At 34.7% G+C, this 70,426-nt stretch overlaps 6 protein-coding genes, 5 non-coding genes and 1 pseudogene across 18 annotated transcripts in view; 7 read left to right on the forward strand and 5 right to left on the reverse strand.

Moving 5' to 3' along the window:
- The window catches only part of LOC105799034 (cold-regulated 413 inner membrane protein 2, chloroplastic), a 2,628-nt gene extending 436 nt beyond the window's left edge, over positions 1-2,192 (reverse strand). Inside the window, exons 1-6 of one of the 2 annotated variants that reach the window (XM_012629361.2) lie at positions 1,853-2,188; positions 1,641-1,760; positions 1,468-1,563; positions 935-999; positions 616-685; positions 1-12 (exon numbers count right to left, since the gene is read on the reverse strand). The exon at positions 1-12 is cut by the window's left edge and continues 436 nt beyond it. In XM_012629361.2, the coding sequence (XP_012484815.1) occupies positions 1-12; positions 616-685; positions 935-999; positions 1,468-1,563; positions 1,641-1,760; positions 1,853-2,013 (524 nt within the window). In that variant the 5' untranslated portion in view covers positions 2,014-2,188. Of the gene's footprint in view, positions 13-615; positions 686-934; positions 1,000-1,467; positions 1,564-1,640; positions 1,761-1,852 lie in introns of both variants that reach the window. The other variant, XM_052621407.1, reaches the window with a different exon arrangement.
- Positions 2,193-18,665: 16,473 nt separating this feature from the next.
- On the forward strand, positions 18,666-21,255 carry LOC105799037 (60S ribosomal protein L32-1). Of its 2 annotated transcripts, none has more exons than XM_012629368.2 (4): positions 18,666-18,806; positions 18,939-19,056; positions 20,703-20,884; positions 20,979-21,255. In XM_012629368.2, exons 2-4 carry the CDS (start codon positions 18,967-18,969, stop codon positions 21,106-21,108), a joined length of 402 nt encoding a protein of 133 aa, XP_012484822.1. In that variant the 5' UTR covers positions 18,666-18,806; positions 18,939-18,966; the 3' UTR covers positions 21,109-21,255. The 2 variants fall into 2 exon arrangements, with proteins under 2 accessions (XP_012484822.1, XP_012484824.1); XM_012629370.2 differs by having other exon boundaries at positions 18,672-18,806; positions 18,942-19,056.
- LOC128033012 (small nucleolar RNA U31b) lies at positions 19,335-19,428 on the forward strand. Its single transcript, XR_008189347.1, has one exon. It is a non-coding gene; the product is annotated as a small nucleolar RNA U31b (small nucleolar RNA).
- LOC128033013 (small nucleolar RNA U31b) lies at positions 19,627-19,712 on the forward strand. The gene has a single exon (XR_008189349.1). It is a non-coding gene; the product is annotated as a small nucleolar RNA U31b (small nucleolar RNA).
- Positions 19,846-19,932, forward strand: LOC128033014 (small nucleolar RNA U31b). Its single transcript, XR_008189350.1, has one exon. It is a non-coding gene; the product is annotated as a small nucleolar RNA U31b (small nucleolar RNA).
- On the forward strand, positions 19,994-20,070 carry LOC128033001 (small nucleolar RNA Z195/SNORD33/SNORD32 family). Its single transcript, XR_008189336.1, has one exon. It is a non-coding gene; the product is annotated as a small nucleolar RNA Z195/SNORD33/SNORD32 family (small nucleolar RNA).
- On the forward strand, positions 20,149-20,233 carry LOC128033002 (small nucleolar RNA Z196/R39/R59 family). The gene has a single exon (XR_008189337.1). It is a non-coding gene; the product is annotated as a small nucleolar RNA Z196/R39/R59 family (small nucleolar RNA).
- Positions 21,256-24,050: 2,795 nt separating the features above from the next.
- On the reverse strand, positions 24,051-30,292 carry LOC105797639 (alpha,alpha-trehalose-phosphate synthase [UDP-forming] 1). Its single transcript, XM_052620993.1, has 17 exons — positions 29,917-30,292; positions 29,703-29,800; positions 29,204-29,592; positions 28,538-28,652; positions 28,283-28,384; positions 28,003-28,153; positions 27,574-27,662; positions 27,332-27,380; positions 27,124-27,224; positions 26,842-27,029; positions 26,514-26,631; positions 26,203-26,379; positions 26,007-26,129; positions 25,834-25,921; positions 25,615-25,745; positions 25,439-25,537; positions 24,051-25,301 (listed from the first exon to the last, which is right to left on the reverse strand). Exons 1-17 carry the CDS (start codon positions 30,278-30,280, stop codon positions 24,945-24,947), a joined length of 2,739 nt encoding a protein of 912 aa, XP_052476953.1. The 5' UTR covers positions 30,281-30,292; the 3' UTR covers positions 24,051-24,944.
- An 11,455-nt stretch (positions 30,293-41,747) lies between these two features.
- On the reverse strand, positions 41,748-54,845 carry LOC105797641 (pentatricopeptide repeat-containing protein At5g46460, mitochondrial-like; annotated as a pseudogene).
- Positions 47,975-51,055, forward strand: LOC105799035 (glucosidase 2 subunit beta-like). Of its 5 annotated transcripts, none has more exons than XR_001135442.2 (7): positions 47,975-48,191; positions 48,547-48,698; positions 48,981-49,174; positions 49,493-49,610; positions 49,698-49,802; positions 50,252-50,391; positions 50,767-51,055. XR_001135442.2 is itself a non-coding variant. In XM_012629362.2 (7 exons), exons 2-6 carry the CDS (start codon positions 48,632-48,634, stop codon positions 50,348-50,350), a joined length of 594 nt encoding a protein of 197 aa, XP_012484816.1. In that variant the 5' UTR covers positions 47,975-48,191; positions 48,547-48,631; the 3' UTR covers positions 50,351-50,391; positions 50,767-51,055. The 5 variants fall into 5 exon arrangements, 4 of the variants coding, with proteins under 4 accessions (XP_012484816.1, XP_012484817.1, XP_052476952.1 ...); XM_012629362.2 differs by having other exon boundaries at positions 50,241-50,391; XM_012629363.2 differs by having other exon boundaries at positions 48,981-49,162; positions 50,241-50,391.
- Positions 54,846-64,776: 9,931 nt separating the features above from the next.
- LOC105799031 (alpha,alpha-trehalose-phosphate synthase [UDP-forming] 1) lies at positions 64,777-69,555 on the reverse strand. The gene is made up of 10 exons (XM_052620991.1): positions 69,302-69,555; positions 68,447-68,553; positions 68,191-68,292; positions 67,918-68,068; positions 67,417-67,505; positions 66,330-66,412; positions 66,074-66,228; positions 65,673-65,790; positions 65,373-65,525; positions 64,777-65,259 (listed from the first exon to the last, which is right to left on the reverse strand). The coding sequence occupies exons 6-10, from the start codon at positions 66,378-66,380 to the stop codon at positions 65,092-65,094; spliced, it is 645 nt and encodes a 214-aa protein (XP_052476951.1). The 5' UTR covers positions 66,381-66,412; positions 67,417-67,505; positions 67,918-68,068; positions 68,191-68,292; positions 68,447-68,553; positions 69,302-69,555; the 3' UTR covers positions 64,777-65,091.
- LOC128031878 (pentatricopeptide repeat-containing protein At5g46460, mitochondrial) overlaps positions 69,555-70,426 on the reverse strand; it is a 4,888-nt gene continuing 4,016 nt past the window's right edge. The window contains exon 2 of one of the 2 annotated variants that reach the window (XM_052620989.1): positions 69,555-69,683. The gene's annotated coding sequence lies outside the window, so the exon portion shown is untranslated. The other variant, XM_052620988.1, reaches the window with a different exon arrangement.

Genomic DNA, 70,426 nt, shown 5'->3' on the forward strand with positions numbered 1-70,426 from the left:
TGTTGTGTTCCCCTGTAAATGAAACAACACAGATAGTAAAAAATTGAGACCTCTCAATGGTGGGGTTTGTTTTGAATTGGGTCAATTTGGGTTGGATAAATTCAAGTCTTTAAATTTTCAAGTCATTTTAGGATCGGGTCATTTTATGTTCAGGTCATTCGGGTTTGCTAACTAGGTTTTCAAGTCATTTCAGGTTGTTTGTTTGAGTCATGTCATGTTTGAGTTATTTCTGAGTTTGGAACATTTTTTGTTTGGATTGGAATAGTTTGGATTGTTAACTTCTTATGAGCAAATCAAGGTGAGTCAGATTTGGGTTAATCCGGTTGGTTTTCAAGTTTGGATTAGAATTGACAGGTCTATCAAAAATATATAAACCCCATCAAACATAAGCATAAAAAAGAAGAAGAATAGTTTATGTTACTTAGACTTGAGTAAGTTTCGTACATGGATATGACCATCCTAAGATCCTCAAAATATATGAAAAAATCTTTTTAAAAAATGAAAATAATCATGTCGAAAACATCCCCTTATGTGAAACTTACACTCCATCAAACATAATATCGAAAAGAAAGAATAATAGCATCAATTTGCCTAAAGTAATACATTAACACTAACCTTAAGTTCATTACATGGTGAGGGGCCACAATCACCAAGAGTAATGCTAGAAATGGCAACTCAAGTTCACCTAGAAACAGAAAAATTTTAATTTATCATCCAATTATTTTAGCAAGCAAAAAAATGGTCAAAACTTTCATGATTGAATGTATCCATGTTTCTTGCTTCATGGCCAAATCATTCTGAAAAATTGAATCTGATTCGATCATGCCACAATGAAACCAATCCAACTTATAGAGCTACAACACAATCAAACCCGAACAAACAAAATGTGAATTGACTCGAAATAGAAGTCTCTACTGGGATTGTAAGAATTTACCAGGAATGAAGAAGAAGAGACGAACTAGCAGTCCCAAGAATGCTGCCCAAATACCATATTCACCCCTGCAAATTTTAAAACCATCAATCACAAGGATTTTAAGGGAAAAATTTATGTACTTGGATTAAGCGGTAAGGAGTTCTATGTTATTTATTCGGTTTTCGAGTATAGTGAACAGAAAAAATAGGCGCTGAGAAAGCTTTGCCTCCATTTTGGAGTTTTAACTGGCTCGACTTTGGAATAGTCCAGACCCAGTATGGTTACCAGATGTAGGATATTAGACAAAAAAAAAAAAGAAAGTAAAATACAGTAGAATAAAAGACTTGAATCCGAAGTGACTAGAACCCGTAATGACTAGACTAAAGAAAACCCGAATAACCAGAACAAAGAAGAACTTGAACATGAAACTAATTCGAATCCGAATTTGACCCGAACTAAAATGATCCTATAACTTTAAAACCTGACTCGATGATCAAGTCCAAAATCAACCCAATGACAGTAGAGTCACAAAGGGTAAGAATAATATTGCTTACTTCATCCATGAAATGATACTTGTAGGAGCTTGAATTGCTATCAATGGAACAAGAAATTGTTTCCGAATCACTGTTCCTTTTGTGAAAAATAAAACCCTGTTCAAAATCACTTCAAAAAACAAATTTCTTTTTCCAAAAATGAAAACAAGAAGGCAATCAATCAAAAGACGTACGCAGAAGATATGGCGGAGATCCACTGGAGATTAAGACGTGAGAGAGGAGCAGCGTAGCAAACCGCACTCGATCCTCTACTCTTCTTTTTCTTCTTTATTTCCTTATCCTTAATCGAAAATCTACAATTTCAAAAACTCAAAAGTTTAAAGGAACTCGAAAAATTTTCCCTTCATTTCCCCCCAATTCGATTCGAATCAAGTAATGAACTTACCTTAGAGGACTGAAACTGATCGAACCAGAAGAGTGAGCGAGAGTAGAAAGCTTCGTAGTAGCTCGAAACGGTGCGTTTCGAAGAGGAATAAAGGGTACATTTCGTGCATTGCGAATGTAAAGAGATTGAGCCGCTACTGGAGAGATTGAAATTGTCACCATTTTTCACTCAGTGATGAAGTAACCTCGACTGTATCCGTATCAATGGCGATATGAATTGAATCTTTTAACGGTGCTTAAACCATCATATCATTGGAATTTGGAACTTTAGTTCAAGCGAAAGGCATGGCGCCACGTGAACGGTTCACGGTTCGCGGTTCGATGTAGGATCTGGACGGGACGTTTACGTTTATGTTTCTTCATTGTTTCGCACCGTAGCTCTTAGATCTTTGACCCCATTTACCTTTGAATCCCTCAAAAACCCAAATCTTCCATTAAAGTTTTTTCCTTTCATTTTCTTGGATCATAGGCCCAAATCTTTCTGTAGAAACTTTGATGAGCTGAGACTAATTTTTTTTTTCTCAGACCTAGAGGTGCTCATGGGCCGGGCGGCCTGGCCTGGCTCAATGGCCCGCCTAAAATATGAGAGAGTTCGGGTAAAAATATAGGCCCGAAATATGAGTTTGGGCAAAAAAGAGGCCCGTTTAGAAAACAGGCCGGGCCTCGAGCACCACTTTTTCGACTTGAGACCGGCCCGGTCCGGCCCGAATATAATAAATATTTTTTTTAATTTTAAAATATTTTTAAAGTACTTTTTTTATTTTTTATTTTTAAAATAAATTTTTGGTGTTTATTAAAAAAATGGGCTGGGCCAGGCCTGGCTCGGGCTTAGCAATTTTTTCCCGAGCCTGGCTTAGACAAAATTTCAGGCCCATATTTCGGGCCGGGCTGGGCCCGAGCCTAGGACGCAGGCTAAATTTTTTTCTGGGCCTAGCCCGGCCCATGAACACCTCTACTTAGACTTGGCAATTGTAACTCCAACTTCCAAACTCATTTCAACTCGTCCAAATTTAAATTTAATTAAGTGTTAGTTTATTCACATGTAAAAAGTTTTATGGAAAATATTTTTTATATTACTCTCCGAAAAAAAAGCCCTTAAGCTAATTTTATTTTTATATAAAATTTATTTTAAATTAAACTTAATATTATTATATTTATAAAATTTTATTTTTATTTTAAAAATATTAAAATATTAATATAAAATATTATATTTTCAATATTATTAAACCTAGAGATTTAATTATTTATATTTAGTCATAAAATAAATTATTAATATAATTAATATAAATTATTATTTTAATATTTTAATTTTATTTTAATAATAAATTTTAAAAATAATAATTTTAAATAATATTCTTCACATATTATTGAAAATATTCAATATTAATATTTTAATATTTATTATTTATTATAATTATAAATATATTAATAATGAATGTTTTGTAGTATAAAGGTTAAAATATATCATAAATTTATGTACTCCACAAATTTGTAATTTAGTTTATGTATTTCTTTTTCAAGAATTTAGTCCCTTTACTTTTTAGATTTGAAAATCAAGTCCAATTATTGACATTGTCAATTTTGTTGATGTCACATTTTAAATAAAAATATTCACTCGGTAGTCATGTAACTAAAAATGACATTGTAATGAACTTAAATTTAAAAAATGTTTTTAATATATGCAAAAATAATGTAAAATATAAATTTATAGATATAAAATAAAGTCAATTAAATAATAAAAAATTAAATAATGAAAAATAAGAAAATCTCAAATCTATATTTGTTTCATTGAAACAACTTTTATGAAATATTTTAAGAAATTTGTCAAACAACAAAAATATTTTACACAAATTCATCCAAATACCGTAAAATATTAACTTTTCTAGGAAAGCAAGTCATTTTCCATAAATCATTTTCCAAAAATCATTTTCGTTAAACAAATGCACCCTAAATCATAAAAATCAAACACGAAAACATCCAAATAAAAAAAACTTAAACTTAAAATAAATATTCAAATCTAAAACCATTTAAATCTAAAATGAATAATGTGAAATTCAACTACTTGATTCTTAATTATCTTAATGAATAATACAAAATGACTTAACTAATAAACTTGAATGATTTAAATTGTAATTGTCCGAACTTCCAAACCCTAAATAATCAAATCTAAAATTACATAGAATCCAAAATAATTCATAGCTATGTATATATGATCCTCTAAAGACTTTCCAATTAATACATGAAAAATGTGGGGAAAAAATTGAGCATGCTCATTTCAGACACACTTATATCCAACAATATTTACCTTTGGAATCCGACTAACATAAGGAATAATTATCAAAAGTTCAAGATATGAAATTTGAAGCGCATTTATTCTTCTATTTAAGGATTGGGGAGAATTATAAGTAATTTTAGACATTTATATAAATAAAAACAAACTAAGCAACATAAATGCATTTCGAGTAACAAATAACCTTGACCCTTTTGTAAGTGACATTAAGGGGCAATGCACAACAAAATATGTGCTTGGGCTTTCTATTTTTTTAAAGTATTTATGTTTGACACTTATTAAACGTATACTCGTATATGAATAATGTACCTATGTACTTAGAATATCCAAAGAAAGAAAAGATGATAGCTTGAATTTGAAGGTAGGATATATAAAGGGTAAACTCATGAACCCAAATATCTGGTCATAATGATTTCTTTTCCAAGTCACTAGATATATCAATTTTTATTAAAAAAACAACCGAGTTATAATTCATTTTTCTAAATCAAATTCAAGTTGTTTATTGATAGAGATAAGTAAAAGTATCATTGAGGCTCTTGCACTAAGAGTTAAATTGCATTTTGTTCATTCTACTTAAAAAATGGATAAACTAGTCATTCTGTTCAAAATTTTATCCATTTTTTTCTGTTAAAAGCTGGTCCATGTAATTTAGTATGAGGTACAAGTGGCATGTCATGTGTAGCTATATGTTATTCTATAAGCCACGCCAATTTTTAACAGTAAAAATTAATGAAATTTTTAACAGAAAAGACTAGTTTGCTATTTGATCTAATATACAATGACTAATTTATCTTTTTTTTTTTAGTATAAGAGGCAAAATGCAATTTAATTTCTAATATAGAGACATCCATATACTTTTACCAACACAAATATCTTGTTTAAGTATGAACCCATAGCCCACAACTAGAGGTGTTCATGGACCAATCAACTTGGGCTACTTTGGGTTGACTTTGGACGATTTTTCAATACAAACCTAATTTATTTTACCGTTTACTAATAAAAAATATAAAAGATTTATATTTATATGTATCATAATCAAGTCTGCTACCCCAGCACGCTACTGTCTGCCTTCTCTGGCAAGGTTTTAGGGTTTTTTTGTTTACTGTGGCGACGGCCGTTTTTGATAGTTATTTTTTTTCTTTTTTCTTCAATTATTATCTTCAAAGCGTGAAATTTAATTAGTCTTTATGGAAGCGGAATTTGCTGGTTTAACTCTTAATGAATAAGAGGAAGCGATCTTACAAATACAACATTCTCAAACTCCAAAAACGAAAGAAGGGGTTTTCGTCTAGTGGGCTGCTTTCTAACAGCTAGCGTCATCTATTTTTCGACTATGAAAAGCACCATGGTGAACTTGTGGCATCCGTTCAAAGGTGTCTAAATTCTGGATCTAGGGGAACGAAGGTTTCTATTTTAGTTTTTCCATATTATGGATATGGAGAGGGTTTTGGAGGGCTCACCATGGACATTTAATAACCATTTATTAATACTACATACGCTGCAGTAGGGGGAAGACCCTTTAAGAGTCCATTTAATTTTGACGCCTTTTTGGGTTTAGATCCATGATGTTCCTACAGGTTTCTTCTCTGAGACTTTGGCAAAACAATTAGGCGAGTTATTAGGAACGTTCTTGGAGTATGATGGTGCTAATATGGGGAAGGGATATCAGAATTTTTTACGAGTCAGGATTTAACTGGATGTACAATACCTTCTAAAGAGGAAAAAATAAGCTATGGCTTATGCAAATAGGTCATATGTTTTATTCAAATACGAAAGATTAACACTTTTTTTGTTTCTATTGTGGTCGTTTGGGACATAGTGACTCATTCTGTGAAGCAAAAATAGCACTAGGTGTGGAGACTATTGAGATAGGCTGGGATCTTTCGCTACGAACACAATCTCGAAGAGCCTGAGCACAAAGTAGTGTCTGGTTACATGACGGAAAAGAATGAGCAATGGGAGTCTGTAGCAATAGAAATAGGGCATCTGAAAGTAGAATATGGGGTGTGATTAATAATTCTTGAAGTGGGTTTATCATGATCCCATTTTAGGATTTAATCTGGAAGGGAATTCACTTGTATATTTTAAACGGGCATGAAATCAACCATTAGTGGAAAATCAATTTACAATGGGCAATGATGCTGAAGAAGGAGTTTTAATAGGAGAAGAGGGGAAGAAGAGATATAGATAAGAGATTGAAGAGTCCATAGTCAGCGAAGAATCCTATAGTTTGGAAACTAAGGATAGAATAAATGTGAATAGTAATATTTTATTCTCGACGGCTGCCAAAAGGTAAGCCGACCGGGAGCAATGAAAATCTTCAGTTGAAATGTTCGTGGTTTAGGGAATCCACGGATAGTGCGACGGCTTTAGCATTCACTGAAGATATATAATCCCCGGATGGTCTTCTTCATGGAGACAAAAATTAATAGGAGTCAGATGGAAAGAGTTCAAAGGAGTTGTGGTTTTCCTAATGGTATTGATGTTGAACTGATTGGATCTAGAGGAGAGTTATGTTTGGCATGGCGTGGGAATATTAATATTATGCTTTAAAATTTTTCAAAATGACATATTGATGTGTGGTAGTTGAAGACACTGATGAAGGTAACAAGTGGAGATTTACTGGTCTTTATGGCTTTCTTTATACGCAGGATAGGGATGAATCATGGAATCTTTTAAGACATCTACGCAATGCTGGGGAGCTTCCATGGTTGATTTGTGGGTATTTTAATGAAATTATGTATGGATTCGAAAAGAATAGAGGCTTACCTCGAGAGGAAAGACGAATGGAAACATTTCGCAAGGTGTTGGAAGATTGTAATATGTTGGATGTGGGTTATTCTGGAAACTGGTTTACTTGGGAGAAAGGAAATTTGCTGGAAATGAACATTCAAGAACGCTTAGATAGGGGAGTGGCTACCGAAGAATGGATGGCTTTATTTCTTAAGTTTTTAATTCAACACCTTCCTCATTCTTTTTCAGATCATTGTCCACTGTTTATTACTACAAGACGAGAAGATAAAGGGCAGCATAACAGAATTTTCAAGTTTGAAGCTTGATGGGTTTTGGAGGAATCATTTGCTGAGGAGGTTCGACATATTTGGGATAATTCCACAAGAGATCTACTGAGTAAGTTAAAAAGTGTGAAGAAAAGCTTGGAGAGATGGGCTAATCAAATTCGACAAAGTAGAAAAAGGGAGAATGAGGTGTTAACTTCTAAACTGGCAGAATTATTGGAATCTGCACGGAATGATGAAAATTTGGCAGAACTTATTGACACAAAGATCCAACTTAATTTTGAGATCGAAAAGGATGAGCGCTATTGGGAACAGAGGGCGCGAGTTAATTGGTTAAAATTTGGTGATAGAAATACTGTTTTTTTCATAAGCAAGCGACACAGCGACGAAGAAAGAATTTTATTCGCAAAATGCAAGTCGATGATGGTAGAAAAACGGAAAAGGTTCGAGAAATAGAAGTAATTGCTAGATTGTATTTCCAAAATTTGTTTTCAGCTGGGAGGAGGGGAAATTACGATTATATTTTGTCAGGAATTGGTCGCTGTATATTTGATGATGACAATTCTAGGTTAAAGGCGAGATACATTAATGAGGAGATTTGAGAGGCATTATCAAAATTGGGTCCCACAAAAGCGTCAGAAGAAGACGGTTTTCCAGCTTTATTCTATCAGAAGTGTTGGCCAATTATCGGGGAAGATGTTACATCCTGTTGTCTTCAACTACTGATTGGAAATATGGACATTAGTTCGATCAATAAAACCAATATTGTGCTAATACCGAAAATTCTACACCCTTCAAACATTACTCAATTTAGACCAATTAGTTTATGTAACGTGCTTTATAAATTGATGGCTAAGGTCATCGCTAATCATCTTCGGGTTGTGGCAGATAAATGTATTGATTTAGCACAAAGTGCTTTTGTGCCTAGGAGATTGATTTTTGATAATGTTTTACTGGCTTATGAAATTTTACACACCTTAAAACACAAGAAGATGGGGAGAAAAGGGTTTATGGCAGTGAAATTGGACATGAACAGTGCATACAATAGGGTTGAATGGAATTTTGTGGAAGAGATAATGAAGCGAATGGGTTTTGATCCAGGTTGTGTAATACCCCAAAAATTACTACAGTAAGAAAGTAAGATAATATTCCTGATATAGTAAAATAAGGAAATAAAGTGATAAAAAGGGTAATTTTGAGTTATGTCAGCATTAAGAAGTAAATTATGACATATTAATTCAAAAAATGATTAAATCGCAAAAGTGAGAAAAATTTTGTTTCCCAAGGGTATACTCAAAATTTGAGGGGTTAAAGTGCAAATAAGAAAAAGTTGAAGGACCAATAGTGCAAATATTTTAAGGTTGGATTAATCTAGAAACTAAGGAAAATGGATGAATTAGGACCAAATTGAATAGGTGAATAATTATGATGGACTAAATCGTAATTTTACCAAATTAAGTAATGACTCAAAGATGGAATTTTAAAAGATCATAAAGGGCAAAATGGTCATTTAGAAGAGAGAGAAATCTAGAAGATAATGATGATGTTGGAGATATTTTAGATTAATTAAATAAATAAATATTAGTTTATTAATATTTTAATTTAATTTTTAAATGATATTTTATTATTTTATTATTTAGTATATATAAGTGGAAAGAAAGATGAAAAGGAACCAACCCACCATCTTTTCCATGCAATTCACGTTAGAAGAGAAGAGAAGAAAGAAAGTTTTGTTTTCTTTACAATTTGGTCCTTCCACCAAAAAAATTCACCATTTTCAATTAGAAATCAAAAGAATTTCCATAGCCATCAAGAGAGAAAGATAACAATGAGGCTATGGGGAGCTATAATATCAAGTTGGATTCAAGAAATTGAAGCTGGAGGAGAGAGAAAATTAAGTTAAAGGTTGAAATCAATAGGACAAGGTAAGAACATTGAGATTTCAATATATTTTTAAGTTTGATATTATTGAAATAGCATGGAAAAGATGTTATAGTAGAGTTTTCTTATATAAATTCTTATGTTCTTGATATATTAGTGAAGGGAAATAAGTGAAAGTGATGGGAAATATTATAGAGAAAGGGAATAAGGAAGTCATAAACTTAGTAATTAACATTTTGCACTAAAACAGTTTTGGACAGAAGCAGTAGGTTAACTTTGAAAAATCACCAAAAAATTTGGAAATGAACTTAGAGGATGAACAAAATATGGAATTAAATCTTACTGAGTCTAGTTTCTCATAGAAGAAACGGTGTAAGTAATGGAATTGTAAATCATGAGATATAATAGATTTTATGAGACAAGGTCAGAATGATTCCGGGTTCCTCTGTTCTGACTTTGGAAAATCATAAAAATTTGTAAAAAAATAATTATGGGTTGTAATTTATATTTTTAAAATCCTTAAAGAGTATATTTTCAATATAAACAAATGAGAATATCATCTGAATTCTGTACAAGGAGATAATTAAGTTTTAGTGAAGAAGGGTAGGAACTGTCAGATAGCAAAACAGAGGTGACTTTAAAGAATAACTGTACTTATTTGCTAAACCAAAAATTCTGAAAATTTTATGGTAAGAAGATATGTGAGTCTAGTTTTAGGGAAAATTATCAGATCTTAATTTGGAGTTTTGTAGCTCAAGATAAAAATAATTTAGTGGCTATGACTCAAATGGACAGTTTTGAATAAATTTACAAGTAAATAGTAAAATCATAGATAATGTTACTTATAAGCATATTATATAAATTAAGGATGTGGAATGGAGAGGAGGAGGAGGAAAATATATATATGAATATTCAGCTAGCATGGATAATTTGCACGTTTTAGGCTCAGGGGCTAAATTGAATAAAAGTAAAACTTTAAGGGTAAATTTGTAAAATGTCAAAAAGTGATAAAATTGCATGAAATGAATTGTTTTATTATTTAAATTATTAAATTGAATGAAATATTAATTTATATCAAGATTGGGTGGAAATTTAAGAAAATAGAAAATTTCCAAAATGTCCTCAATTTTGGTATTTCGCAATTTAGCTTCGGTAAGTTCGTATGAACTATATTCATATAATTTTAATTGAAGTGAATGCTATTTGGTAATGAATATTATATATATGTGTGTGTTTTATTATTGGAATTGAATTATTATTGGTAATATGTATAATTATTTGATGCATTGAAATGATTATCGGAAGCTCGATTGAGTTGAAAGCTTGTTGGAGATGTATCACATTATCCATTGGTTCTATCGATAATTTTGGATGATTTGATTTTGGTTATAATGGCATGTATAAGTGAAATTGGTTAACGTTAGCTCATTAATGTTTTGATTTTGATTGGTTATAAATATGAATGCTTGATGAAAAGAAAAGTCTGAAAATTAATTAGTAAACTCCGGTAATGCTCTATAACCCTATTTTGGAGATAGATACGGGTTACGGGTGTTACAGGTTGGGTTGATTCTGTAATGAAATGCTTATCTACAGTTTCATATTCGGTGGTCTTTAATGGTCATATTGGAGAAAATTTTCACCCTACTAGAGAACTAAGACAGGGTGACCCCTTGAGCCCGTTCCTATTTTTATTTTGTGGGGAAGGCCTTTCTAGTATTATGCGGCTTGCAATGAAAGGAAAAATAATTAGAGGAGTTAAGTCAAGTAGAAGTGGTCCGAGGTTTCACATCCATTATTTGCAGATGATTGTATTTTGTTTGGGGAGGCTTCAGAAAGAGGAGTTCATTCTGTTAAGCAGATTTTGCACGAATATGAGATTTGTTCTGGTTAATGTGTTAACTATGATAAGTCTACAATATTTTTTAGTGCTAATAAGCAGGAGGGGAAAGAACAATAATTTTCAGCGTACTTAGGGTGCGTAGCTCAAATGATCTAGAACGGTACCTTGGTCTCCCCAATATGGTGGGAAGAAAAAAGAAATTGTCTTTTCAGGTCTTGAAAGATAGATTTAAGCAACGGATCGATAGCTAGAGTATAAGGCATCTTTCTCAATGAGGGAAAGAGGTGTTCATAAATGCTATTGTTCAATCCATTCCAACTTACATTATGGCTTGTTTCTTACTCCCTAAGTCTTTATGTGCTGATTTGGAGGGTATAATAGCTAAATTCTAGTGGCAAAAAAGTCGAGGTAGAAAAGGTATTCATTGGTGTGCTTGGAAGGATCTATGTTCATTAAAAAAAGATGGTGGCCTAGGTTTCCGAAATATTGACAAATTTAATATTGCATTATTAGCCAAGCAGGGTTGGTTTCTTATTAATTTTCCTAAATCTTTATTAGGCCAAGCTTTGAAAGTAAAATATTATCCGAACTCGAATTTTTTTAACGCTCAATTAGGGAATTTACCTTCACTTACCTGGAAGAGCATCTAGGCAACAAAAGGACTCTAGAGAAGGTCTATGTTAGAGGGTTGGCATGAGGGACTGAATTTCTGTTTGGGGTGATCTATAGATTTCGGGAGATGAAGTAGACAAATTACAGAATCAAGATAACAACAAAAATATCAAGTTAGTATCGGATTTGATTGAGGTCACCAATAGAACTTGGAAAACAAATATAATTGTTAATACCTTTAATATGGATATCGCAAAGAAAATTATGCAAATCCCTTTGGCGGATATAGTACATGAAAACTTTCAAGTGTGGAGAGGAGAGCCGTTCGATGATTTCTCAGTTAAAAGCGCCTATAAACTATTAGAGGAGACTAATTCGGGTACTAGTAATAATATTATACAGGCCAAGATTAAAGATTTTTACAGAAAACTATGGAATTTATACATTCCTTCGAAAGTTAAAATAATAGTATGGAGATCTCCTGGAATTATATTCCTACTCTAGGTAATTTCAAGCATAAAAAAGTGGTTGTGGAAGCTCATAGCCCTCGGTGTCGTCACTTTGAGAAAGATAGTAACCATATATTTCGGTAGTGTCCTACAACGGTAGAAGTATGGATGAACTTAAACCTTTCCTGGGTACTTAATAATGTTATTCAAAGCATGTGAGAGTGGCTTACCTGGGTTTTTAGTTGGGGGACTAGCGACTAGTGTCATCTTTTTTGTTGCGGACTTTGGTTAATCTGGACATATAGAATCGGTTAATCTATGAAAGTAAAAGTACGACGGGTGGGGACATCTCGAAACAAATTTATAGTTATATTTCTAAGTTGGACGACATAGAGGAGAAGAACCTCACCTTAAAAATAGACAGAGACCATAAACATGTTGATAGGAGAATGCGGGTGACAATCTACTTTGACACAGCTTTTGATCATTGATCTTCCAGATCTACTTCGGGACTGGTAGTACGAGATGTGGGGGGCGAGTTCTTGGCATCAAATATAGTTCTCCATTCCGATGTAGCATCTCCATCTGCGGTGGAGGCACATGCAGGATTACAAGCCATGCAATTAGGAATTTCTATGGGTTTTAGTATTCTGGAAATAGTGGGAGATTCAAGAACTATTGTAATAGGCCAATTTAGCCCGGGCTCATAAAAAAAACCCAAAATAATAAAACAGAGTCAAGGTCCAGTCCAAAATTATATCATTTGGCCCGATCGGAATGGCCCATTACTTGAAAATGTTGAAGGTCCATCTACAAGCTTGACATATTTGGAAACATAATATTCAAGGATATGCAATCTTAGATATTATATGCAATCTTAGATATGATATGCAATCTTAGAAGATATGATATACAATATTATAATATATGATTTTGTAATCTTAGAGATTTAATTTGTAGATATCCTTTAATCTTACCCGTTGATGTAATTAATCGGTACCGTTGGATTTGGGGAGGCTCAACTATAAATAGAGGTCTCTCCCTTCATTGTAAAACACTTGAGTTGGGAGTAATAATAATTATTAAGAGTATTCACTCAAATTTCTCTCTCTCTTGCGTTCTTATTTTCTGTGGCTTGTTCTTATTTTGTTGATTTGTGTATAATTTATTTATTGATTTGTATATTGTTGATTTCAAATCTCTTTTTCCCTTATTATTCATTTTCAAATTCATTATTTTCAAATTTGTTTACATTTTATTTTAGTTTTTTATTAAATTAATTATTTTAATATTATTAATACTATTATGTGGCATCATTAATCTTGTATCATTATTATTTACTTTTTAATGCCTTTAAATTTCAAATTTTGTTATATATATGCATGTATACATACGTTTTATAATATATACATATACGTACACATTTTTAATTTTATAATATATATATATACACATACTTTTATATATTTTCTATGTTTCATAATTTTATATACATACTTATATATATATATTTACATATTAAAATATGTATATTTATATATATATTTTTTACTTTTATAATTCACATACATATATATTTTTCTTATATGTGCATATATATATTTTATATTTTATAATTTTATCTATTTTCTTTGTTATTATTATTGCTTTACTTGATGTTTATTTATTTATTTATTCACATGACCATTATTATCATTATTATATTATTTAAATGCTTGGTTTTATTTGTTTATTTACTTGATATTGTGTATACATGATTGATTTGTTTTTTTATTTATCTTTCCATTATTATTATTATTTTTGTTCTTGATCATGCTATTTATATTTACATTATCACAATTGTTACTCCATTATATAATTTTTACCCAAATTCGTATAAAGAGAAAATTTTGAAAAATAAAAGCAATACTCGGTATTTGGAATCTTCGAGAGGATTGAGCCCTAACGTATTGGGTTTCAACTCTTTCGTTGAATCTGAATAATTGAGAATGCTTTTTAATCAAAACATAAATAAAAAGCTCATTATCGAGAATTCAATACGTTGTGTCCTAACGCATTAGATATGACATGTTGTTTTCTCGAGATGATGATTTTTTCTTCTAAAAATAATAAATGTAATATTCAATGTTTAGAATTTTGAGAAATTGTGCCCTAACGTATTGGGCTACGATTTTTTCATCTGACTTAAACAATTGAATATCCTTTTAAATTTTATTGCATGAGTTTTTTTGGACAAGCTCGTTTTTGAAGAAGTGAAATATCATACCCTAACTCATTGGGTGTGACATTTTCTCTTTTCAAAATGAGAGGGTCTTATCGAGTAACTTGTTTTATATAAGTTAAAAAAAACAAAAGATCGTATTTTAAATCTCTTCAAAGTTTTTAATTTTCAACATTAAGACATTAATTAATTAACTAGGTACCAATTTTTGGGCGTTACGAGGGTGCTAATCCTTTCTCGTACGTAACCGACTCCCGAACCCGTTTTTCTGAATTTCGTGGACCAAAATCGTTGTTTTAATAAAGTCAAATCGCTTATTAAAAATAACCACTTTTTGAGGTGACCCGATCACACCTAAATAAAAAAGATCGTGACAACTCCCATTTTTATTTTTTTTCAAAATCCAAGTCGACCCTGTTTTTCAAAATAAAAATGGTTTCGACAGCTATAATAAAAAAATGCCAAACTACAGATTTCGACAGATCGGTTATTGGGGTACTCATCAGAGATATCCACAGTAAAAATATTCATTTTCAAGAGATTGAGTTTCATTTTATCCCTAAAGCAGAGAATACATATGCCCATATTATTGCGAAAGAGGCACTAAAAAAGGGAGAAGGACATTATCTGCTGGGTGGTGCTCCAGGTTATGTTCGTTGCGCACTGGAGAAACGTCGACCAAGGCTACCAGATTGGAAAAAGGAAAGAAGGCCTTCGTGGAAATCGGTAGCAAAAAACTAAGAGAGCGTTTGGTTCAGTGTATTACCCAATCCATTACACCCCGATTACGCGTGTAATACATTACGCCCCTATTCCGGCGTTTGGTTCGCTGTAATAGGTATTACGCTACATTACATTACGCCTCTAATCCCCAAATTGCCGTGTTTTCTAATCCCTTCCCAATTCATTGTAATAGCTATTGCGTCCGCTTCCTCCCCATCTCTGCTTTTACCCTCCTCCCTACCCGACCCTCTCTCTCTGTCCTCGAAATTTCTCCTCCCATTTTCCACTACTTAGTTGATTATCCGTCCTCATCATTTCTTCTCGTCTCGGTGACTAATTTCTCTTCCCCATTTCCTCCCAACCCTATCTGCGCCGCACACCAAAACTCCCATTTAGTTCTTGAATTCATTGAATCGACTAGAAATGGAGATTTCTATGTGAAAGGAGCTTTGAGTGGGTGATATTAGATGGAAAATTTAGATATGTTTGGTGATATGCAAACTTTATTGGCTATTTGGTTCCTTTAACAATGTGATTTAATTTGGAAAGGAGTGAACGATCTTCTTCGGGAGATGATGTTGCTAGATATTAAACATGGAAATCGGTTTATGGGTTTGCATTGCTTTTATGTTAGCTTAGATGAAATCGACGGATTAGATCTTCTTTGTTAGTCTTGTTCGTCTTGATACTTTATAGTTAATTACCATTACATTGCCACTATGTTACAACGATTATGCTTAAATTTTTCTATGTTTTTTTCAAGGACTGTATGCCAATACCATATCTGAATATGTGTTGAGTACATTTACTTTTGTAAAAAAGTAAAGAATCTGGATAACCAAGAATTGCTAGTTTAACCTGGTAAATTGGTCTTCATTGGCTAGCAATTAAGGTTTCATCATTTTCATTTAGCCTTAAGTGAATATTGAAGTGAATATTGAAGTGAAATAAATTGGCTACTGTTATGACATATTATCCATATCTAGGGAGGATTGTTGAGCAGTATCTTGAAGTGAAAAGAATGGTGCAGATGGACCCCATTGATGGCTAACCAGATTACTATGCCGAATTTTGGTTTGGAAACCTTGCCTTAAGTTGACATTGTTGAAAATTTTCGCATCTCGCCATATATGGATAATTCCATTAGACAGTCTTATACTGAAATTTAGTTTTCTTGGCTCCTTTTGCTTAGTCAAGTAAATCTTACATAGGTTGTATTTAAGGTTAGTTATCCTCATCCTTATATTCAATTTAATGCATGATTCCGGATTATGATCAAAATTTTCAATTTGTTGGCTTCCTTATACTTTCATAGTGCATAAAAATATTTGATCTATTTTACTCAAACTCGAGTAAATCCAATACGAGTACGTGTGCTATATTGCTTTTCCATATATAGAGAGACATATTCTCATACCGTGTCAAGATAGTTTATAAGATTTGACTGTCAAGGTTTCCTTTGTATTTGTCTTCATTTATTGAACTAGTAAATGACTACCACATAGAATATTGTTTGCAAATTACCTCATAGAAGGTGAAAATGATTTCATAGGCCACCGCTATGGCTTTTGAGACCGATCTGTTTATATCAATGTGCAGGAACTTGGATGAAGTTGTTGATTGCTCCCATGGAAAGCAACTCGGGAACTATGCAAAGAGAAGTATGAACCTCTATGGCTTAAAGGAGGAACCACTGTGATTTAGAGCAAGACCGAGTATATAAGACATCTCAAGAAGTTCATATCAACTGTTGAGAAATCTCCTTCTCAAAGGTACAGTTCTAGGAGAAGCATGACCAATTTGAGCGATCTCGGAAAAAGTCTTGATGCATTTGAGGTTTCAAGGAAGAGTCTTGATCGAAGGAGAAACCAAGGAAGAGCATCGACAGCTCGAGAAGTTGAAAACCGTCTAATAATTTGGATAAGCTAGAAAAGCTAAGAATCTCTTTCGATCAATTGGAAAAGTCTCAAGGAGTGTGGATTGCCATGAGAAGTCCCGAAAAACGTTGACCATCGGTTGGAAAGAGCTCATAAAAGTGTTGATCTGTTGGATAGAATACGAGCAGGTGATGATACTACTTTCGTGTAAAGAAAAAAACTCCATGCAAGTGTTTGACATTTCATGTTGTGATGAACTAAATCTGGTTTTGTTCTTTATTAATTCTTATGGCGTCGAGGCTTTGTATTTGGTTTTCCCAATATCTTTTGATTATACTATGGCATGAAATATGAGTTTGGTGTTTTGCTTGACTGTGTTTCGTAGTTGAGATCTCTCTTGCAAACATAAGCTAGTTTTCCTTGGGCTAAAAAATTGGGAATCAAACTGGTAAAAGCTTTGGTTTTCGATTCAACAAGAAGTGATTATTATGCGAGCTACATGGCATTAATCATCTTAAGAGAACAAGCAAGATAAAAACCAGATTTGCAACCCTTCGCAAGTGTCAAAAGTCTTTAATTTTAAGAATTTTATTAAATTATATATTTTAATTAAAATATATTTAATAATAATTATGTTTAAATATGATTAAATTATTTATTATTGATAATAATAATCTTATTAAAATTTAAATAACAATAACAATAATCATTTACCAAAACAAATTTCTGCTAAGGGTATTCTAGTCATTTTAGTTTTTTCATTATGCTATTACACCTCTATTATACTCAACCAAACACAGGATTACTATTACGCCTCTATTCCATTACATTCAACTAAACAGTTGATTTGCTATTACACAGCTTTTCTATTACACCTCTATTCCATTACACCTCTAATCTAATACACCTCTAATCTAATACAGCGAACTAAACGTGCTGTAAAAGATTTTTTGAAACCTGCTATCATCAAAAGCTGGGATGGTGATGTGAAAAGCATTGACTTATGGTGTCCAGCTGTTGCTCTCGACTGGAATAGGATAGGGTTAGGTTTCCTTTTTTTTGTTTCATTCATTTTAAATTTCAAGGGCCAATTCTGTACAAATTTGGGTCCTGTTGCTTTGACTTTGTTTTAATTGACTTTCTTTATTGGACTCAAGTCCAGTGCTGCTGAAACTATTTGTTTTGATATGGTTTAAGATTTTATAAAAGTCCAGTTGATTTTTTTCAAAAAAAAAAGATTTATATTTATATTAATATATTTTATAATTAAATTTAATAAAACATTTTTTAAATAGACCTCTTCAAGCCGAGCTATCTATTTAAGCTTGAAGGAAATAGTTTAAACAAGAAAATTAGTTTAGAAAAATAAACTCGATTTAATCATTTACAAATATGAAAGGCTAGATAAAAATTAAATCAAACTTAAACAACTATGCATAATATATCACGATCCAACCCATTAATACTTCTATTTTTTAAATAGAAAAACAAGTTATTTTGGATAGATTAAAGGCTCATTTGGATGGACGTATATCTTCAGTACAGTGCGTTTAGCTTTTTTTTTTTGGTCTCACACTATAGTATTTAATTTTATCGCCATCGTTAATTTTACACTAACTGCGGTTAAACGCACTGCCCATTTAAAAGGACCCTAAGGATGCCTTTACATGGAAGATGCGTTTATCTCCAATAAGATTAAAAATAAGAATAATAGTAAAATTAATTATTATAATTATAGGGTAAAATTTTTCACTGCACCACAACTTTCACCCATTCATAAGTCCAACTTCGAATTTTTTAAAAACTGGGACCTTGTCCCGCCCATGAACCCTATGCGAACAACCCAAATCCAGTACTTATAAAATGAATAAAGCAAATGACTAATCTCCACCGTTGATTTATTTAAATTCCTCGAAATCGAGGGAAACCCTAAATCTGTAAAAAACCCTAAAAAAGACTTCACTTTTAGCATCTCTATATAATCTGCCGCAACCCCTTCACAGCAAAAGTAGGGCGGCCAATCCAAAACCCTAATTTTGCCAGTAAGCCCTCTTATCGCCTTTCTTTTCTTCTTTTTCCCTCTGGTTCTTCATATGATGCATTCATTATCCTTTACTATTTCAGCAACTTAAATAACACTTTGTTTTTTTTTTCTGGCTTTGTTAATGGTAAAGTAGGTAAGAAGAAGAAGATAAAGAAGAAATGGCGGTGCCGCTTCTAAGTAAGAAGATCGTGAAGAAGAGGGTCAAGAAGTTTAAGAGACCCCAGAGCGATCGCAAAATCTCCGTCAAGGTATAAAAATTTTAAAATATTTTTCATTCAAAATTTTGTTTTGGTCTATTTATATCCACAGTCCCTGTACTCTTTTGACTCTTGAAATTTAGTCTCTCTATTTTTTTTAATTTCAGGAATCAAATTTATATGAAACCCATTGTTGTTACCAATTGGACAGACAAGTACAGGGATTGAATTTCAAAATCTCGAAGAGTACAAGGACTGTTAACATGATTAAACCTTTTTTTCTCTGTTTCATTATGTTATTCTGAGCTTTGTTTATTTGGGAGAGAAGTGAAGATGATGATATTTATTGTCGCCCCAGTCTTACTTTGCATATATTCAATGTCTTCATATGCAAAGTTGGTGATTGACATTCTTATCTGATTCATTTCCAGCTTTATTTGTTTACAAGATTTTGATTAATATATACTTTTTTCTGTTGTTCATGAATATAGTTTGTGTGGATTTTCATATGAATTATGAAGATAAGATCTTCATACCCAAAACCTCAATTTCTTGATCCATTTTTCATTAGGGTTTTTATAAAGTATTTTTCTTAATTTTATTGTAAGAGATTTACAGAAGGGACATGATGATTGTTGTTTGACACCCAGTCTTACTTCCATTTGTTAATGGAAGATGAAGAGATTAATCAACTTTTTATCTGATCCATATTTATCAAATGACCGATCTTTTATTTATTTTTATCCTTGTCCCCAAAATTGTTTTATCGATTTTCCATTAGGGTTACTATAAAGTATTCATTTTTTGTTCTTAAATTTTGTTGTAAAAGATCTTCAAAAGGGATATGATGATTGTTGTTTGACACCCAGTCTTACTTCCATCTTCTTAGTGGAAGATGAAGAGATCTATCAACTTATAATCTGATCCATTTTTATCAAAAAAAGATTTTTATTTATTTGTTAGAAGATTTGATTCTTTAAAGTATGCAATGAGACATGATGATGTTTATCCATCATTTCTGCATTTGAATGATGAATTCAAACATGCACTACCATCTGATCTCTTGCATGCTTTTCTTGAAAAATTGTGGTCAATTTTCAGTGATTTTAACTGTTTTTAGTGTTCTTTTGGGCGGGAATTTTCTGCAATCTATGATGGAATGAATCATCAGACCTGATCTACCTGTGATGATTATATAAATAATCACCATCTTTCGACTGAGATTGCACATATTCTCTAAAAGTGTTCACTTTATGGTATATTCTGACATTGATATACTAAGTCAAGCATTCATGTATTTCATGCTTGTCTTGTGTCTGATTATAAAAACTCCTTCGATTGTCATTTGTTTTTGCCTTGTCTGGTAAGTTCTTGCCCTTGGTATCTGATGTCCAGCTTTTATCTATTTGTAGCTGGATGTTTCGTTTTTACGGGCAGATACAAAGTCGTTGAACAGGTCTTGCGACACAGTTAGCTTTTATTTTTCATAAGCTTTCTGTTACTAAATCCCTGGTCACATTTTAATCTTATGTTATTCCAAGTCTTCATTTTTCTGTTTAGTATTTGGTTTTGAAAATTTTTTCTGTATCATACCTGGACTGGAGTATTGGATATGTCCTCCAAGGACTATCCAAATACAATGTATGAATTAACATACTCATAACAAATACTATCGACATTTTTATTGAATGAAACAGACAAACTGGCGAAGACCGAAGGGTATTGATTCTCGTGTAAGAAGAAAGTTCAAGGGCTGCACTTTGATGCCCAATATCGGCTATGGTTCAGACAAGAAGACACGTCACTATCTACCTAATGGCTTTAAGAAATTTGTTGTACACAATGTTGGAGAGCTCGAACTGTTGATGATGCACAACAGGTAAATCTTAAAAAACCGAAAACGAGTGATTCAATCATTTGCTGTATTTGTAACTCGTTTTGTTAATTTGTTCTTGTCGGTTGTTTTTTCTCAGGACATACTGTGCAGAGATTGCACATGATGTTTCAACAAAGAAGAGAAAAGAGATCGTTGAACGAGCAGCCCAGCTCGATGTTCTGGTTACTAACAAGCTTGCGAGGTTGCGCAGCCAAGAGGATGAATGAACATGGAACTTGGGATCTTGTACACCATTACCATTGCAAAATTAGCTTGTTATTGAGAGATTATTATTTATAATTTTCTTTTGTATAATCACAAGTATTTTCGAGTTTGAGTGATAATTAGATAAAATATTTTAATTTGTGATTAAACATTTACCCTTAAACAGGAATATCACTCTAAACAATCAGTAATCATGTCTTTGAAGCACTCCGTCTTCCACAACTCCTTCATTTCACCCCTCCTGCGTTACCATTCACAGCTCTACGATCAATGGAATTCTGACAACTCCAAAATATTTACAATCCAATCCTCTTCCATCACAAACCTAAGTCTCCTTCAAACCCTCTAGTTCCACATGCCAGGCCTCATCATATCTAAACATTCTCCTTAAACTGTCCACTTTACCCCTTCTATTTTTAGTTTCCATCAAGAAAACAAATTCAGGGTCATATTTTTTCTTTACCTCCCTAAGAGTTTGAACTGTCAGGTTTGACCCCACTCCCCGACTCTTCCAAGATAAAGCAATCATGATGACTGTTTCAGGCCAGCCACCACAACCTTCAGAATCACAAAAATCCTTCTCCAAGATGGGTACTTCAAAGTTCAAACAACTTCAGCTCCTTGGATTTCCTAAGTCTACCCCTACCTTGTGTACTGATTTTCTTCTTAACTACGTTTTTGAGTTGGAACCAATTTGCACTTAGATTAGATTGCTTGCCAGAATCCTACACATCCAATTTTAATTTTTTAGTAACCGAGACCTCCTTATTCAAGCAATTAAAACTTATTTTAAGATTCAACATTTTAAATTTATTCGACAGCATGGCTTCCTCAACCACTTTAAAGCTCGAATCCAACCCAAACCTCTCAGAATCCATCCTACCATTATTACCCACCTTCGAAGTCTCAATACTCACCTTCCCATGGCTACCCTCCTCATCCTCCAATGGCTCAACATATTAATTACAAATCAAATCTCTCATTTGAATCACAATCTTACCATTCTCACCAAAAGAAGTAGATTTCGTGCACCAATAATCTGCTTGAGTAGGAAGAATATTGGGATTCACATTCTCGAAAGAATCATGCACCATTTCTCTATAACTCAATCCTCCAACAAACCAACCTTACCTTTATACCTAGCTTCTTCACTACCCAATTCCACACTGCCCATTCCCACACTCACTCCATACATACCCTTTCCCAACCTAACCTTTCTCTATCCTACCCTCTAGTTGACATATCCCCATAATCCCCACTAAACTCAATATTGTAGATTCCCTTATTTTCCATCTTCTGTAAAAGAGCCATATCCACATCTTTGTTAGAACCCATAAATTTCTCACCCTCCTTAAATTTTCTCCCCCAACTTTTTATTGAACTCCGAAGAATTAGAATCTCATCCCTCAGATCTCCAAGCTTTACCTCTTAGTGGCACAACTCTAATATGCGGACCAAAAGTCAAATTAGATCTCGCATCCACAATAATAACAGAAATCATTGAGTTTTTCATACCTTATAGAAGCCCAAATTCGCCCCTTCGCAACAAGAGCTCAACTATCAAGCGCAAGAAACTTCTTCCGATACCATTCTGAAATTAGTGTATATAAGGTACTGAAATAATCGCAAACTATCAACCACTTGTTAGTAAAGTTACGATTAGATAATTAAATAATCTGTTGATTTGTATGCCTATTTATAAAAGGAAAGTCACGTTCCTTTTCTTTCTTATTTTAATTTTAATCTATTTATTAAATTTTTATTAATTTAATTGCTCTATAATGATTTAAATTGATCACTACTGTTAAAAATTCTATTACTGTTATTGTGGTATTTTTTTTTTCTTTTGACTAAAGTTAAAAAAACTTTTCTAAATTAATTCAAAATATTTTTTATTTATTTATTTATAATATAAGAACCACTAATTTTCATCGCAGCTCAACACCACCGTCATCCAATCCACTAACTCTCGCCTATGAAAGAGCTCTTCTTCCCTTGTATAGTTTAAAAATCTAGGGTCGTATTATTATATCCATGAGTCTTGCTTCATGGTTTAATAATATTTAGACCAGAACTTTTCTACCAAAAAAAAATACACCAAAACGAGGAGCATAAATGTAGAAGGAACTAAATATTAATCAACATTAAATTTCCTCAAAATAAACAAAATATTATTAGATGAATGTTAACAAAAATGGACTCAGTAAAAAAAGAATAGAATCCAAAACAGTGAAAATTAGCTTAAAAGAGGATGATGATGATGTAAAATTATGAAGGGGTTAAGTTTTTCATATATGTCATTCGTCTTTTAGAGAGAAGCCCAAGGAATATGGAGTGTAACATTGGGTGCCACCATCAATGTTATAAAGCATTGTTTTGTGATGATGATCTTTGTTATTTCCTTCATACGGAAGTTTATGAAACGAAGGGTTTGCAAAAGTAACCACCGCCATCGTCACTGGCGTTGCTGTCATTAGTCTCCCGACTACTATCCCTCCTGAGAATTGGATTTGTTCTCTTGAAAGAATTATATTAAAAGAAGAGCATGGCGTTGGTGTAGTACTATGATCGGCAAAGAATGAGCCAGGCAAGGAGAGTATCTTAAAGGTTCCAACAAAACGATATGGCGCCCCTAGAGAAGAAGAATATCGGAGAATGATGTCTGAAACAGAGCCGGTAGCACTGATTATACTAACATTGACATGGTATATACGGGCGAAATTGATGGTGTTTTCAATAACATCAAAACCAACGGGGATTTGGAGAACCGCTGGCTTTATAACTGAATCGTTGTCTCTGATTATAACAATTAGAGTTTTGGGTTTATTTTTAGAGCCTGAAGGCCTACCTTTAGGCCTCCTTGTAGTATTTTCTTAGAGTATCTCTGAGCTTCCTCCGCATGCTTGGACTTGGAGGAGGGTTGTGCTCAGATGAATGATCGGAGATATGAGGTTGTAATGAAGGGATGTATTCTCTATAATCCGCTATTGACGAGAAAAAAAAAGGTGCTAGATGTTAAAATTTCGGTGTGTCTATTAAATATATATATAGGTTGGGGTTGGGGGAATATTGTAATTATGATTTGGTATTTTAGTTGGATTAGAATTTTGAATAATGCAGTATGAAAAATCGTTGAATAATGATATTTAATTTTTCTCTTCAAAATTCAAAAACACAGTCGAAAGTTTAGGGTTTTGAATTATGTATCTGCGGTTGCATTATTGAATTCCTTGTCAGGTACTCAGTACTCACCCGACGATATGGAGGTAAAGGAAGTTATTGAAACTTTCCCGCCATTGGAGCCCAGGCCTCAGTTGAAAAAAGGCCGTGCTCCTCCGTACCGTGCGAGCCGAAATCACCGCCGGTGAGATTTCCGATGAAATACTCGTCGCGTTGGAGAAGATCGGGTGCATCGACAACAGCCAAGGGCTCCCGATTCCATTAAGGATGCTTACTGCGCCGTCGCACTGGATTGCATCGCCAAGTACTTGGCCGGATATCCTGACGCGTACGGCGCCCAGTACTTGGATGCGGTGGACAGGATTTGGAGGGGCCGGATTCAAGATGTGGAAAGATCCAAGGCGTCCGATTTGGTTTCTGAGCAACTGAGAAACCGTCGATTACTAGTGGAGGCTGCTGTTTAATTGGATTCGAGTAAAATTTAGTTTGCAAAAATATTTTTTCAAAAAGAATTTTTACTAAACAAAATTAATCTTTCTTTTAAACTTTGCCTCTGCCACAAAATTGATCAAATTCAAAATTTATCGCTGCAGTTTACAGTAACGATAAGCATGATACAATCTCTGTAAATCACTACTCTAATCCCGGGTTCCTACCGTCAACAATGATTTGCCATCCCTCTCAAGAGTTCCAAAACTTCATCGGATGATCGAAGGAGATAGCGTGACTTCGACCTTTTCCTCGCAACAGAGCAAGAAAAATAATTCTCAGCCTGAAGATTGATCAGCGAAGAACCCTCTAGCAACGACATTCGATCGGCTCCCATCATCGGATCCAACATACTCTCGCCTATGAAAGAGCTCTTCTTCCCTGGTGACAGCGAATGTTGTTTCTTAAGGGGAGCTGCACTCGATCCGGCGGTGGGTGTCCCGAATGGGGTTGGTACTTGGGATGATGATGAAGTCGGGGTTTCTGAAGGAAGCATCAGCTCAAAATACGAATAAATGTCTTCATCCTGAACCAATTGCAGAAAATCATTTAGTTTCAAGTTAATCATATTTTCGACCATTGGTTTTCGGAACTCGTAATTCTTCGTATAGGAATGCTTCATAAGAAAGGAAAACAGATAAAAGTAGGCGATAAGAAACGCACCTTAGCGAGAAAGTGCCCCATACATAGGACATAATCGATGGGTTCCTTCATGCCTTTGTTATGAACTATTTCTCCGAGGATTCGATCGATTGCGGCACCCTATATAAAGCATGATATGAGACAACTTGTGGTCCTGATTGAATAGAAGAAGAGCGAATAGTACCATGAAAGCATACCTTCGTCACACCGACGGATCTAACCTCAATGGACTGACTACCTTGGACAACATCGAGAGATAAGTTAGAGATCGGACCAGTCCAAAGATGCATCAATAGATCTCTCGCTTGAAGTCTTCCAAACTCGGCATCTACAATTTTTTTGGTTTAGTTGTTCAGAAGATATATCAATAAAAATTCAAGCGATTGTTTGCGCTAAACAGAAGTCTAGATAAGGACCTGAATATCTATAATCCCATATGAGCGAAGTTTCCCGGAGCTCGAAATGAGATCGAGGAGTTCTTTGGGTAAAATATTCGAATACATGCTGAAATGACAAACAAGCATCAGAAAGTCTAGAGCCAGAAGCATTTCATACGGATTATGAGCTTGATGGAACTAATGTTATGTACCTTGACACTATCCACCCAGTCCATGCTTGTATTTTCAGGCATAGTCATCATCCATTCTCCCATTGTAGCTCGTAAAAATATCCCATTTTCGGCCGCCAACCACAGGTTAAAATCACCAAAGTTCTGCATTGCAAATTACGAGTTCAGGGATTTCATTTTAAAGAAAAACTGCAGCGAGTTGAAATTAAGGGTTTACATTATCCAGGGCATTTCTATTGCTTCCACTGAGGACAAGAACTGTTGTCTTCGGATCATCACAAAGCTTTCTCAAAGGTTCCCGTAAATCTGAACGTATCTTGTGCTTCAATTCTTTAATTTGATTGCCCTTCCTCCAAAGGGCATCCAGTGGTTCAGTTAAAGTTGCATCGAATCCCTATAACATGGAAGAGTGATTATGAAAATGAAAATGCACGTTATGAGCGGTTTTCTCTTCTCCTATAATGTTCAGAGCAGGGCCTTTCCGACATTGTCAAATAAAGAAAGAAGTGAAGATGAAAATTAGCATACCAGTATGAGTAATCGGTTATTCGAACATGCATAACGATCAACCGCAGCTTCAATCGGGAGTGGTGGTGGAATTTGTCTTGACCTCAATTGAGCTTCAACAATGGTTTCATTAAGTTCACTACAAAAGGAAAACTTCAGGGTTTACAATAAAATTCCAATATCTCAAAAAGAAAAATTTTGGGGTCCTGTCTTTTTTAATTGAAGAAAAAAAAGAAGGGAAAAGGTTGCAAGAATGGCTATTTTTTTATCTTCAACATTATAAGCACTAGTTTCTCCATCTCATGAGTTTTCATTGAAGAAAATACGAGTATTAAGCTATGATCACCACCTTACAAACGTTTCGGCCCATCCTTGAGATGTGTGTGTAGTCACATGCAAGAAGTTATGGTGGTGTCGTTTTTCTCTTTCATCAGCCGACATATTCAAAGCATAACCAATGGAAGAAGCAACTTCGGCGACATTCCATGGATTAACCAGAATGGCTCCGGCACCAAGAGACTGAGCAGCTCCAGCAAACTAGAAAATTCGTTCTTATGAAAATCTAAGCTTTGAAGTTTACACATCCAGAAAAGCCCTGAACAAATGTATAATCCAAATCAGAAGTAAGTACCTCACTTAGTATAAGGACCCCTTTGTTGGCTGCTTGGCAGGCAACAAACTCATAGCTGACGAGGTTCATTCCATCCCTCAAAGATGTCACAAGAGCTACATCTGCATAATTTGTTAATTGCCAACGGTTCAGACAGGCATAAAATCAAGTTATCATTTCAAACAAAAATAGTGACTTGGGTATGTGTTTATAACACAAAAGTCGGTACCGGTTATAGCATATATCGCGCATAATGTGTGAAAATCAAGGGTGCAATCCTGCAAAACAGTCATTGCTGATTAATCGTATTCTTTGTATTGCATCTATTCACCTATATATATATATATATATGCATAAACATCAAAAAGCACACAAACTGCCTATCCACTCATAAATAATACTTTCAACCAAGTTAGTTCACACTTTTATCATAAATAGTGATGGATAAAAGATAATAAGGTATAGACAAACCAGATGATGTATTGGTACAGAAGAAAACGATCCGAATCTTCCATTAATGCGGCCAACAATCTCATGGACTTGGCTTGTAAGCTGTTTATCTATGATATCAAGAAAGTAAACATGTAAGGTTTTGAGGAGTCAGTACAAGGGGAGGGTTGAAACAGGCTTGAGAAAACCACAAATTATCAGAAAACAAAATGTCTGCTGAAGATAAAGATAGCACTGCATGTTCTATTTATATATGCAACAATTGATTGTCAAAAAAGTCAGTATGGCATAATAAGAAGGAAAACCAACACCAGAGTATTGCATCTTGAGATGCTAAAGTATTAGTATGATAATGTTAATCCGTTTAATGCCGTGGCGGTTCTCATTGCAAAAGTTGACACACTCTTTCAGGTAACCAGAAAGAAAGAAGAAAAGTATTTATGAACATACACTTGAGAACATGTGTCCTGGTAGGGACAGCAATTTGCAGGAGAACCACCTTATGACGCCAATCGGGATTTTCCTCGAGAAACTTTTCAAATGCCAAAATCTTCTGCGGTATTCCCTTGATCATATCAAGCCGATCAACGCCCAACAATACCTTACCATTATTAAAGATCAACCCGTAAGTAACTCAAAAACAGCTTGTTGCTTCCCTTAAATCAAAGATACGAGATGCTACACAAACATAACTGATACCGATTAAGGGAGAAAAGAATCCAATTCCTACCTTATAACCTGCAAACCTCTGTTTCAGTTCTTTCACGATATCTTTTACTTGAGGTAGTTCAAGAGCTTGAATGAATCGATCAGGATCAATCCCTACTGGAAACTGTATTTTCAAGATCCCAAGCAACAAAAAAAGTAGATGAGATGAGGAATAAATGGTTTAAAATGTTAAAAGGTCCATGCAAAAGAACAAATTAAATTGACAATCTGAAGATTCTTAGATGATAAAAGATGAAAGAGATCAGTGAAGACATACTACTGCTACACGAGTCAACTTTCCTTGATCCTCTACTCCTTCAGGTGTGCCCTCCAGCCCGAGAATACGAGTGCAAGCACTGACAAAATGCCTTGCATAGTCATATGTGTGGAAACTGGAAGATCAACAAACCGGAAATTAAAACAATGCCACAGTAATGGCCTTCGGAAGTTTAACATTATATGATTTTGACAGAAAGAAACAACATGCTCAAAGTGATACCAGAGTCCCTTAAAACCAACATTGCAGTTTCGCACCAGTTCAAACAAAAAATTCATGATGTTGCACAACTCACAAGCATGTCAAAACAGTAGTGTCCAGGCGGAATGACTGTAACAGTTTGTATCACATTGGGTATAAGGAAGTAGAACGAAAGAAACATAGGTTTGACGTTAACTGTCGTTCTAATCTTAGGTTTGTTTATTAGATTCATGCCAGTCATTAATGGCAGTGATAAAACCTGACGAATGTTTAAACTCCCTACAGTGTTGAACCTGAAGTACATTTTTAATCCTAGAGTTGGTGGAAATTCGAATACCTTTGTCCGACATGCAAACTAAGCTCAATTCATATATCCAAGCAACATACCGACACATAAATATTGAAAGAAAAACAAGATCATTGAATCTACATACAAAAAACAATGCCTAAAGCGAATGAACTTACCCTACTAAATCAGCAGAAAGAACAGACTTCAGCAGCTCTGACCGAGATGGCAGCATCCGATGGATTTCGGAAGAAGGAAATGGGGTATGCAGAAACCAACCAACTTTCATGTCACTGTTCCGTTCTTTTAGGTATTTTGGAAGAAACATTAGGTGGTAATCATGGCACCAAACCGCATCCCCTTCCTCATAATGCTTGCTAACCACATCGGCAAAACACTGGTTCGCTTTCGTATAAGCTTCAAACTGAGATTTAAAGTTTCGAGTAGTTGCAAGGTGGTCTTCTTGCGGAAGTCCAAGATAGTGAAACAGTGGCCATAATGTGTTGTTACAATATCCATTATAATATTGATGAGCAATTTCTTCTTCAATAAACACCGGTATGCAGTTCTGCATTAATTAAAGCACAAAGTTAAACATATAACCCTACTAACTTTTCCAAGATTATGGAATTGCATTTCTTTAACAACAATTAAGAACTTCATTTTTTCTAGTCTGACCTTTGCAGCTAAAGCTTCAGTTAATGTCTTTTGTCCACTTTCATCAGGCACATTTATGCCAGCCCAACCAATCCATCTGGTGTCAAATTCCGTCACACCTTCATAACAAGATTAAAAACATTGCAAACATTATAACAACTGAAAAAACCAATTCCGAAAAGCAAAAAATGAAAAAAGAACATGTATTAATAAGGAATTGAAGTGATCACTTTACCAAGAAGTGCACTAACTAAGCCTCCAGCACTCATCTCAAGTTGCCAAGAATCCCCATGCTTAACTGCCGAAACTGGCAGCCTATTAGCAACCACCAACAAACGTTGTTTGGAAGCCTGAAAATCTTGCCTTGCGCCTCCATCATGTGAAGTCCTTGCACCTGAAAGGGGTTGTAAAGATTCTTCATCATTTAACCAAGAAGTTGAAGACTCAGGTGAAAAAGAATCTTGGGCTGATGATAACTCACCTTCCCCTTCATTAAAATCCCTGCTGAATCTCTTTAACTCCCTTTCTCTAAGAAGCCTTTCCAATCTTGTTCTTGGTGTACCAGGGAGATTACTAGAGCTATATTTGTTCCCTGGCATCCTGTTAGTTTGCAACAAAGCTTAAAGAAAAACCAAGAAAATCAGTGAGAAATCAAAAAAGAAAATGAATAATTTACCAAGAAAGCAAAAACAGTTCATCTAAAATTACCAGATTGTTCTTGTAATGCAAAATGCTGATATCTTGGATGAAAGTATTTGGAATATGAGAAGGTGATTGAGAGAGAGGAGTCAAGAAAGTTGGCAAAGGAATGTGGATATTTTGGGAGGGTTTCAATGATGTGTGGGCTAAATATAACAGAACTCTAAGGAAAACTGAAAAGAAATTATTTGCTCTATACAAAGAATCATACATATATATAGATTCATCATCCTAACAGACTTTCATCCATAACCATTTCCCCATTAAAAAAAAAAAACTAAAATTAATTTAATTAAAATTTTTTTGTTTTAGGGTCATAATTTGTTTGTCTTTGTGGATTAACGTTACAATTAGAATCCCATCCCAGTTTTAGTTTGCATTAGTGAACTAACATGCCTACTATAATTTTCTGAACGGAGAGTAAATAATTGAAGCTTAATTAGCAATCTCAATAGCAAATTAGTATTGATTTACAAATCATAGCAATGGAAGAATCAAGGCCAGAATATGATCATATTTCCATAGTCATGTTTAACATAGTTTAACCCAAGAATTCAGATATCAAACAACTAGTATTCATTTAAATTTACATCCCTTTACTCCTAAATTGAATGCTTGACTTTCTAATCAGTACAAAGAAGTGAAGCTTAATATGGATGATATCACAGATTCATACTAATAGAGAGACTGACCAGTTTCACGCTTGTTCCATCTTACTGCTGCAACCTTGAAGCCTAATGGCTTCCCTGAAATCCACAGCAGCGGCAGCAGCATGTTGGCACATAATTAAATTAACCTTTGTTGAAAATGGCCAACCATGCTGCTATTATGTTTTTGTTAAAATGCATGGTACTATGATGATTCTGTTGAATGCATACGCTTGTATGCATGTTGCAGCATTTGTACATGTTGCAGCAACATATTTTCTGTTTTAGTTGCAATTTAATTTAGTTTGGTTGAGAATGAACTTTGATGTTGATGTTTTGATGGGTTGGTTGAACTGATAGGTCAGCTTATCCATGTGTACAAGCAATGTTTTTAAAGTTACTAGGCTACTTAGTGGTATTAGGTAGTAATAACTGATATAGTTGGCTATAAATGTATTGTTTTTCTTATTGAAAAATTAAGCATATCAGTTGTAAGGCAGATTGCTTCCTTGCTGCACGTTTGTGAGCAAGTAAATTGTTTTTGTTTCTTCCTCCTTTGTTCTCTGTTTTGTTCTTTTTCTAAGAGCTGCTGCCATTGTTCTTTCTTTTTCTTTTTTCTTCCTGTTAACCGAGAGCTTATGCTCTTGATGCTTTGTGTTTCTGCTTGCTGTTTGAAGAGCTTATGCTCTTAGTGTTTCATTGTTTGGTTGCTGCTGCCAAATGTTCCAACAACCTTGCACAAATAAATTATGAAAAGTTAGAAGAGTGAAGAGACTTGAATATGAAGAGTGAAGAGACTTGAATATGAATAGTGAAGAGACTTGAAGATGAAAAGTGAAGAGACTTGAAGATGAAAAGTTAAGAGGCTTGAATATGAAAGGATACACACATGCATGAATAGTCACAACTCCTAGCATATAGTGATATAGATGAATAGTCACTTACAACTCCTATATAAAGAGTTGTATGTGATGAAGAATAATTAAAAATTTGTGTGATTGAAATAAAAGCTTATTTGAAAGAATTTTTCCATACAAAATTTATTTCTCTTCTCCATTATATTCTTTATCATTTTCTTTGTTTTATTTATCCAAATATTAATCATTCAACTATAAATTGGTATCAGAGCCTTGTTCGATCGAAATGAACAATTCTATTCCTCTTTCTTCCGTTCCCCAATTAACCAAAGAAAATTATGGCAAATGGAGTATCCAAATGAAGGCTCTTCTTAGATCTCTAGAAGTTTGGGAGATTGTTGAAAAATGTTACAATGAAGTTGAGGCTGAAGAGGAGGAAGGATTAACACTAGGGGTGTGCATAATTCGGTTAAAACCGAAAAAATTCGGTTAACCGACCGAATTCGGTTAAGCGGTCGGTTAACCGAATTTTTTCGGTCGGGGGTCGGGTAATTTTTTTTTGATTTTTCGGGTAACGGTTAATTCGGTTTGAAACCGGTCGGTTAACCGAATTTTTTTCGGTTAACCGAATATTGCAGGGTAAGCTTTAAAAAAAAATTTGGACCCTTATTACCATGAGCCTCAACCAGGTCAAATTAAATTTGGCCCAATTTATTTTCTCTCCTCTAAGAACCAAACTTTTTTTCAAGACTCAAAGACACTACCACAAAGAAGTGACAAGTGACTTTCACAATTTCACTAACACCCCTAAATCCCTAATATTCTCAATCTTAGTTGAATCGAGAAAACCCACCATTTTCACACCTTTTTGCTGTCCATTTCTCTTCCACCACACCAACACCCAGACCCAGGTTTGTTGTCTTCTAATTTTACACCATGTTGCTGTCCATTTCTCCTTACTGCTTGACATTTGTGCTTTCAGCTTACTTTTATGGGTTTTTCTTTTTATTTCTGGGTTTTGCTTACTTTTATGTTAGTAATAATGTCTTCTTACTTTTTGTGCTTTTATTTCATTATTATTTTCAAAAAATGCTGATTTTCTCTGTTGATTTCCTTTAAGGCTTGAACTCCAAAAGCTTGTTGATAACTATCTTATAACTATCTCTCACCGACAAAATAAAATGTTGCCTTACTTTATTTATTAACTATTATTTTAAGTTAATGTTTTTCATTGTTAAATATTTATTAGTTGAAAAACTATGTCGTTGTATACTATTGTCTTAATTTTTCATTGTATACTATTGTCTTAATTTTTCATTGTATACTATTGTCTTAATTTTTCTTTCATCTTTATAGTTAACCTTTGTCGTTGTTTAATTACTTTTTTATTTGTAATTAATGATAATTTTATATTGCATTAATTAAATAACAAAATCCTATATTGTTAATTAAATAATTAAATAATTAAATAATTAAATGCGGACATTTGAATCTTAAAATATTTAAAATTAAAATTGTTATTATTTATGATTCAGTTGTATATGTTATTATTTAGAATAATAAACATCTTAATTATCAAATGAATATCGGGTTCATTGTCATTACATAAATTGAACATAAATTGAAATATCATATAAGATTATCAAATTGAACCGTTCAAACTAAATACCTTAATTCAACAGTATAAGATTATTTTTCATATAAGATTATTTTTCATACCTTAATTCAATTTCATTCAATTATCAAATTGAATCTTACATGAACCGCTCACATTGATGATCATTTTTCTTTACGGCAAAACAACAATAATTTTATTGCTAACTACAATTTTCTCCACCCAATGATGCAAAAGCATATTTATTTAATTAGTCTGACTTTGCTTGGGCTTTATCAACTAATTTAATTGATTAAGTTGAATACCGAAGGGTGCAGTGCATGTGTTCCATAATGATCAACTAATTTAATTGATTAAGTTGATTAAGTTCCATATTGCATCAATTTAATTAAGTTTTTGGATTTTGTAAATAATATTGTCCTTGACCCCAAGTTTGTCGTATTATTTTAATTTATTATATACTTTTTTTCTTGCAGAATGTCAACCGAACCAACATCTATTGGGGGTAGTGTTACACCTCCTACTTCGATAAATTCTGAAAATTCGGGAGTTGGAGCTTTAATCCAAACAAAGGGGACTACCGGGAAAAGAAAAGCCCCTCCTCAAAGGTCAGAAGTTTGGTCTCACTTCACTAAATTTATTAATAGTGAGGGTGCAAGTAAGGCTAAATGTAATTATTGTGAAAAGGAATTTTGTTGTGATATGAAAAAAAATGGTACGGGGTCATTGAAATATCATATTGGTTCATGTAAGAAAAATCCTAGTAATGTTGGTGACACTAGTCAATGACAACTAGTTTTACCTAGAAAGGGAGTTGTAGGGGGGGAAGGGAATCTTTCAACTTGGAGATTTGATCAAGAAGCATGTAGGAAAGGATTAGCACAAATGATTCTGATTGATGAATTACCTTTCAAGTTTGTTGAAAGTGAAGGTTTTAAGAAATTTATGTTTGTGGCATGTCTTAGGTTTCATATTCCTTCACGAACTACTATGACTAGGGATGTTTATCAATTGTATCTAGATGAAAGGGTCAAGATAAAACAACTTTTGAGAAGTTCTTGTTCTAGAGTTTGCTTAACTACTGACACATGGACATCTTTGCAAATAGTTAATTATTTGTGTATCACTGCTCACTTTATTGATAACGATTGGAAATTGAATAAAAAGATTTTAAACTTTTGTCCAATTTCTAGTCATAAGGGTGAGTCCATTGGGATGGTGATTGAGAAATGCTTGTTGAATTGGGGGATTGATAAGTTGTTTATTTATCGTTGATAATGCAAGTTCAAATGATGTTGCTATTGGTTATTTGAGAAAGAAATTTAACCTTCGAGGGGGTTTAGTTCAAAATGGTAAATATCTTCATATGATATGCATGGCACACATTGTGAATTTGATTGTTGTTGAAGGCTTAAAGGAAATGAATAAATGTTGAACGTGTTAGGGGGTCATTAGATATGTGAGACAATCTCCACTAGATTACAAAAGTTTAAGGAGTGTGTTGTGGTGGAAAAGATAGAGTGCAAGAAGATGCTGTGTCTTGATGTTTGTACTAGGTGGAACTCGACCTACTTAATGTTAGACACTGCTCAGAACTTTGAGAGAGCTTTTGAGAGATTTGAGGAGCAAGATACAAATTTTAGGGCTGAACTTGAAAGGGGAGAGGGTTGGCCTAGTGTGGATGATTGGGATAATGTTAGAAACTTGAGGGATTTCTTGGAACACTTTTATGAAGTCATTTTGCGTATATCTGGCACTTCATATGTCACGTCCAATAATTTTTTTGATGAGCTTTCTGAAATTGATATTCTTTTACGAGATGCTCAGTTAAATAGTAATATTGATTTCAATGTTATGGCCATCAAGATGAAAGAGAAGTATGATAAGTATTGGGGTGATATTGATAAGATGAATTTGCTTATGTTTGTTGCTTGTGTTTTAGATCCTAGACAAAAACTAAAGTATCTTGAATTTGCACTTAGTGAAATGTCTAGTTCTGAAAAAGCTTGTGAAATGATGCAAAATTTGAAGGAATCTTTGTATGAATTGTTTGATGAGTATAAGCCTCCACTTCATGGTACTTGTAGCCAATCGAGTGTGTCAACACATGTTTCTATTGGTGAACCATAACAAAAAATGAAAAGGCGAATGCAAGCTTTGTATAAAAAGCGTGAGTTGGAAATTTGTGGTGAGGATAAAACATCTGAGTTGGATAAATATCTAGCTGAGGCTAATGAAGAATTTGTTGAAGATTTTGATATTTTATTGTGGTGGAAAGTGAACAGCCCTAGATTTCCCACTCTTTCAAAAATTGCCAGAGATGTGTTAGCTATACCGGTTTCTACGGTTGCTTCAGAGTCTGCATTTAGTACCAGAGGACGTGTGCTGGATCAATATAGGAGTTCTTTAACTCCTAAAATTGTACAAGCTCTTGTGTGTACTCAAGATTGGATTCGAAGATCATCATCACAAGAAGACATAAAAAAGATTGAAGAACAAATCCAAGAGCTTGACAAGATTGAAAATGGTATGTTTATTGTTTTATTTTAATAGTTTCAATTTTTTTAGCATATCACTCTTACTTATTTAATTGATTCAATGTTTAGACATTTCTTGGAATGCATTAGAGCCTACCCTAGATTCATGAGCTTTCGTGAGTTGAAGGGTATGCTTACTACTATCTTATTCTTGTTAATTTATAATCTATTCGTTTGTTTATATTATTTGAGTTTTTTTAAATGCGTATATTTCTATTATATGCTAAATTTTTGCTCATGTTTTTTTTAGGTTTAATGCAAATGGAGATATTTTGAGAGATGAAATGGATATATTTTGGAAAGATGAAATGGATATAAATGGAGAATGTTAAAACATACATTTCAATTATGTGTTAATTCAAGACTTATGTAATATTTTTAATTATGTAGTGATTCAAAGACTCATGTAATATTTTTAATTATGTAGTGATTCAAATATTTATGTAATGTTTTTAATTATGTAGTAATTTAATTCGGGTAATTCGGGTAATTTGGGTAATTTTCGGGTAATTCGGGTAATTTGGGTAATTTTCGGGTAATTTGGGTAATTTTCGGGTAATTTGGGTAATTCGGGTAAGTCGGGTAATTCGGGTAAGTCGGGTAATTCGGGTAAGTCGGGTAAGTCGGGTAATTTTTAACCAAAAATGATCAACACATATTTTTCGGTTAATTCGGTTAACCGAAAAAAAATTCGGTTCGGTTAATTTTTTTTAAAAAAATTCGGTTCGGTTAACGGTTAAAAAATTTGGGAGGTCGGTTAATTCGGTTTCAAGAATTTCGGGTCGATTAACCGGTCGGTTAACCGACTGAACACCCCTAATTAACACAAGTTCAGAAAGAGAGTTTAAGAAAATCAAGGAAGAAAAATCAACAAGCCTTATTTTGGATATATCAAGGAGTTCAATCATATGAAGCGGCTTGGGAAAAAATAGCTTGTGCCACAACGGCAAAACAAGCATGGGAGATTTTACAAAATTCTTTCAAAGGAGATGAAAAGGTGAAAAGAGTTCGGTTGCAAACTCTTCGAGGGGAGTTTGAAAGATTGCAAAAAATAGAGTCGGAATCAGTTTCTGATTACTGTTCACGAGTTTTGTCCATAGTCAACCAATTAAAAAGAAATGGTGAAACTATGGATGATAGTCGTGGTGTTGAAAAAATCCTCCGTTCTTTGGATTCTAGATTTGATTACATTGTGGTAGCCATTGAAGAATCAAAAGGACTTGAGTACCATGACTATTGATGAACTCACAGGTTCGTTGCAAGCCCATGAAGAAAGATTAAACAAGAAGAAGAAGGAAGTAGATCTAGATCAAGCACTCCAGTCAAAGTTGTCTCTAAATGAGAAGAAAGGAGAATTTAAAAATCAAAGAGGGAGAGATCGTGGAAGAGGAAGAAATTTTAGAGGAAGAGGCTCAAATGCTTGTCAAAGAGATGAAAATGCAAGCACAGAGAATGGATGGAAAGAAGCCAACCAAAGTCAGAATTTTAGAGGATCACAAAGAGGACGTGGACGTGGAAATCAAAGAGGAAGAGGTCGTGCCTATTTTAAATGTTATCATTGTCGCAAACCTGGTCATTTGGCAAGTGAATGCTGGTACAAGAAAGAAGAGAAAAATGAAGCTAATATAGTACAAAATAATCAAGAGCAAAAGCAAGAAACTTTGTTGCTCGTGTCTCATGGTGGAGAGATTGATGATGTCTGGTACATAGACAGTGGTGCTAGCAAGCATATGACAGGTAACAAAAAATTATTTTTGAAGTTCTTTGAATCTGATTGTGGAGAAGTAAAAGTAGGAGATGGCAAGGCTTACAAAGTTAGCGGTGTTGGTGAGTTGGAGTTCAAAACAAAGCAAGGAAGGGTAGAGAAAATGTTTGAAGTTTATTTTGTTCCTGGTCTTAAAAATAATCTGCTTAGCGTTGGGCATCTTTTGAAGAAGGGGTATGATATTCATTTTCGTGACATGGCTTGCTATTTATCAAGGAAAAATCAGGTTGGTGCTAGAGTTGGAGTGGCATCAAATAATCTTTTCTCTCTCACCCTTCAAAATCAGAATATGTCTTGTTTTATTGGTGTTCATAAAGGAGTTTCAAAGTTATGGCATGATAGATATGGACATTTGAACTATGGAAATTTGGAGATGCTTTCAAGGAAGATGATGGTCAGAGGTTTACAAAAAATCAATCGGCTTGATGATATTTGTGAATCATGTCAACTTGGAAAGCAACACAAAATCGCTTTTCCTTCTCAATCATCGTGGAAAGCAAGAAGACCATTGCAACTTATTCACTCAGATCTTTGTGGTCCAATGACAGTTTCATCTTTGGGAGGTAATCGTTACTTTATCTCTTTCATTGATGATTACTCAAGAAAGTTATGGGTGTATTGTGTAAAAGAAAAATCAGAGGCTTTTCAGAGATTCAAAGATTTCAAGGCAGAAGTGGAGAACTTTACTGGGCTGAAAATTAACACCTTACGGACAGATCGTGGAGGTGAATATTTTAAGAATTTGAGAAATATTGCCGAGATAGTGGCATCCGGCATGAAATGACAGTCCGCCATACACCTCAGTAAAATGGTGTGTGTGAAAGAAGGAATAGAACAATTATGGAAATGGCTAGATGTCTTCTTAAGAAGAAGAGGTTATCAAGAAGATTTTAGGCTGAAGCTGTTTCCTGTGCAGTTTATCTTATCAACAGATCGTCGACAAGAAGCTTGGAGAATTGCACACCACATGAGGCGTGGTATGGTACAAAGCCTAGTGTTCGTCATCCTAGAGTATTTAGGAGTGTTGCTTACTCTCATATTCCAGATGCAATGAGAAGCAAGTTGGATGACAAGTCAGAGAAATGCATTTTCATTGGTTATAGTGAAAGAAGTAAGGCATACAAGTTGTACAATCCGGTGACAAAGAAGATTGTGATAAGCCGAGATGTTCGGTTTGATGAAAATTCCATGTTTGAAGATATGGAAGTTGAAAAGGAAAATTTGCTAATTTTTCCTTTTGAACTTGAATAAGAAGAAGAAGAGGTAGTAATTGAGAATGTTGAAGATGATGCTCAAGCAGAAAATCCTCCTACTTCCTCAAGTTCTTCATCAAATTCTTCTTCATCTAGCCCGATCCGAAAAACGAGAAGCATCCAAGAGTTATATGATGTAACTGATGAAGTTGTGCAAAATGATGAAGATCCAATTTCTTTTGGTGATGCATATCAAGAAGAAATATGAAGGAAAGCCATGAAAGAAGAGATTTGCTCAATTGAAGACAATGATACATGGGAGCTTACAGATTTGCCGCCGCACAAGAATTCAATTGGATTCAAATGGGTGTACAAGAAAAAGATGAATCCGAATGACTCTATCAACAAGTATAAGGCAAGACTGGTTGCAAAAGGATACAAGCAAAAGGAAGGAGAAGATTTTACAGAGGTATTTGCTCCAGTTTCAAGACTTGAGACAGTCCGGTTACTTATTTATCTTGCAGCCCAAAACAATTGGAAAATGTTCCAAATGGACGTAAAATCTACGTTTTTGAATGGTGTTCTCAAAGAAGAAGTCTATGTTGATCAACCACCAGGGTTTGTCAAAAAATGAGAAGAAGAAAAAGTTTACAAGTTGAAGAAATCTTTGTACGGGTTAAAGCAATCACCCCGAGCTTGGTACAGCCGCATCGATTCTTATTTTCAGAAGTGTGGATTCCAGAAATGTCCATATGAGCATACTCTCTACATCAAAGACAATTCTCAAGGAAGATTCATGGTTGTAAGTCTCTACGTTGATGATCTTATTTTCACAGGAAATGATGTGAAGATGTTGAAAGAATTTCAGCACTCAATGATGGCAGAATTTAAGATGATAGATTTGGGAGAACTTTATCATTTTCTTGGCATGAAAGTTCATCAATCTGAGAAAGGAATTTTTATTTCACAAGAGAGCTACGCAAAGGAAGTTCTAAAAAGGTTCAAGATGGAAAATGCGAATCCAGTCTCTACTCCATGCATTACAGGTCTAAAGTTATCTAAAGAGGGTGAAGGAAAGATAGTCAATTCCATCATATTCAGAAGTTTGGTTGGAAAGTTGATGTATCTGACTTCTACAAGGCCTAACATCGTGTATGCTATTAGCTTGGTAAGTAGATTCATGGTGAAACCTTACTCCAATCACTGGGAGGCTGCCAAGAGAATATTGAGATATGTGAAGGGAACCATTGATTATGGAATTTTCTATAAAGCTAATACATTAGTTGATCTCATTGGTTATACGGATAGTGATTTAGCAGGAAGCATTGATGATAGCAGAAGCACTTCTGGTTATGTTTTTCACCTTGGTAGTGGTGCAGTTTCATGGAGCTCAAAGAAACAATCAGTTGTGGCGCTTTCGACTACAGAAGCTGAATATATCGCTGCATCTTATGTAGAATGTCAATTGATTTGGTTACGTGGAATTTTGGAAAGTCTTAAGCAGAAGCAAAGCAAGTCAACAATTTTGTTTTGTGACAATAGTTTTACTATTTTGGTCACAAAAGATTCAGTTCTTCATAGAAGGACAAAACACATTCGCATTCGATATCACTTCTTGAGGGAACTAGTGAATAATGGTGATGTTCAAGCTGAATATTGCAAGACGGAAGATCAGATGGCTGATATCTTCACAAAGCCTCTAAGTGGACAAGTCTTCAAGAAAAATGTTGAAAGGTTGGGAGTTCAAAGCAAGTTTAATTTAAGGGAGGCATTGTTGGCACATAATTAAATTAACCTTGCACAAATAAATTATGAAAAGTTAGAAGAGTGAAGAGACTTGAATATGAAGAGTGAAAAGACTTGAATATGAATAGTGAAGAGACTTGAAGATGAAAAGTTAAGAGGCTTGAATATGAAAGGATACACACATGCATAAATAGTCACAACTCCTAGCATATAGTGATATAGATGAATAGTCACTTATAACTCCTATATAAAGAGTTGTATGTGATGAAGAATAATTAAAAACTTGTGTGATTGAAATAAAAGCTTATTTGAAAGAATTTTTCCATACAAAATTTATTTCTCTTCTCCATTATATTCTTTATCATTTTCTTTGTTTTATTTCTCCAAATATTAATCATTCAACTACACAGCATTGGCAATCTATATCTTTTTCACTTGTCATTTTTTTTAGTATTTATTTGTGCTTGACATTCATGTATGAGGGTATGGTCTTCCAAGGATTTTCAAAATATATGAAAATTTTGAAATAATTAAATAAACCCGTATCAGATACCCAAATTTGAGTTTGAGTAACATAGATAGCAACAGCTCCAAACAAGGCAATATTTGAACCCCAATCAAGCTTCCTTGCATTCACCACTTCATGTTCATGACATTCAACTCATCTCTCCCTCTTTTGTGACCCAAACCTTCAATTCCTTGCATATCTAGCGCTTCACACTCCAGTACTTTCTTTCTACATTGATTTTTGGCCTGATTTACCTCTTCTTAGACTGAAAGGTACATCAAAGGGGGATAGAAATGAAAAAAAACACGCAGCTTTAACTTCAGTGAAGCTAATGGAAGCGTTGCCACAACTGGACAGGTTGGCTGCAATAAAGGGGGATAATTTTCTTGCATTTAATGGTCTCAAGAATACCACGAATATCTTTTCTGAATCAGCTAATAACAAGATTGTTTTGGAAGATCAAAATGTTCTTAGTATGGCAATCTTCGAAAACTTGCTACTAATAATCCCCACAAGAGCACAATCCTATTAAGAATGTGATGAAAGAGTGTAGAATCTCATACAATGATTTCATGCCCAGCGATCTTTGCTATGACCATAATGGCACTGTGATAATTGCCACATGCACGAAGATTCTTAAACACTGTTATTGTGCTTCTCTCTGCAGTAGTCACCAATCTGAATGCATCAGCAAGCCTCTTACCGTGATACGGCAGCATCTCTTGCTTCTGCTCATCCTCCACATCATGCAGGGTAAACCTCTTATCTGGAACCTACCCAAACACCTTCAACTTCCCTCCCAACCAATCCAGCTTTTGATATATTTTCACACTAAGAGGGTGAGACCTATCTGCAGAAACAAACTCACGTTGCACTCCCCTTACAGTAACCCAGTTGTCTCACAATCCCTCATTGTTTCATCCTTATTCTCATTCTTGAGACATCACTCCGCTCACTAGCAGAATCATATATATTCGGCAACAAAACATAAGAAGCACTGCAATTCGGTTCAATATAAAGGATCGATTTCGCAGCTCTTTCAGCCGTTCCTAAGTTAAATGCATCCTACAAGCACTAAGCAAAGCTATCCATACCATAGAATTTGGTTTTACCTGCATATTTTTTAATTAGCTCCTCTGCTTATTCCAATTCCCCACATGTACCCAGGGCATCAACCATACAAACATAGTGCTGAAGCTTTATCGTAGTGAATTTACATAGACCAATATACTAAAAAAAGCATCAGGCCGTTTGCAACATTCCGGAATGGCTGCAAGCAGAGAGCAACCATGTGAACATAATCTCGGTCGGATCAACTTCATCACGTATCATTTGGATAAAGAGTGTGAGAACCAACATACCTTGACCATGCTGTGCACATCCATAATAACGGAGTTCCACGAGACAATATTTTTCTCACCGACATTATGTTGGTGTTAAGGTAGTGAGCAAGCTGATTTTTGGATTGCTTGAACAGCAAGCCTTGTGGCTTGGAGAAGAAACAAAACTGAGTTTTTGTTTAAAACAGAACAAATTGAAGCAAAGATTGGAGAATATGGTTGATAACAAGAATGAAATATTTCATTGACACCAAAATAGGCATTAAGCCATTGCATATATTTGTCAACTTGACAAAACAAACAAGTTTTCACCTAAACAACTACCTAACACCACTAAGTTACATTGAAACTTGTTAATATAACTTGCTTATGTTGTATTGCTGAGTTATCAGTCAATCAACACCTAATTACATCAAAATACAACTACCTAATAAGTTTAAATCCAAATAGATTACAAAATATTCATTGGAGGAACCAAATGAAACAAACGGAACAGTTGCATTGTGCTTCAGTTGCTACATTGCGTGTTTCTTGCATGGCCACCTTGGCTGCTGCATGGAGGCTAACTTCATCACTCCTCCTTAGCTTCCATGCTGCTGACTCCCATTTGATCTCTTAGACTTATGAAACTTGATACACTGAGGGCTTTTGTGAAGATATCAGCTATCTGTTCTTCAGAATTGCAATGAATCAGCTCCACTTCTTGAGCTTGTTCCATTTCTCTTATCATATGTAGCTTGATGCTAAAATGCTTCGTTCTACCATGGAAAACATGATTATTTGCAATTGCAACAGCAGCATAGTTATCACAATAAATCTCTGTTGCTCCTTCTTGATGTTGGTTCAAATCGACCAGAATTTTTCTAAGCCATATGGCTTGATTTACAACACTTGCAGCTGTAATATACTCTGCTTCTGCTGTTGACTGAGCGACCATCGATTGCTTTCTTGAACTCCAACAAAACATAGCTGAGCCAAGTGTAAATGTATAACTAGAAGTGCTCTTCATATCATCACTCGAACCAGCCAGTCACTGTCAGTGTAGCCTATCAAATTCAAATTTTGAGCTCTGTTGAATAACATTCCATAGCTAAAAGTGCCTTTGATGTATCTTAGCACTCTTTTTGCTGCTTGAAAATGCTGTTCATTGCAGCAATGCATAAACCTTGATAACATACTAACAACAAACATAAAATCAGGCCTAGTTGCTATAAAATACAACAAACAACCAACTAGACTCCTGTAGATAGGTTCACTGGCCTGTTTATGAATCCCTTGACTTGACAACTTTACTCCAACAACTATAGGAGTACTTGTTGGCTTGCAGTTCTCCATTGAAAACTTAGATAGAACCTTAAAGGCAAATGTTTTTTGTCCCAAAAAGATTCCTCCTTCTGCTTGGCACACCTCCATTCCTAGGAAGTATGTCATCAATCCCAAGTCAGACATCTTAAACATCTCCTTCATTTTTATTTTGAAATTTGCTAATCTGATCTTGTCTCTTCTTGTCACCAAGAGATCATCTACATAAAGGGATACAATGAGCTGTGTTTCAGCTTGATTCTTCTTGACATAAAGTGTTGGTTCACTAACACTTCTCTCAAATCCCAAACTGACTAAATAAGAATCAATTCGAGCATACCAGGCTTGAGGTGCTTACTTCAAGCCATATGAGGCCTTTTTGAGCCTGTAGACCATATGTTTCTTGCCAGATACAACAAATCCTTGAGGCTGGTCAATGTAAATCTCTTCTTCCAGGAAGTCATTTAGAAATGCTGACTTTACATCCATCTGGTGAATTGTCTACTGGTTTTGAGCAGCCAAAGCTACCAGCAATCTAATTGTATCGAGTTTGGCTATTGGTGCAAATGTTTCCATGTAGTCCAGACAATATCTGTAACTGAAACCTTTGACCACTAGCCTAGCTTTTAGCTTGTTTAAACTGCCATCTGCATTGTGCTTAACTCGATAGACCCATTTTACACCAATGGTATTTTTGTTGCAGGCCTCTCTACTAGCTCCCAAGTCTGATTCTTTTGAATCATCCTGATCTCATCAGCCATGTCTTGCTTCCATCCTTCATGAGCTTCAGCTTCTTCAAAGCTACTTGGTTCCACTGTGGCAACATGTGCTCTCTCATAAATCTCAGTCAAGAGTCTTGTGCCCCTGACTGGCATGTCATCTATATCAATTTCAGAACCAATTCGATCAGGTTCAAGTTGATCAGTCATCAGCTCTTTAGAGTTTACCTCTGCCTCATTTCTTTCCCAGTTCCAGCATCCCCTTTCATCAAAGACAACATATCTGCTTACTTGGATCTTATTTTTTGAAGAATCCAAGATCCTGTAACCTTTCTTTACTGAGCTGTAGCCTACTAGGATACCAGGTTGGGCCCTCTTTGACAGCTTGTCTCTCTTCACAGCTGGTATTTGTGCATAACACATGCAACCAAAGACTTTCAGATGAGCTAACGATGGCTTGAGTCTGAACCAAGCTTCAAAAGGTATCTTGTGAGTAAGTGCCTTAGTTGAAAGTCTGTTCTGAAGATAGACTGTAGTGTTTACAGCCTCAGCCCACAAGGTTTTAGGCAAATTCTTCTCGAACAACAGACATCTGACCATGTCCATCAAACTTCTATTTCTTCTTTCACTTACTCCATTTTGCTGAGGAGTATAGACATTGGTTAATTGACGTTTGATACCAGCTTCATTGCAAATAGCTTGAAACTGAGCTGAGGTGTACTCAGTCCCATTGTATGATCTTACAAACTTTAACTTGCATCCAGTTTCTGTTTCAGCTACAACTTTGAACTTCATAAACACTTGAGCTACCTCAGACTTAAGTTTTAAGAAGAATACACTACACCAAAACAGGCTTTTAGCGGCGTTTTTAGCGGCGTTTGTACAAAAAATATCACTAAAAATCGAGCATTAGCGGCGTTTCTAGGAAAGCGCCGCTAAAAATTAGCATTAGCGGCGTTTTTTGGAAAAACGCCGCAAAAAGTCTAAGTCCAACGACATCGTTTTGTACCTTTCAGATCTTTAGCGGCGTTTTTAAAAAAAGCGCCGCTAATGCTTAGATCTTTAGCAGCGTTTTTGAGAAAGCGCCGCTAATGCTCAGATCTTTTGCGGCGTTTTTGAGAAAGCGCCGCTAATGCTCAAATCTTTAGCGGCGTTTTTGATAAAGCGCTAATGCTTAGATCTTTAGCGTTTTAAAAAGCGCCACTAATGCTCAGATCTTTAGCGTTTTTGAAAAAGCTACCGCTAATGCTCAGGCTTTAGCGTTTTTAAAAAGCGCCAAAAAACATTTTATCTGCTATTTACTATTTAATTTATTTTAATTGAATATTTTTAAAAATGGATAAATTGGAAATAATGACACGTAAAAATAATTTGAAATAAAAAACATAGAAAAATATTTGTTAAAATGAAGAAATTAAAATACTATTATTTAAGATAATTTTAAAATTTTTGTGTACATGATTGATTGATTTTTAATTTATATATTAAATAATTTCAAATATAATTGTAAAAGATACGATAATATTAATTTTAAAATATTTAATTTAATTATCATTATAATTTAGGGTTTAATATATATGGTTTAGGGTATATATATGGTTAATTTAGGATTTAGGGCTGGTTAAGAGTTGCAATTGTAAGGTTTATAAATTATGGAATTAGGGATTAGGGATTCTGATTTAAAGGTTGTGATTTAAGGTTTATGGGTTAGGGGATAGGGGTTAAGGGTTAGCGATTAAGAGTTAGAGATTTAGGGTTTATAGATTTAGTGTTAGGTTAGGGTTTAGGGTTTAGATTAATTAGTGTGTTTTAATTTATATATTACATAATGTTTAGGGGTTAGGGATTTGGGGCCAGGTTAGGGTTTATGATTTAGATTAATTAGTGTTTTTTAATTTCTATATTAAATAAGGTTTAGAGGTTAGTGGTTTGGGGTTTGGGGTTAAGAGTTACTGATTTAGGGTTTAGAAATTCGGGGTCGAGTTAGGGTTTAATGTTTAGATTAATTAGTATTTTTTAATTTATATATTAAATAAGTTCTTATATAATTGTAAAAGAGAAATAGTAAATTGTAAAGATTATTAGTTTAAAACTGATATGCAATATACAATAATTGAATATAAAAAATTGTAAACTATGCGAGCTTTGGCGGCGTTTATAGCCAAAACGCCGCTAATATGATTTAGAATATTTCAAAACGGTGTCATTTCATTACAATAATTTAATTTATTAGTGGCGTTTCTTCTGTAAACGCTGGAAAAGGTAACATTAGCGGTGTTTATGACTAAAAAGTATTTAATTTAAACCATTTGATATATTTAAATATTAGATTTAAAAAATTAATAAATAAAAAATGTAACAAATTGATACGGATAGGTAACTATCTATTTTAGATATATAGGACCAAATTATAACAAATAAAAATAAAATACAAAAACTAAAATCATTCCACATCGAACATCTAGCAAAATAATTATATTTTAGTTAGCAAGAAATATCTCTAATAAAATGGAGATTAGATCGAAATGAACAATATAAAATCATAATTAACGCCTCAATCTTTAATAGAAATTTGATATGTGAGAGATTATTTGATAGTAAAATAATTTTACTTTAAAAAATAGCGCCATTTCATATAGCAAAATATTTAGCGCGTTTTATAAAAAACGCCATGAAGGTAGTAATAGCGCGCGTTTTATAAAAAGCATACAAGAAATAATTTTACTTTAAAAATAGCCATTTTAAAAAAAATCAATTTATAAAAACAAAATAAAAATTAATAAAATTACAAACATTAAAGACTACAAAATTATTTTATCATTTTTTAATTGCTACATTGATAATTTTAACCGTAAAATTAGATGTTTAAATTAAAAAAATAAAAAATTTAATATCTCAAAATTAAAATGTAGAGATTTCCTTTTAAATTTCAAAAGCGTATATATAGGGTACTGCATTCATTACACCGTAAGTTCTACGATTTTGGGCCGACTTTGTTATACGGGCATATCCATATAAAAATTTTGGGCCGACTTTGTTATACGGGCTTATCCATATAAAAATTTTATCCATATAAAACTAATAAAAAAATTCAATTTATAAAAAAAAATATTTTATAAAATCACTTAACTAATAAATATTAACAGATTTAAAATGAAATACTTTTTTGCGGCGTTTTTATGAAAAATGCTGCAAAAGATAAGCAATAGAGGCGTTTTTATAAAAAACGCCACAAAAAATAATTTTACTTTAAAATAATTTTTAACAGAATAAATATAAAATTTTTAACATAATAAAACGGCGCGTTTTGTACAAAAATAAAATGATTTTTTGGTTACCCGCTAGTTACTCCCTCTTTGGTTACCCGCAAGAAAAAAGATATTCAAAATCCAAATTTTTGGTTACCCGCTAGTTACTCCCTCTTCTCCTCATCTCCATCGCTCGCCCTAAATACCCCAAATTTTGTACTTAATTTTTTTCCCTTTTAATCTGCTGAAAACTTGGGGATTTTGGCCATTCCATTGCTTTCTTTCTGATTCAATCTTCAATAAGTTCCCAATATGGCTGGGAAATTAACTACAGGTTCCTCTCTTTTTCTTGATTCAATATGTTCTTCTTTCAATGCTCTGCCATTTTCTTACTCTGGGTTTTAAGTTGGTTTTATGCACCCAAGATTATTTGTGTGAATCCCTTCACCTGTGATTGTTTGTTTTGTTGCTGTTGACAATTTTTGAAATCATACTTCTTTTTTCTTTCATCTCCCAAACTTTGTGCTTTCTTTGTTATCAAGTACTTCTTTTTTTGTATTTGGTACAATAAAGATGTAGTGGGAAATGGATTTTATTTTTCCTTGTTAATCCCAGTGACATGTTTTTAATTAGCTGTTTAGAGAAATCATTGATTGAATTTGTTACTCAAAATGGATTGGGTAATTTAGTGCTTTCAAGGTGAACAAATTGGCCCAGGCCTAGGCCTAGGAGTTGTTAGAGAGAGTTACTCTTTTTAAGTTTTTGAAGAAAAGAATGAGGATGTGTCGGTGGCTTTACTGTTCGTGTCAGGTCGAGGAGAATTACCAATCGCTGGTTCTAGGTAGGTTTCTTGTTCTTTGTCATGGTTACTGCCAAAATTTATCTGGCTTTCTACCTAATGTTTTATTTTCTAAATTCCTGTTTTAATTACTTAGATTAATTTAATATTATAGAAGTAAACAATTAATATAAAATTGTGCATCTATCTCGAAGAAGATTTGTTGGATGTCATTTTTGTTTCATAGATTGAGATGTAAATAGTACAATTTTGCTAAGGGGCATAATTTATGTCTTTGCTATATCTCTTGTTTATTTGATTTCATTCCCGACATTATACATGAAGGGCAAGTTCGGAAGTTGGAGCAGAAGCCCCAAGAGAAAGATGATAAGATGAGAGAAGCTCGGAATGAGAAAGTTGAAAACGAAGAGAGTGGACCCGATAAGAATGTTGACAGCGAAATAGAACCCATGAAAGCATCAGATGTTGAAAAACAGGGGCAAGCTGGTGAATCTCCATCAGATCAGGTTAAATATAAAGCAAGTCAATTTGATGCGTACCATCTACCGCCTATTTTTGTTTTCAATTCAATTATGTGTTTCATATTTTCCCATCCTCTTTCAGTTTATCACAGACTGCACCATCGATTGAACATCAGATACTATTAACACTTGGAGGAGTGACAATATGATCTTGTTATTTAAATTGTAACATCGTATGTCGCTTAGCAAATCTAACACACTTAAACATAGACAAACAATTGGGTCTTTCCATGTTTCAATCTGCTTTATTAACAGTAGGGAAATAATTTCTTTGAGAATATTGACCATTACTGCTTAAGAATCTATTGGTTTCAGAATGAAAAAGATGAGCATGAAAGTTCTGAAGGATTGTCAAGAGAAGAACTTGGTCGCCTCGTTGAATCACGCTGGACGGGGAAAAAGAGTGGGGAACAAGATCTTAAAAACTCATCAGGTTTTAGCTCTTCTGAAGTAGTTGCGAAAAGAATAACTTGCACTGTAATATGTACATCTTTAAACCTTTTTTTGATGATATCTTTAGATATAGCAACTCCAAGCGGTAAATCTTGGTTGGATAAGATACAGGAAACTGCTCAGAATTTCCTTCAGTCTGTTAACTTGTTTTCAATCCCTGTCGCTAATCTAGGTAAGCACGAAGTTATGGTTGCCAATATTTGTTGTTCTATAAAGAATTCATAATCAAATTAAGTTTATTATGTCTCATATTTAGTGTTTCTGTAGATGCAAATAAGATTCGGAAGGAATATAATCACTATACTGCGAAATTATCTGATCTAGAGTATTCTTCATTGGCTTCCAAATCATTATATTCGGAAGGAATATAATCACTATATTTCATTGTAGTTTTTAATAAGAGCTTGATCTGAATTTCAGACCTTGCTTCAGGTGACGATGAGTGGGAATAGGCAAGTTCCATTACTGGCTATTTCAAGCTATTTGTTGAAACCATTAATGTCTTCTCTACTAACAAAAGTCCTACTGCAAATATACATTTTTTTTCTAAAATCTGTCATGTTTACATACTGTTGATTGAATTGTGCAAGAGCCCTAATACTTTTCTTAGTTCATTGGCAGGGAAGAGGAAAGCAAAGTTTTATAAATACTGGAGCAATGCAATTTAGCTTTGGCAGTATCATCTATATCTTACATCCCCCAACCGTTGAAGCTCACTGAATTGATATGCACACAAGATTGGCTGCAGATGCAATCAGATGGTATGTATGTGCATTATGTTTGATTTTTTCACACAATATCAATTTTGGTTCATTATATATCACTAAAAAGATCTTCCTGCACAGGAGAATGGGTGTGTATTCTAGTATCTGTTGCAATACACTTTAGGGAGCAGTACTCGAAGTACTTGTTCTTCATAAGCTTATTTCTTAAACAAAATAACTTATATTGTGTAGTAATTGATTGTGAGGTAGCTTTATAGGTATCTGAGTCTTTTTATACTAACTATTTATTGCAATTGGTTCCAAATATTTGGTGAATTCAATTATTAATTTGCACTGCTAGTTTCGTGGTGTCATATGCCTTTTGTGTTAGAATTTGAATTGTTCCCCCTAAACAATTTTCTCTATGTACAGGTTTGATCGGATGTGTATGCTGGCTTTCATCAACTACTTTCGAAGGCCTTACTAGGAATTGAAATGGTGTGCAAAGAGATTGCTTCTTCTGATCTGATTTTTCAATATAAATACTGGACAAAGTATGGATATTTCTTGTCAGTTGCATTTACTGTTGTTAGTAAAATAGGATTCTCTTCTTAGGATCTTAGTTTCTTCACTTGTATTAGACTCAACAATGGCTTGCATTGCATTGCATTGGTGTTGATTTTATAATTTATAATTTATATTAATTATTTACGTTTTCTCACTTTTATTAATTTTTATTATTATTTAAGTTTCCCTTATTTGCCTTTTTTTATCATTTTCATAGAAAATTTAATTTAAATAATATTTTTTTATTTATCCTTAAAAGTATATTTAAAGTTCAAATTTTAAAAAATAAAACATAATACAATATTTATCATAAAAATAAATATTATTTGATTAAAATAATTTTTTTAAATGTTATGTTTTTTGTGGCGTTTTTGCAAAAAGCGTCGCTAAAGGATTGTTCTTTAGCGGCGTTTGTGATAAAAGCGTCGCTAAAGGTCATGTTCTTTAGCGACGTTTGTGACAAAAGCGCCGCTAAAGGTCATGTTCTTTAGCGGCGTTTGTGACAGAAGCGCCGCTAAAGGTCATGTTCTTTAGCGGCGTTTTTTCACATAAACGCCGCTAAACTTAGTGGCATTGGCAATAGCGGCGCTTTTTGCGGCACTTGTGAAAGCGCCGCTAATACTTTTAGTGGCGCTTAAAAGCGCCGCTAAAGGCCTAAAAAAACGCCGTTAAAAGTCTATTTTGCTGTAGTGATATCTAGGAATATTTGGTACAATCATCAATGAAAAGAATGAAGTACCTGTTTCCATTGAGTGATTCAGTCATTATTGGGCCACACACATCAGTGTGCACCAACTGCAACCTTTCTGAGGCTCTTCATGCTCTATTTGCAGGAAATGGCAGTCTTGCTTGTTTTCCTAGCTAGCATACCTCACAAACTTCATCATTCTCCACTGTGTTGGTGAAGTTTTCAGCCAAGCCTTCACTGACCATCTGAGCCATCAATCTGAAGTTAGCATGTCCAAGCCTTTGGTGCCTAAGCTTGGAATCATCAGTAGAGGCTCTATAGGCTGACTTCGAGTCACTTGGCCAATGAACTTCAAAGCATTTATCTTTCATAGTGACTGTCATGAGGCTTGATCCACTTGGATCAGCAATCTGACACTCTTTGCCCTTGAATACAACTGAATAACCTTTCTCAAATAGTTGAGCAATGCTGAGAAGGTTTCTGTAAATCTTTGGCACCAATAGCACATTCGAGATAACTTTGGCACCTGTGGGAGTGCATATTAACATCCCCCTTTCCTTCAGCCTTTATGAACTGACCATTGCCAACCTTTACTTTGGTTTTGCAGCTTCTATCCAAAGTTTTGAAAATGGTTGTATCTAGTGACATGTGACTATTGCAACCACTGTCCAACAGCCAGCCTTTTGATCCCTTCTTCTGATTAGCAGAGCAAGACACAACAAAGACCTGCTCTTCATGATCACTACTTTCTTCAGCAACACGATCTTCAACATTCTTTTGTTGTGATTGAATCTGCCTAGGCTTGCCCTTGTTTTTGCAAACCCTTTCAACATGCCCTCTTTTCTTACAATGTTGACATAATGCATCTGGTCTAAATCAACATTTTTCTTCTAGATAACTAGGACTTTTGCAATGTCTGTAGGGTTGGTCTTCTCTCCTTGCAGCATCAGGGTTAGACCTATTTTTCCACACCTTTTTGCCTTTGTAAGAATTGGTGCTCGAGGCTTATCTGGCATTGGCTTGAAAAGCACCTTCTTGGTGCTCTTCGACCCTGCTAGCTCTCCTTTGCTCCTGAGCATAGAAGGAGTTAATTAGCTCAGTTAGAGAGATGCTAGCTAGGTCTCTTGAATCCTCTAAGGAGGATATTTTTGCCTCATACCTCTCAGGTAAGGTAGAGAGGACTTTCTCCACTATCCTTGCTTCACTGAACTGCTCATCAAGGAGCCTTATGCTATTGACCACTGTCATGATCCTGTCTGCATACTGCTTTACTGTTTATTCTTCTCTCATCTTCAAGTTTTCAAAATCTCTTCTCAAATTCAACAGTTGTTGCTGCCTTGTCCTCTCTGTGCCTTGGAACTCCTCCTTAAGCTTGTCCCAAGGTTTCTTTGGTGTTTCACAGGCCATAATTCTGGTGAAAATGACATCTGAGACACAGTTCTAAATGCAAGATATGGCTTTATGCCTTTTAGTCCTCTCATCAGCATGTCTGATTTGAACCACTGTGGGATTGGCCTTAAGTGGTGCAGGTTCAACATCGGTGTTCACAACTTCCCACAAATCAAAAGCCTGCAGGTAAGTCCTCATCTTAACCACCCATATGTGAAACCTTCCCCATTGAAGACTGGTGGGGCTGCTGGAGAAAATCCTGAAGAAGCCATTTGAATAGTGGTTTAGTTGCAACAGGTCCACTAAGACAAAGGCTCTAGATACCAATTGTTGGTGTTAAGGCAGTGAGCAAGCTGATTTTTGGATTGCTTGAACAGCAAGCCTCGTGGCTTGGAGAAGAAACAAAACTGAGTTTTTATTTAAAACAGAACAAATTGAAGCAAAGATTGGAGAATATGGTTGATAACAACAATGAAATCTTTCATTGACACCAAAATAGGCATTTAAGCCATTGCATATATTTGTCAACTTGACAAAACAAACAAGTTTTCACCTAAACAACTACCTAACACCACTAAGTTACATTGAAACTTATTAATATAACTTGCTTATGTTGTATTGCTGAGTTATCAGTCAATCAACACATAATTACATCAAAATACAACTACCTAATAAGTTTAAATCCATCTAGATTACAAAATGTTCATTGGAGTAACCAAATGAAACAAACAAAATAGTTGCATTATGCTTCAGTTGCTGCATTGCGTGTTTCCTGCATGGCCACCTTGGCTGCTGCATGGAGGCTAACTTCATCACATTATAAAAAGCAGCCCCAGCATCATTAGTATTCCTACATACAGTATACAATACAACTAGAGAATTACCAACAAATACATTAGAGTCCAGACTTCGCACGATGACTATGGCAATGAGCTCTTTAGCTTTGTCTAGAGCCTCTAATCCGCTGCTCAAATTTAAAGCACTAGTGAAAGATGATTGATTTGGGGTACAACCATTCATATCATGTCTTCAAAAATTATCAACGCAGATTCATGCTTACGGTTCAGGCCATAACCAGCTAAAAGCTGTCCATATTACCACATTCCCATAACGTTTCTCACTAAAAACTACGCAAGTATTTTGCATTTGCTAGCAGTTCACATAAAAAGTTCAAAGCTACGCGCATATGAATTCATAAAAATAAAACCCCAACTTAACAACCCGACCATTAGTTTGAACACCCAAATGCAAGGCCATCACATTTGCACAAGCTTTTAACACGCAAGAAAGCATGTTTGAACTCAGCTTAACACCAGAACCCACCATCTTGTCACAAAAAAATAAAGCTTCATAAGTTCTTCCATTATAATCCAATCAATCAGTCAATCATTGAAGTGCATGAAATTACATTCCAATATGGCATTTCCAAAAGCAAATTAACCACCTCATCAACTCTCCGAAACTTCAAATACCCATAAATCATTGAATTCCAAGCCACAACATCCTTCAAAGGCATCTAAAAAAGCCACCTCTCAGCCACTTCAATTTCCCCAAACTGCAAGTACATGCTTATCATTGTCATCCAAGAAACAACATTTCGGCCAGGCATTTCATCGAAAAGCTTATTGTCCGTAATTAAATACCCACAATTCAAACACCCTTAAATCATTGAATTCCACGAACCCATATCTCTCACCGACATTTTCTCTAACAGTTGAATTGCATCATCAAGCCGATGATTCAACACACACCCATCGAATATCATGGTGTATAAATGTACCCCAGAGAATGAGATTTTGTTTAAAACCTCACCAGTTTCGTCTAATCTTTGGTTTTTTAGGTGATCATAGAGTAAAAAGCTTACCATTAGGGGTGCATGAGTTTGCATTACTAGAAACTGTTGCTAAGTAATCATCCATATGTTGGCAAACCCTGATCGTAAGACTGTGAACATCAATTGCAACGATTCGATAAACGCTCATTGAGATAGATGTAGTTAAATAATACCCCTATCTGCTTTAAGATTTTCAAATGTGCGAGCTCACCAAACCTACGAAGTCTTTAAAGGTGCGAGCTCCATCAGACAAACCCACAACTATGAGCTCTGGAAGTTGTCAACTTGCTAACTTGTATTGAAAGAGTGATTTTTTAGTGTTGATTAGACTATAAATTTTTTTTAATTTTTAGCTTATTTAAACTCACTCGTTCAAACATTATGTCCTTTTTTTTCTTAAATAAAACAGTGGATCACAAGCTAATCTTTCTCTATAAAAATCCAACAATTGGTATTTAGATCCACTTACCTTTTGAGGGTCTATTTTCATAAAAATGTCTTCAACAAGCTTTATATCACCACCCTTATTTTCACAGGAACAAAACTATCAAATTTGAGTAGTAAAAATGAAAATATATATTCAAGCCTTTAATCTTCAGGAGGTTGTAAATTTTGAAATAGAACCACCAGTATTGAGACTAAATCTTACACTGGCTCAAATAAAACAACACAATGAGAAATATGCCAAAAAACACAAGGTGATATCTTGCCTACACGGTGTTTTTGATGTGATATTATGTGATACTCTTATAAAAGTTTGGGATAAGCTTAAGAAAGAGTTCCAGGGTTCGTAGAAGGCAAGACAGCAGTAGACGATAAATCTTAGACAATATTTTAAAAACCTCAAGATTAAGGAAGCTGAGATTGTGAAATAATATTCAGATCGAATCATGGTTGTAGTGAACTAGATAAGACTGTTAGTGGACCAGTTCGCAGATAGTCGAGTAGTTGAAAAGGTGATTACACATTTCTTCAGAGATACGAATAAAAAATATCCTCACCGAAAAATTTGAGGGATCTATCAACATCTCACTCTCAAAACTATTCAATGCTCTATATGCTTTAGAACAAAGAAGGACAAGCAGAGAAGAACAACATATTGAATGAGCTTTTCAAGACAGAAACAGAGAAGCTGCGAGCTCCTCAAGTCAGAAAGAAAAAAAAGAGCTAGTCAGATAAAAATAAGAAGTTAAAGAAAGACAATGGAAAGAAAAAATATCCACCGTGATCGAACTACAAAAAAATGAGTCATCCTGAGAAATTCTATTGGTTTAGGCCTACTGCCTTATGGAAAAACTGCAAACAGTTTGGCCATGAAGAAACAGTGTGCAAGAATAAGGGAAACACACAACAACAAAACACTCAGACACAGATTGCAGAAACAAGTCAATAAGAATTGATGTTCACAGCCTCATGTGAAACACAGTTCGAGAAATTCTACGAACCCCTTTCTGAAACCCAGTTCGCGGCATCTTGTGAACCCTCCAACAAAGAAAGAAAAAACTGGTTGGTTGACAGTGGTTGTACAAGTCATATGACTGCAGATGCGAGCATCTTCAAAAGCATTGACAAAAGGTTTTACTCTAAGGTGAAAGTTGGAAATGACTAGTACATCGAAGCAGTACAAAAGAAAGATGTTTTGATTAAAACTCCATCAAGTACTAAACTTGTCACATGTGTTCTTTTAGTTCTTGAAATAAATAAAAATTTATTGAGTGTAGGTCACTTGCTTGAGAAAAAAAAATTTAGTGGTATTCAAAGACAACAAATGTTTAATCTTTTATCTAAGTGGATGCGAGCTCATTTCAACAAAAGGTTTATAGAAGCTTTGCCGTCAACTGGACCTTAGCAACTTTGGTAGCTCATACCAGCTCGCTAGATGAAACCAAGTTATGGCATAGAAGAATGTGACATGTTGACTACAAATCCTTAAGTCAAATATCCAAGAATAACTTGGTTGAAAATTTATCAAATATGGTTGATCATGAAGATGTATGTGAGGTGTGCCAGCTTGGAAAACGAGCGAGGTCTCCATTTCTTGCAAACATAGCATGGTGAGCCACTAAAAAATTACATTTAGTATATACCAAAATTTGTGGACCCATGAAAACAAGTTCGCTAAATGGAGGTAGGTACTTTGTGTTGTTTATTGATGGCAATATAAGGTTCTGTTGGGGCACTTCATGAAGAACAAGTCCGAGGTAGCTGGAATCTTAAAATTTAAGTTCATGGTTGAGAACCAAAGTGACTGCAAGCTCAAAATGATAAGATCATACAACGGGGCAGAATACACCTCAGAGAAATTTGAAAAATTTTGTGAAGAGTTTCATGTACATCAGCAATCAAGTAATGTGTACATTCCACAATAAAAATGAAGTGAAAGAAAAAATAAAGCTATAATGAACATGACTCGTTGCTTGTTGTTTGAAAGTAAATTGTCAAATGATTTTTGGGCAGAGGCAGTAAACACTGTTGTTTACTTGCTAAATAAACTACCTATGAAAGTTGTTGAAGGGAAGACACCATTCGAGGCTCGGTATGGTTTTAAACCTTCTGTTTCACACTTAAGAGTATTTGGTTGCACATGTTTTGTTAATGTTCTAAGAGAGAAAAGAAAAAAATTGGACATGTTAGAATTAAGTGACCCAAATCCTTATTTAAATAAAATACTGTGGTAAAATAAAATAAACGTAAAATCCCTATAGAATTATACTTCTTTTATTTTATTTTAGAATAAGGTTTTTTAAACCTTATTAAACTCCATCTATTTGATATTATTTGAATAAGGAGTTTCACTCCTATTAGAATAAGGTTTACAAGCCTATAAATAGGCATAGTCTACTCCTCTTGTAATTAATTTTTTTTCGACATAATGAATTTTCTTCTCCTCTACCTGTGATTTTTTCCTGAAAGGGTTTTCACGTAAAATCTGTGTGTTCTTCATTTTTCTATTTCTATTTTTCTTTGCGATATATTGTTATTACCGACATTATATTTTTCACAAATTGGTATCAGAGCTTTTGGGTTGTTTATCTCAATCACGGTAATGACGTATTTGAAGTACGAAATTCTGCTGTTGGATCGTAACACCAGATTTGCGTTGTGGCAGATAAAGATGCAAGCAGTTCTTGCACAGATGGACTTAGAGGAAACCCTACTAGGGGTAGATAAGATGCCTTCAACTTTGACGGAAGAAGAGAAGAAGCGCAATGATCGAAAGACGTTAACATAGTTACATCTGCATTTGTCTAACGAAATTTTGCAGGATGTGATGAAGGAAAATACTGCCGCTGGATTATGGAAAAGGTTGGAACAGATATGTATGTCAAAAACTCTAACTAGCAAGCTACATATGAAGCAGCGTATTTATGCTCATCGTTTGGAGGAAGGTGCATCTGTGCACGAACACTTAACAGTGTTCAAAGAAATTCTCTCAAACTTGGAGGCCATGGAGGTTCAGTATGATAAGGAAGATCTAGGGTTGATTCTACTTTGTTCGTTGCCCCCGTCTTATTCAACCTTTAGAGATACGATTTTATATAGCCGCGAGTCTCTCACAGTTGATGAGGTTTATGATTCTTTAACCTCGTATGATAAGATGAAGCATCTTGTGGTTAAAACTGACTCTCAGAGAGAGGGTCTTATTGTTCATGAGAGACAAGATCGAATGCTGATGATGATCGTGGAAGGACACAAGAACGGAATCCTCGCAGTAAATCTAAGGGTGGATCGAAGTCTTTAAACAGAGGTAAAACTTGTAACTTTTGCAAGAAGAAATGGCACATTAAATCTGAGTGCTATAAGCTACAGAACAAGATCAAAAGGGAGACTGCTATTCAAAATGGAAAACAACTAGAAAATTCTGGTAAAGCTGATGTTGTAGAAGATTACAGCGATGGTGAACTTCTAGTCGCTTCTGTCAACAATTCCAAAGTGAGCGATGAGTGGATCCTTGATTCGAGTTGCACCTTCCATATGAGTCTCAATCGGGATTGGTTTACAACTTACGAAACAGTGTCTGAAGGTATTGTGTTGATGGGAAATAATGCTTCATGTAGAATTGCAGGTGTTGGAACAATTAGAGTTAAAATGTTTGATGGAGTTATCAGAACACTCAGTGACGTACGACATGTTCCAGAATTAAAGAGAAATTTAATTTCATTGAGTACTCTTGATTCAAAAGAGTACAAATACACAGCTGAAAGTGGGGTTTTGAAGATTTCCAAAGGTTTCCTCATTGTGATGAAAGGGCAGAAAAAGACTGCCAAGTTATATGTTTTGCGGTGGTTCTCATCACATCGGTGATGTAGCTGTGTCATCCTCTTTCTTGTCAGATGATGATATTACTAAACTTTGGCATATACGCCTAGGGCATATGAGTGAGAATGGCATGGCAGAATTGAGCAAAAGAGGACTTCTTGATGGGCAAGGAATTTGTAAACTGAAGTTCTGTGAGCACTGTATTTTTGGGAAGCAAAAGAGAGTTTGATTCACCAGAGGAATCCATAACACGAAGGGAACGTTAGAGTATATTCATTCTGATCTATAGGGGCCATCCAAAGTGCCTTCGAGAGGTGGAGCTAATTATATGCTAACTTTTATTGATGATTTTTCCAGAAAAGTGTAGGCGTTCTTCCTGAAGCAAAAAAGCGATGTGTTTTTCGCATTTAAGTCTTGGAAAATCATGATTGAAAAATAGACGGGAAAGCAAATAAAATATCTCCGCACAGACAATGGCTTAAAGTTCTGTTCTGATGAATTTAATAAATTGTGCAAGTCAGAAGGGATCATGAAACACTTGACAGTTCGTCATACTCCACAGCAAAACGGCGTTGCAGAACGAATAAACAGAATGATCATGGAGAAGGTTCGATGTATGTTGTCAAATGCCAACTTATCAAAGTCATTTTGGGCAGAAGTAGCTTCTAATGCATGTTTTTTGATCAACCGATCTCCATCCGTTGCCATTGAGAAAAAGACTCCACAAGAGGTATGGTCTGGTAATCCTGCGTATTCTTATGTTGATAATGGAAAATTGGAACCGAGATCTATTAAATGTGTTTTTCTTGGTTATAAAGCTGGTGTAAAAGGGTATAAGTTATGATGTCCTGAAAATAGAAAAGTTGTGATTAGCAGAGATGTTGTTTTTGATGAAATTGCTATGCTACCTAACTTATCTCTTAAAGACTTTTCCAATAAAGAAAATCAAAAGCAGGTGGAGCATCAGATTGATCTAGAATCTACAATAGAGTCGACTACTAAAGCCAGTACAAAAATTCAAAATAGAGTTGCTTCTTCACCACAATACTCTATCGCCAAAAACAGAACTAGAAGAGAAATTAAACCTCCAAAGAAGTATGCCGAGGCTGATCTAGTTGCTTATACTTTAAATGTGGCTGAAGATATAGATGTAAACCAAGGGCCACCTAATTATTCTGAGGCGGTTAGTTGTGAATACTCAGAAAAGTGAATGTTTGCTATGCAAGAGGAGATGGAATCACTACACAAAAATCAAACATGGGATCTTGTGAAACTTCCTAAAGGTAAAAAGGTTGTTCATTGTAAATGAGTGTTTAAAAAGAAAGAGGGGACTCCAAGAGTTGAAGAACCCAGATATAAAGCAAGGCTTGTTGCAAAGGGTTACAGTCAAATTCCAGGAGTGGACTTCACAGATGTGTTCTCTCCAGTTGTGAAGCATAGTTCGATTCGAGCTTTGCTTGGTATTGTGGCCATGCATGATTTGGAGCTTGAGAAGTTAGATGTAAAAACTGTATTTTTGCATGGAGAACTTGAGGAGGATATTTACATGCAACAACCAGAGGGTTTTACAGTTTCAGAAAAAGAGGACTATGTTTGCTTGCTGAAAAAGTCCCTTTACAATTTGAAACAGTCACCAAGACAATGGTATAAGAGGTTTGATTTCTTTATAACTTCTCATGATTTTAAAAGAAGTAGCTTTGACAGTTGTGTTTACACTAAGAAAAATAGTGATGGTTCTTTTGTGTATCTACTCCTTTATGTTGATGACATGTTGATAGCACCGAAAGATAAATGAGAGATAAGAAAGGTCAAAGCCCAACTAAGTGAAGAATTTGAGATGAAAGACTTGGGACCAGCAAAGAAGATACTTGGTATGGAGATTCTCAGGGATAGAAAAGTAAGTAAATTGTATCTAAGTCAGAAAGGGTACATTGAGAAAGTTCTTTCTAGATTCAATATGCAGAATGCTAAGCCTGTTAGTACTCCTTTAATGACCCATTTCGGACTTTCATCGGCTTTGTCTCCACAATCGATGATGAGATTGAGTACATGTCACATGTTCCATACTCTAGTGCAAATGGGATCTCTCATGTATGCCATGGTTTGTTCACGCCCGATTTATCATATGCGATTAGTGCGTTAGCGATACATGGCGAATCTCGGTAAAGAACATTGGAAAGCAGTTCAGTGGGTTTTAAGATACTTATGAGGTACTACCGATGTTTGCTTACAGTTTGGAAGAACTAGAGATGGAGTCATTGGGTAAATTGATGCTGATTTTGCTGGGGACCTCGATAGAAGAAGATCTCTCACCGGTTATGTCTTTACAATCGGAGGTTGTGCAATCAGTTGGAAAGCCACTTTGCAAACTACAGTCGCTTTGTCTACCACTGAGGCTGAGTACATGGCGATTATTGAGGCTTGTAAAGAAGCTATATGGTTGAAGGGACTCTTTAGTGAACTCAATGAAGTCCTTTAAATCAATACAGTATTTTGTGACAGTTAGAGTGCCATCTTCCTTACAAAAGATCAAATGTTTCATGAGAGAACAAAACACATTGATGTTCGGTATCATTTTGTTCGTGATATTATTGCTCGTGGTGATATTGTTGTGAGCAAAATTAGTACTCATGAAAATCCTGCAGATATGATGACTAAGTCACTTCCTATAACCAAGTTTGAGCATTGCTTAGACTTGGTTGGTGTTCATTGTTGAAAATAAACCCTTAAGGGATTTTATGGAAGATGTGGAGAAACTTATTCGTTGAGAGTTCGCGAGGAAGAACTTGTTCATAAATAATTCGTGTCAAGGTGGAGATTGTTAGAATTAAGTGACCCAAATCCTTATTTAAATAAAATACTGTGGTAAAATAAAATAAAAGTAAAATCCCTATAGAATTATACTTCTTTTATTTTATTTTAGAATAAGGTTTTTTAAACATTATTAAACTCCATCTATTTGATATTATTTGAATAAGGAGTTTCACTCCTATTAGAATAAGGTTTACAAGCTTATAAATAGGCATAGTCTACTCCTCTTGTAATTAATTTTTTTTCGACATAGTGAATTTTCTTCTCCTCTGCCTGTGGTTTTTTCCCGAAAGGGTTTCCACGTAAAATCTGTGTGTTCTTTATTTTTCTATTTCTATTTTTCTTTGCGCTATATTGTCATTACCAACATTATATTTTTCACAGGACAGTAGATTGCAACCAGAGATATTTGTTGGATATTCCAATGTTAAAAAAATGATATAGAATATATAATCCTTTCACTAAGAAAGTGATCGTAAGCAGAGATGTAAAATTTGATGAAGGAAAAATATGGAATTGGACTGCAATAGAGGAGGAGATGTGCGAACAGGAGGGTTCTAAACTTGATGTGCGAGCCACTAGAGACCAAACTGAAAATGATCTAGTCGATGAACAACCAGTGCGAGGAACTAGGTCCATCACTGAAATTTATCAATGGTGTAATCTGACAAAGCTAGAACCAATCACTTTTGAAAAAGCTGCTCAAGAAGATGAATGGCTAACAACTATGAAAGATGACATGATCAAAAAAAATGAAACATGGAAACTTGTGGATAGACCAGTTCACAAGAAAGTGATTGGAGTTAAGTGAGTGTTCAAAACCAAAATGAATCCTAATGAATTAGTCAACAGATATAAAGCGAGGTTGGTTGTGAAGGGGTTTAGCCAGTAATATGGAGTGAACTTCATTGAAACCTTTGCCCTTGTTGCATTGTTAGACACCATAAGGCTGCTAATAACTTTTGTAATTCAAAAAGGTTGGAGGATACATCAAATGGATGTAAAGTTAGTCTTCCTAAATGACTTTCTAAAGGAAGCAATTTATGTTGAGTAACCTCAAGGGTTCGCAGTACCTGGGAGCGAGGCCAAAGTGTACAAACTAAACAAAGCATTATATAGCTTGAAGCAATCACCAAAAGGATTGTATGAAAGAATTGACAATCATCTGACAGAGATGAGTTTTGAAAGAAGCATCAACGAGCCCACATTATATGTGAAGAAAATTGGTATATGTTGATGATTTACTTGTGATTGACAGCAACAACGAACCAATGATTGTATTCAAGAACCAGATGCAAGAAAAGTTTGGAATGTCAGACTTAGGTGAAATGACATGCTTTCTTGGTTTGGAGGTGAATCAAACTTGCGATGCAATCTTCATAAACCAGAAGAGGTTCACAATAAAAATTCTGCGAAGATAGAGTATGAAGAATTGTAAACCTGGGAGCACCCCTATTGCTCAAGGTGAGAAACTCACCAGCAATAAAGATGCTGAGAAGGTTGATGAAACAAGCTACAGAAGCTTGGTGGGATGTCTACTTTACTTGATAGCATCCAGATCTAACATAATGTTTGCTATAAGCTTGTTATCAAAATTCATGCATTGCTGCAATGTGAACCACTACAAAGTAGCAAAAAGGGTTTTACGATACATAAGAGGAACTCTAAGTCATGGAGTAAGATTTGTGAAGACTGAAAAAGACAAACTACTTGGGTATTCAGATAGTGATTAGGCTAGGTCTACTGAAGACATGAAAAGTACCTTAGGTTATTTCTTTACTCTAGGATTGAGCATGTTTTGTTGGAGCTCGAAGAAGTAAGAAAGCATGGCGCGACTAAGCTACTTTGAAGTTTGAGTATGTTGCGGAAATAACGATTGTGAATCAAGCTATTTGGTTAAGGAAACTGCTGGATGATTTGAATTTAAAATAAGAAGAAGCAACAGAGATTAAATGTGATAATTAATCCGCTGTTGCAATTGCAAAAAAATCCAGTGTTCTATGGAAGAGCAAAACACTTCAAAATCAAGTATCACTTTGTGAGAGAAGTGGAACAAACCAAGGAAGTAACCTTGGTTCACTACAGTTCACAAGATCAACTAGCTGACATTCTAACAAAACCCTTGAGAAAATGAAGTTTGAAAAGCTATGTAATGATATTGGGGTTCGCAACAACATGGAGGTCAAGGAGGAGTGTTGCGAAGTGACCATCCATGCGTTGGCAAACCCTAATTGCAAGACTGTGAGCTCCCCAAAATCTGCGAGTTCTTCAAATGTGCGAGATCACCAAGATTGCGAGCTCATCCAAACATGCGAGGTCACTAAAGGTGTGAGCTCTGTTAGACAAACCCACACATGCGAGCTCCTTACTCTGCAAGTTGCCAACTTGCACTAAAACAGTGATGATTTTTGATAAGACGTTCTGGGTGTTGATTAGACTGAAATCAACCAATGAGGAAGCAAGTTGTGTGAATCAACTTACAAGATTAAGCCGAGTTGTATTATTATTATTATTATTATTATTATTATTTTATTATTATTATTATTAGCTTATTTAAGCTCACTTGTTCTTATAAACATTGTATCGATTTTTTCTTAAATGAAACACATTGATCACAAGCTGACCTTTCTCCATTCTTTTTAAATTTTTTTTTGCCTCAGTTTCAATCCTTTCTTCATCAAAAATCCAGCAGAAACTGTAGTGAAAGATTGAGATTCTGAAAAGGGTAGTTTGATTGTTTGGACTTTTGAAAAATGGGCGTCAAATTTCAACATTACTTTTGTGCATAAGAACTGTCACTAAAAATGGAAGAACAAAGCAACCAATCGATTTTGACTCAATAAAATTCATGCAAGCATTTTAATTAAATTAAATTCAATTTAAACTCCAATGATTGAATGAATAAATTCAAGCACTCTTAATTTTTAAATTTTTATATTAATTTTTTTTAATTCAAAGCACAAATATCGAACATAAAACCACACAAAAAATCAAATTCAAATATAAGAAATCGAATAAACTCGAACTATGGAATAGCTCTTGTTCCCTTGTATAGCCGACACCGAACGTTGTTTCTTAAGGTGAGCTGCCCCTGATCTGACAATGGATGTCCCGACTGGTGCTGGTACTTAGGGTGTTAACAAAGTCTGGACTGAAACCTCCTGCAACGACATTTGATCAGCCACCGTTGATTGAAACACAGCTGCGACTAGGAATAGCTCTTGTTCCCTTCTACAGTCAACATCGAATGTTGTCTCTTAAGGTGAGCTGCAATCGATCCGGCAGCAGATGTCCCAACTGAAGTTGGTTCTTGGGGTGATACTGAAGCTGGGACTTCTGAAGGATATTTCAGCTCAAAAAAATGTATGCCTTCATCCTGAACCAATTGCAGAACATCATTTAGTTTCAGTTTGTCATATTTAAGTATCAATCTGGGCATGTTCGAAGTTATTTAATCATAACCAATTTTTCTTTAGTTTGAGGATAAACCCTATAACACATTCGTTTTCCGAACTCATATTTCCTCTTACAGCACATAATTGATTGGTTCTCGTAAATCCGAATGTAACTTTGGCTCCAATTAATTTGACTGCCCTTCCTCCCAAGGGTATCCAGTGGTTCAGATAAAGTTGCATTAAATCCCTATAACATAGCAGGGTGATTACAAAAATGAAAATGCACGCTAGGAGCAGTTTTTCTCTTCTCCTATAATATTCGGAGATAGAGAGCAAGAGAAGCAGGGCCTTTTCAACATTGTCAAATAAAGAACCACTACAAAAGTTAGCATACCAGTATGTGCAATTGATTATTCAAACGTGTGTAACGATCAACCGCAACTTCAATCAGGAGTGATGGTTGAATTCGTCTTGTCCTCGATTGAGCTTCAACAATGGTTTCATTAAGTTCACTACAAAGGGAAAGCTTCAGGGTTTACCATAAAATTGAAACAAGAGATAGGCATAAAAAAGGGGAAACCACGCAATCTTTCTCCAATTTGACAACTTAAATTCCAAGATTTCGAAAAGAAAAGTTTTGGTGTTCCATTTTTCTAATTAAGAAAAGAAAAAAACAAAGGGAAAGGGTTGCTAGAAAGGTCTTATTTCTATCTTTCTCTAACATTATAAGCACCAGTCTCTCCATCCCTCGAGTTTTCATAAAAGAGAATATAAGTACTAAGCTATGACCACCACCTTACAAACGATGTGGCCCATTCTTGAGATGTATGTGAAGTCACATGCATGAAGTTATGGCGGTGACGCTTTTCTCTTTCATCAGCAACTCCAGTGACATTCCACGGATTAACCAGAATAGCTCCAGCACCAAGAGACTGAGCAGCCCCAGCAAACTGGAAAATATGCAGAGACGTTCTTATGAAAATTTAAGCTTTAGGGTTTACACATCCGGAAAAAGCCCTAAACATATGTATAAACCAAATCAGATAGCTACATCTTTGTTGGATGCTTGGCAAGCAACAAACTCATAGCTGGCGAGGTTCATTCCATCCCTCAAAGATGTCACAAGAGCTACATCTGCATAATTTGTTAATTGCCAAAAGTTCAGACATGCCTAAAATCAAGTTATCATTTCAAACAAAAATAGTGATTTCAATCGGTGTTAATAACACAAAAGTCAGCACTGGTAACAGCATATAGTGTGCATAAGGTGTGAAAATCAAGCGAGTGATCCTGCAAATCAGTAAGGAAAATGCTATAGAACTCGAGACATGCTAAAAGTTGTAGAAAGGGCCACAATGTTTTTTATATTCAGCAGCTTAGAAGATTGAGTTAAGCAAAGTAATGTTTGGAACTTCTTCTTCTGTCAATTATGCAACAAAATCAACTCAATAACATACCACAGAAAGTTAAACTGCAAATTAATGTGTTACAGAAGTATGGAGTTTTCAATGATTTAAATCTTAACCAGATATTAAATTTCAGAAATTCATTTGGGACATAAAAAACTCATAAGCATGACTGTTCAACACACAAAATGTGAAGTTATATCTTAGTAAGCTAAAATCTTGCTAAGAATGTTTAGACTCATGGGAAATTTCTACTTAAATTAGATGGTCTACTGGCATGCCTTACTGGCATGGAAAAGTGCCTGTATAAGAAAACGAAAGGTTTTCCTTGTCCTTTGAAAAGGAAAATGTTATGTGAGCTGTGAAATGCCTTCTAGCTAGGTCATTGTTGATTAATCATATTCTTTGTATTGCATTTATTCACCTATATATGCATCAACATTGAAAAACACACAAACTGTCTATGCACGTGCATACCCTCTCATAAATAATACTTTGACAATCATAACCTAAGAACCTATATCTGTACTGTAAACTGTCTTATTCATTGTTTCACCTAGAATTTCAGAAAAGCAACTAAATGTTGAAGTAAATAATATGAAGCTTTGATTATTTTTTGGGGGAAAAAAACCAGGGGGGGGGGGGCAGCATCTTTCGAACCAAGCAGTAACCTTTAGTTCACTCTTTTATCATATATAGTGATGGATAAAAGGTAATAAGGTATAGACAAACCAGATGATGTATTGGTGCATCAGTAAGGGTACCAAATCTTCCATTAATGCGTCCAACAATCTCATGGACTTGGCTTGTAAGCTCTTTATCTATGATATCAAGAAAGTAAACATGTAAGGTTTGAGGAGTCAGTACAAGGGGAGGGTTGAAATAGCCTTGAGAAAACCACAAATTATCAGAAAACAAAATGAAATGAGACAATATTATGGTAAAAAAGCAAGAAATAACTCATGGAAATCAGATTCACTATTAAAAAGTGTCTGCTGAAGATAAAGATAGCACTGCATGTTCCATTTAAATAATAGATGCAACAATTGATAGTCAAAAAAGTCAGTATGGCATAATAAGAAGGAAAATCAACACAAGAGTACTGCATCTTGAGATGCTAGAGTATTAGTATGATAATGTTAATCAGTTTAATCCCATGGCAGTTCTCATTGCAAAAGTTAACACAATCTTTCAGGTAACCAGAAAGAAGAAGAAAAGTGTTTCTGAACATACACTTGGGAACATCTGTCCTGGTAGGGACAGCAATTTTCAGGAGAACCACCTTATCACCCGAATCAGGATTTTACTTGAGAAACTTTTCAAATGCCAAAATCTTTTGTGGTATTCCCTCGATCATATCAAGCTGATCAACGCCCAACATTACCTTACCATTATTAAACATGAACCGATAAGCAACTCAAAAACAGCTCGAAAGTAGCTTCCCTTAAATCAAACTACACAAACATAACTGATACCAATTAAGGGAGAAAAGAATTCAATTCCTACCTTTAGACCCGCAAACCTCTCTTTCAGTTCTTCCATGAGATTTTGTACTCGAGGGAGTTCAAGAGCTCAAATGAAATTATCAGGATCAATCCCTACTGGAAACTGTAATTTCAAGATCCCAAGCAACAAAAAGAGTAGATGTGATAAGGAATGAATGTATTTAAAATGCTAAAAGGTCCATGCAAAACAACAAATTAAATTGGCAATTTAAAGATTCTTCGATGGAAAAAGATGAAAGAGATCAGCTATGACATACTACAGCTACGCAAGTCAACTTTCCTCAATCCTCTACTCCTTCGAGGGCACCCGAGAATACGAGTACAAGCACAAACAAAATGCCTTGCATAGTCATATACATGGAAGCTGGAACATCAACAAACCAGAAATTAAAACGATGCCACGGTAATGGCCTTGAGAACTATAACATAATATGATTTTGACAGAAAGAAACAACATGCTCAAAGTGATACAAGAGTGCATTAAAACTGACATTGCAGTTTTGCAGCAGTTCAAACAAAAAATTCATGATGTTGCACAACTCACAAGCATGTCGAAACAAGATTGTTTGAATCAGTTCTCATTTCACAATTAAGTGCTTTGCAATCTAACGTAGGGAGATTTCAGTATATCCATAACCATTGAATTGAATCAACCAATCAAATCAAGAATCAGCATAATCACTCCCCAATCCAGACAGCATTTTTTCTTTTAGGTATCGGACTAACATAAAAGAATATAAATGGCCAACGGTTTATTGCAAGTGTTCAGGCGGAATGACTACAACAGTTTGTATCACATTGGGTACAAGGCAGTAGAATGATAGAAAATTGAAAGGTTATCATATAGCAGCAAGAAGACATGTAATTTGATGTTAGCTGTCGTTCTGCTCTTAGTGATAAAACCTGAGGAATGTTTAAGCTCCCTACAGAGTCGAATCCAAAGTGCATTTTTAATACTATATTCGGTGGAAATTTAAATACCTTCATCCAACATGCAAACTAAGCTCAATTCATATATCCAAGCAACCTACTAATACATAAACATTGAAAGAAAGACGAGAAAATTGACTCTGCATTCCAATAAAACAATGCCTGAAGTAAAATGAACTTACCCTACTAAATCAGCAGCAGACCTCAGCAGCTCCAATCGAGATGGCAGTGTCCGATGGATTTCAGAAGAAGGAAATGGGTATGCAGAAACCAACCGACTTTCATTTTACTGTTCCATTCTTTTAGGTATTTTGGAAGAAACATTAGGTGGTAATCATGGCACCAAACCACATCCCCTTCCTCGTAGTGCTCGTTAACCACATCGGCAAACAACTTGTTCACTTTCTTATAAGCATCGAACTGAGATTGGAAGCTTCAAGTAGTTGCAAGGCAGTTGTCTTGCAGAAGTCTGAGATAGTGAAACAATGGCCACAACATGTTGTTACAGGATCCATTATAATATTGATGGACAATTTCTTCATCAAGAAACACCGGTATGCACCTCTGCATTAATTTAAGCACAAAATTAAACATATAATCCTATTAACTTTTCCAAGATTATGGAATTGCATTTCTTTAACAACAGTTAAGATCTTCAGTCTTTTCTAGTCTGAACTTTTCAGCTAAAGCTTCAGTTAATGCCTTTCGTCCAATTTCATCAGGACCACTTACGCCAGCCAAACCAATTCATCTGGTCTCAAATTCCTTCACACCTTCATAACAAAATTAAAAACATTGCAAACAGTATAAAAACAACTGGAAAGGAAAAAAGAATCAATAAAGAATTGAAGTGATCAGTTTACCAAGAAGTGCACTAACCGTTACAGGGTAAATCAGTACAATTTAAACGTTAGCATTTTAGTGTTCGAGGCCATTAATCTTCATTTTTCTTTTCATATGGTTGTTATTTGGTTGGTTATGGCCGCCATTGCTATTCTGTTAGGATACTTTGTTGATTCTGTTATTTTGTTAGTTATTTTGGCTGATTTGGTTACCAGGGATATATATATGTTGTTAGCCATGCGATTTCCCCTATATTTTCTCCTCTCGCAATGTTTTCTTAAATTTTCTATCCTTCATCTGCAGAATTCTACTTCTCTTTATTATTATTTTTTATCTTTGCAAAACTTCATCCTTCATCAGCCAGCACTAGTTTCAAGTTGCCAAGAATCTTGGATGAAATTATTTTTGAATATGAGAAGGGAATTGAGAGGGAGGAATCAAGCAAATTGGCAAAAAGGATTTGG

Source organism: Gossypium raimondii, chromosome 9, assembly GCF_025698545.1.
Source record: "Gossypium raimondii isolate GPD5lz chromosome 9, ASM2569854v1, whole genome shotgun sequence".
NCBI classification, from domain to species: Eukaryota; Viridiplantae; Streptophyta; class Magnoliopsida; order Malvales; family Malvaceae; genus Gossypium; species Gossypium raimondii.

Bases quoted from the DNA above. Each gene is read 5' to 3' on its own strand.
- LOC105799031 (XM_052620991.1), bottom strand. From the start codon at position 66,380: ATGAACCTCGCCAGCTATGAGTTTGTTGCTTGCCAAGCATCCAACAAA. The intron at 65,791-66,073 runs GTGGTGGTCATA...TTCCCTTTGTAG, and splicing joins TGGGCCACATCGTTTGTAAG to TGAACTTAATGAAACCATTG. The intron at 65,526-65,672 runs GTATGCTAACTT...GCTATGTTATAG, and splicing joins ATAATCAATTGCACATACTG to GGATTTAATGCAACTTTATC.
- LOC105797639 (XM_052620993.1), bottom strand. From the start codon at position 30,280: ATGCCAGGGAACAAATATAGCTCTAGTAATCTCCCTGGTACACCAAGA. The intron at 26,380-26,513 runs GTATGCTAATTT...TCCATGTTATAG, and splicing joins ATAACCGATTACTCATACTG to GGATTCGATGCAACTTTAAC. The intron at 25,922-26,006 runs GTACATAACATT...TTGTCATTTCAG, and splicing joins ACTGGGTGGATAGTGTCAAG to CATGTATTCGAATATTTTAC.
- LOC105799035 (XM_012629362.2), top strand. From the start codon at position 48,632: ATGAGGATGTGTCGGTGGCTTTACTGTTCGTGTCAGGTCGAGGAGAAT. The intron at 49,175-49,492 runs GCAAGTCAATTT...TATTGGTTTCAG, and splicing joins CAGATCAGGTTAAATATAAA to AATGAAAAAGATGAGCATGA. The intron at 49,611-49,697 runs GTTTTAGCTCTT...TGATATCTTTAG, and splicing joins AGATCTTAAAAACTCATCAG to ATATAGCAACTCCAAGCGGT.
- LOC105799037 (XM_012629368.2), top strand. From the start codon at position 18,967: ATGGCGGTGCCGCTTCTAAGTAAGAAGATCGTGAAGAAGAGGGTCAAG. The intron at 19,057-20,702 runs GTATAAAAATTT...TGAATGAAACAG, and splicing joins ATCGCAAAATCTCCGTCAAG to ACAAACTGGCGAAGACCGAA. The intron at 20,885-20,978 runs GTAAATCTTAAA...GTTTTTTCTCAG, and splicing joins CTGTTGATGATGCACAACAG to GACATACTGTGCAGAGATTG.